At 34.4% G+C, this 72,089-nt stretch overlaps 9 protein-coding genes across 9 annotated transcripts in view; 3 read left to right on the top strand and 6 right to left on the bottom strand.

Moving 5' to 3' along the window:
- Positions 1-547, bottom strand: part of HELRODRAFT_173396 (hypothetical protein) — a gene marked incomplete at both ends in the record, with an annotated part of 2,691 nt that extends 2,144 nt beyond the window's left edge. The window contains one exon of the mRNA XM_009020006.1: positions 1-547. This exon is cut by the window's left edge and continues 2,144 nt beyond it. Within this exon, the coding sequence (XP_009018254.1) occupies positions 1-547 (547 nt within the window).
- A 21,401-nt stretch (positions 548-21,948) lies between these two features.
- Positions 21,949-22,470, bottom strand: HELRODRAFT_173395 (hypothetical protein; the record flags this gene model as incomplete). The annotated part of the gene is made up of 1 exon (XM_009020005.1): positions 21,949-22,470. One exon carries the CDS (start codon positions 22,468-22,470, stop codon positions 21,949-21,951), a length of 522 nt encoding a protein of 173 aa, XP_009018253.1.
- Positions 22,471-22,963: 493 nt separating this feature from the next.
- Positions 22,964-23,618, top strand: HELRODRAFT_173394 (hypothetical protein; the record flags this gene model as incomplete). The annotated part of the gene is made up of 3 exons (XM_009020004.1): positions 22,964-23,007; positions 23,147-23,297; positions 23,397-23,618. 3 exons carry the CDS (start codon positions 22,964-22,966, stop codon positions 23,616-23,618), a joined length of 417 nt encoding a protein of 138 aa, XP_009018252.1.
- A 128-nt stretch (positions 23,619-23,746) lies between these two features.
- On the bottom strand, positions 23,747-24,968 carry HELRODRAFT_79936 (hypothetical protein; the record flags this gene model as incomplete). The annotated part of the gene is made up of 6 exons (XM_009020003.1): positions 23,747-23,843; positions 23,976-24,067; positions 24,187-24,255; positions 24,382-24,470; positions 24,617-24,746; positions 24,840-24,968. Coding segments are annotated over 6 exons (606 nt in total), but the record flags the coding sequence as incomplete, so codon positions are not given.
- Positions 24,969-25,899: 931 nt separating this feature from the next.
- HELRODRAFT_173392 (hypothetical protein) lies at positions 25,900-48,319 on the bottom strand (the record flags this gene model as incomplete). Its single annotated transcript, XM_009020002.1, has 48 exons — positions 25,900-27,449; positions 27,564-27,755; positions 27,855-27,944; positions 28,080-28,181; positions 28,355-28,534; positions 28,648-28,908; positions 29,027-29,260; positions 29,343-29,537; positions 29,659-30,150; positions 30,243-30,446; positions 30,587-30,693; positions 30,839-31,013; positions 31,378-31,530; positions 31,893-32,075; positions 32,383-32,610; positions 32,819-32,992; positions 33,197-33,358; positions 33,555-33,719; positions 34,074-34,235; positions 34,492-34,653; positions 34,768-34,941; positions 35,283-35,444; positions 35,594-35,764; positions 35,873-36,034; positions 36,219-36,401; positions 36,725-36,886; positions 37,286-37,540; positions 37,602-37,811; positions 37,990-38,271; positions 38,373-38,534; positions 38,623-41,781; positions 41,945-42,115; positions 42,281-42,354; positions 42,457-42,580; positions 42,676-42,891; positions 43,024-43,218; positions 43,506-43,724; positions 43,819-43,902; positions 44,198-44,368; positions 44,576-44,788; positions 45,133-45,210; positions 45,345-45,530; positions 46,364-46,585; positions 46,695-46,943; positions 47,163-47,279; positions 47,402-47,605; positions 47,710-48,000; positions 48,115-48,319. The coding sequence occupies 48 exons, from the start codon at positions 48,317-48,319 to the stop codon at positions 25,900-25,902; spliced, it is 13,272 nt and encodes a 4,423-aa protein (XP_009018250.1).
- Positions 48,320-48,409: 90 nt separating this feature from the next.
- HELRODRAFT_173391 (hypothetical protein) lies at positions 48,410-49,258 on the bottom strand (the record flags this gene model as incomplete). Its single annotated transcript, XM_009020001.1, has 2 exons — positions 48,410-48,984; positions 49,207-49,258. The coding sequence occupies 2 exons, from the start codon at positions 49,256-49,258 to the stop codon at positions 48,410-48,412; spliced, it is 627 nt and encodes a 208-aa protein (XP_009018249.1).
- Positions 49,259-51,834: 2,576 nt separating this feature from the next.
- On the top strand, positions 51,835-55,351 carry HELRODRAFT_173390 (hypothetical protein; the record flags this gene model as incomplete). The annotated part of the gene is made up of 8 exons (XM_009020000.1): positions 51,835-51,949; positions 52,078-52,136; positions 52,452-52,550; positions 52,984-53,124; positions 53,281-53,340; positions 53,624-54,737; positions 54,878-55,022; positions 55,219-55,351. 8 exons carry the CDS (start codon positions 51,835-51,837, stop codon positions 55,349-55,351), a joined length of 1,866 nt encoding a protein of 621 aa, XP_009018248.1.
- A 4,820-nt stretch (positions 55,352-60,171) lies between these two features.
- HELRODRAFT_185626 (hypothetical protein) lies at positions 60,172-65,689 on the bottom strand. Its single transcript, XM_009019999.1, has 11 exons — positions 65,572-65,689; positions 65,307-65,371; positions 65,148-65,223; positions 64,904-65,029; positions 64,439-64,563; positions 64,023-64,239; positions 63,736-63,898; positions 63,374-63,478; positions 63,128-63,189; positions 62,867-62,907; positions 60,172-62,609 (listed from the first exon to the last, which is right to left on the bottom strand). The coding sequence occupies exons 1-11, from the start codon at positions 65,617-65,619 to the stop codon at positions 62,507-62,509; spliced, it is 1,131 nt and encodes a 376-aa protein (XP_009018247.1). The 5' UTR covers positions 65,620-65,689; the 3' UTR covers positions 60,172-62,506.
- Positions 65,690-68,968: 3,279 nt separating this feature from the next.
- HELRODRAFT_112090 (hypothetical protein) overlaps positions 68,969-72,089 on the top strand; it is a gene marked incomplete at its 5' end in the record, with an annotated part of 8,594 nt that continues 5,473 nt past the window's right edge. The window contains 4 exons of the mRNA XM_009019998.1: positions 68,969-69,084; positions 69,472-69,555; positions 71,622-71,732; positions 72,043-72,089. The exon at positions 72,043-72,089 is cut by the window's right edge and continues 9 nt beyond it. Of these exons, the coding sequence (XP_009018246.1) occupies positions 68,969-69,084; positions 69,472-69,555; positions 71,622-71,732; positions 72,043-72,089 (358 nt within the window). The remainder of the gene's footprint in view (positions 69,085-69,471; positions 69,556-71,621; positions 71,733-72,042) is intronic.

Genomic DNA, 72,089 nt, shown 5'->3' with positions numbered 1-72,089 from the left:
CTATTGAGGCCAGGACTCGTATGAAGAAGACAACGACCAGGAATAAAGTGTCGGCGATGGCCAGAGAGATGAGTAGGAACGGTGTGGCGGTTTTTGATCGGTCTCTCGATAGACAAGCGATACTGGCGCTGTTACCGAGAAAACCGAACAAACAGAGCATCCCCATTAGAACCGCCTCGATGAGGAAATCGTAAAATGTGCAAATGTATGGGTAGTCGGTCGCGGTCGTTGTTGTTAGGTTGGAGAGGTTGTTCAACTCATTTGAAAAATGATCTGCTGCTGTTGCTGTTGCTGCTGCTGCTGGCGGATTGTACGTAACGCCTAGCTGATCCATTGGGTTGTAAGCAGCTTGGAGTCGATCGATTGTGACGTAAGATGAGTGATTCACTGAGTTATAGTCTGTGAGGTTGTTTTGATGGTGAAGATGGCGATGATGGTGTTGTTGCTGTTGTTGGTGGTAGTGGTTGTTGTTGTGGTGAGATTGCTGGGGGTTTGGATTCTGCGGAAAGGTGCTAATGACGTCAGAGCTGATGACGTGGAAATTCATTTTGAAAGGTGTTGGATGAATTGAAGATTAATTTTATTTTCAACGACGCCGTTCGTCGCCGCTGCTACTACAGGTGTGGTCCTTGTTGTCGTTGTGGCGGCTTTCGTTTCTGATGAAGAAGATGATGATGATGATGATGTCGACGATGATGACGTCATTATTTTATTATTATTATTAAAATATCTGTGTAACGCTTTCAATTAACCAAGTCTTTCAAAAGTTGTTGTTTTGCTATTTATTGATGGTGGACTAGTGAGTTAATGCATCGTCATAAATGATAATGTTGTCAACAAATAATGTTCAACTTGCTGATGTTCTCAAGATGTGGTGATGACGACAAACGACTAAGATGACGACGACGACGATGAAGATGATGATGAAAAGAGAGAGAGAGAGAGAGAGAGAAAGAAAGAGAGAGAGAAAAAGAGAAAGACAGAGAGAGAGAACGATGATTAAAAAGAAGAAAATGATAATGAAGAGGAAGACGATGATAAAAAGAGAGTTAAAAAAAAGACATTGAAGTACAGAGCCCAATAATGCAGTTCGTGTTGGTAGTTGTTGTTGTTTACGGCAGGCAAGTTATGTTTCTCCACGTCAAACAAGCCTGTACGAATGCCAATAACGATTGGATAAATCTTCGAGACGTGGTGTGGTGGTTGTTCCTACTACTGCTGTTGATTTTGCAGCTGCTGTGGCTACTACTGTTGCTGCTGCTGCTGTTGTACTGATGTTGTTGTTTTTATTGATGTATGATTATTATTATTATTGTTATTATGGTCGTTGATGTTAATTTTTGTTCGTGTGGTTCGTTTTTTTTTCGTTATTTTGTATTTTTTCTCATGTAATTGTTGTTACGGATGTCTTATGAAAGTTAAAAAATAATTCAATCAGTAATTAAAATAATGTTAACGACAATGTATAATTTGTTGTTCTTAATGAATTATTATTAGTAATATAATTAATAATAATTAATAATAATAATAATAATTAATATTAATATTATGTTATTTATTATAAATAATTTCCCAGTGGAATATTAATAACAATATTAACGCTAACAGCCTGTTTGCGTGTTGAAGCATTGTAGAATATTTCAAATGCATGGTTGTGTACGTACGTGAATGAATGAATGAATGAATGAATGTATGAATGAATGAATGAATGAATAAGTGAATGAATGAGTGAGTGAATGAGTGAGTAAATGAGTGATTGAATAAATAAATGAACGGACGAACGAACGAACGGACGGACGGATAGACGAACGAACGAACGAATAAACGAATGAATGAACGAACGAATGAACGAACGAATGAATGAATAAATAAATAAATAAATGAATGAATGTGGTGGATACCATGATGGATGTGATTTTTGGGGCGCGCCACGTACTGCGGGTAGAACAACAATAAAATTAATTGCTACTACATTGAAAAATGAATGGATGGATGGATGGATGGATGGATGAACGAACAAAATATGAACGAACAAACGTATGAACGAACAAACGCATGAACAAATATATTAATAATAGACTGAATGATTAAAATGAATAATGAAAATGATTTACGACATGTTTAATAAAAAGTTACATATATTTATGCCTAAGCGAATAAAAAACTTGATGTAGACAGACAAACAGACAGACACAAACAGACAGACACAGACAGATAAAAAGACAGACAGACTTGAATATATAAATAGGTGAATAGATAGATGAATGGATATATATAGATGAATAGATAGATGAATGGATATATATAGATGAATAGATAGATGAATGGATATATATAGATGAATAGATAGATGAATGGATATATATAGATGAATAGATAGATGAATGGATGGAGAGATGAAAGAAAATTATGGAAACAGTATTGTTGATATCGTGAATATAAATGACAAAAAGCGAAGGTATATGAAAGTATAACGTACAATCAAGTAGGTAGGTGAATGAATGAACGAATGGACAGATAGATGGACAAAAAAATAAAGAAATAAATTGATAGACACGTGAAAATGAATGAACAAATGAATGAATGAATGAAAGAACAAACGAACGAACGAGTGAATTAATGTACATAGATACATAAATATACATAACGATGAAAAACAAATGTATGACGAGCAAATAATTAGATAGACAAACAAAGAAGTAGAGTGAATGAATGAAAAACGAATGAATGGAAAGATAAATGGATGAATGAAAAGACAGATGGATGGATCCTTGGGCGGAAAGTAAATGTTTTGTAGCGTCTTAATCTTTCTTTTTTTTGGGAGATAGTTTGAAACTTCAGGGTGAAATATTGTTTCAGGGACATTTTTTACAGGTTTTTAATGGGAGAAAAAAGTCTGTTTAGTAGAATTTATGAGGCTGCTGTAGTCGCTACGACAGCTGCTGCAGTTAACCGCGGTAATAAAAAAGGGGTGAGAATAATGGTAACCAATAAGAAGGGAGAGAATAATGGTGATGACGACGACGACGATGTTGATGATACTAATAATAGTAGCAATAATGATGTAGACGATGATGTTGATACTAAGATTGCTGCTGCTGCTGAGAATGATGATGATGACCATGACGTCACTGATGACGGTGATGATGACTATGACGTCACAGATGACGGTGATGATGACTATGACGTCACAGATGATGACGACGATGATGATGAGATTTTTCGGTTGGGTTAGCGGGCAAAGCTCATTTACTAAATCATAAATGTTCATTAGTGCTCTTGATGACGTGACTTTTACGTCATCCTCAACAATCTCTCTCTCTTTCTCTTTCTCTCTTTCTTTCTCTCTCCATGACCATCATTATCTCTATTATCCTTACCTTCATCTCCACTATCATCTTCGCCAACTTTATCACCATCACCATCGCCGTCAGGATGACGTCATAATCATAACTGCGATCGGTTATTATTTTTTTTTCTAACAAACTATTTTATTATTTTTATATGTTCATATTTTGCTTACCATTTCACTTCGAAGTACTAACATTTCAAAAGTCTACTTCCGCTTTCGTCCACAATTCTGACGGGAAACCGGAACCGGAAACAGGTCAAATTTCCGGAAACGGGTTAAGTTGGTTAGCCAGCTGACCAATAAAAAAAGAGCTTGCATTAGGAGCCTGTCAAACTTTTATGATGGAATATATCTCGCTGGTTCGCGTGTTTCGTTAGTCTCACTGGGACGAGTATGACTCTGCCTGTTCTGATAATGATGACGAGGACGATGATGACGTCATTCTTTAATGACGTCATTGTTGTTGTTGATGATGATGATGATGACATCACGGTGATGATGACCTCAACGAAGAAGACGAGGATAGTGTTATGATTATAAATCTAACTGAAGGAGTGTGTAGCTTGGAAGAGAGAGAGAGAGAGAGAGAGAGAAAAGAGAAATTATTATTATTGCTATTATTATTATTGTTATTATTATTATTATTATCATTATCATTATTACTTTCCCATCACGCCCATCAACGTCATAATTGCCATTTACACGGTGACGTCACAAAAAAAAAAATTTCTGTTAATTTTTGGCTCTGGGTGCCCGTCAATATTTTGGATTTTTTAAATTTGCCTCATTACCGCCATCAACTTCGTTATCATTATCAAGACCAGCATCGTCGTCGTCATCATCACACATACGCACACACACACACACACGCACACATACACGAACACACACACGAACACACGCACACAGGCTAACACACATACGTTTTCACAATAGTTTATAAAAATAAGAGTCCGACACATACTCTCATTATAGGGTGAGTATTATTTTTTGTGATAATATTTTTTATTTACCGTTGTAATCATTTGTTGTTATTCTTCTCGTTATTGTTGGTTGCACATGTTATTATTATTTTTGTTTTCATACCTTCCACAAGCCAACCAATCAAATAACCGATCAACCAATAAGAACTAGCCAACTAACTGACCAATCAACCAGCAAATCAATCAACCTAGCAACACGCGAATCGATCCAGAAAAAATCAACCAATCAACCAACTGGTCGTCAACCAATCAACCAACTAACCATCAACCAATCAACCAATCGGACGGAGAGTCGGCCAGCTGACCAGCCAGCCAACCAATCAGAACTCAGATTAAAGATCTGAACGAATATTTTTTTCTATTTCTGCCATTGTAAATTAGCAACTGCCGGTTGACGGTTGCTAAGCTTCATTCTTTTCTTCTCTACTTGACTTATGTGGAATAGAGAGAGAGAAAGAGAGAGAGAAAGAAAAAAAAGGGAAAGACTGAGAGAGAGAAAGTGAGAGAGAGAGAGAGAGAGAGGGAGAAACAATAGAAACGAAAATGAGACCGATAAGACGAGATATAAATCCAAACAAACCGAAAAATTCAAAGAAAAACAGACAACATCACTCCTTTAACTTCTTCATCGTCATTATTATTATTATTATTATTAATTTTCTAAATTTTATTATTATTATTTTGCGAAACTTTTTTATAATTCATATTATTATACTTGCCGTCATAATTAGCAATTCAGTCGCCTCGAGAGCGCCATGAGTTTTTACTGCGAGAAAATTATTCCTCTTAGATGAACAAAATTGTTTTTTAATTAAATAAAATAATAATAAATAATAGTTGTAAAAATATGAAAAAATAAAAATTTATCCAATTAAATCGTAAATATTAAAAAAAAAGATAATTTCCTTACTTTGTAAACCTTAAAACTAACAAAATAGATAAGATGAAAATGCGGCGGTATGATTAGTTTAAAAAAGTAGTAGTAGTAGTACTAGTAGTAGTAGTAGTAGTAGTAGTAGTAGTAGTAGTAGTAGTAGTAGTAGTAGTAGTAGTAGTAGTAGTAGTAGTAGTAGTAGTAGTAGTCGTAGTAGTAGTAGTAGTAGTAGTAGTAGTAGTAGTAGTAGTAGTAGTCGTAGTAGTAGTAGTACTAGTAGTAGTCGTAGTAGTAGTAGTATTAGTAGCAGTAGTAGTAGTAGTAGTAGTAGTAGTAGTAGTAGTAGTAGTAGTAGTAGTAGTCGTAGTAGTAGTAAAAGACGCTGCAGTAAACAGATGCAAACATTTGCAATGTGTTCGTAGCTTATTTCAAATTTCATTCCGCATAGTTTTATGTTATAATTCTTCTGACTATTTTTAAAGCAAACAAAACTCCATTTTTTGGTCACCGTATAGGCGAAGATTTCAATAGAATAAAACTAACAAAAAATTAAGGAATAATTTTTGGAGGTGTAACCACTGACCGCTAATCAAGGCGATCGTTTGAAGGGACCTGTAAAATAAATTGACCACCTTGCTTTTTGTTTGCTTCAACACATGATTTTTTTTTAAAGTTTTGGTATCAGTGATTTGCCCCATTTCATACCTACCAGTTGTAGAGTACAAATCTGACCTTGACCTCAAAAGGGCTTTCATTACAGGCCCTCGTTATGAATAAAAAAAATTTAAAAGAATGAAAGATAAAATAATTCTATGAATGAATGAATGAATGAATGAATGAATGAATGAATGAATGAATGAATGAATGAATGAATGAATGAATGCTGCAACAAAATTTGAATCGGAAAAAGATGTTTTTCGTGTTTTATATTTGTGCACCCATCTACGATGGCGTCATAATCATTCAGTTTCCTTGGTAATATTGAATTTACTGACAGAATTAATTGCCATTTAAAAAGTTTTTTAATAGATAAATAAATTATTTAACTAATTAAATATGCTAAAATGTGAAATGAAACGCTTTCAATAATGTTCACAAACTCACCCATGCAAAAAGAGCCAAACCAATTACAAGATAAAATGATTTTATATTGTTAAATTCATTTTTAAAATATTTATTCATTTATTTGTTCGTTTATCTATTTATTTATTATTTTCATTATTCTTTTTCTTTCGTAATGATTTTAAATGTTTGATCAACTGGAGCCTATAAACAAATAAAGTCAAGAAATTGACATCATTATCTAATTCAAACTCAATTTTTAGTCAAAAATATTTAATAAAAAACTTTTATATTAATTTTATTATTATATTCAGTTAAAAACGTCTAAAAAATTTTATTTTAAATTTTCAAACGGTGAAATTGCGAAAGAAATTGCCAGTAGTACAAGATTCCTGTGAGATTCAATATTACGAGATAGTCATTCATATCTAGCCATCGTCAGGGTCTTTTATTGAAAGCATTGTGTGTGAGTGTGTGTGTGTGTATATATATATATATATATATATATATATATATATATATATATATATATATGGTGTGTGTGTATACATATATGTGTGTGTGTCTGTGTGTGTATACATACATATGTATGTGCGCGTGTATTTGTGTAGAGTGTTAGCTAAAATGGTATGAAAGCAGGTTTAGTATTAAACTGCGTTTCGCGGTGACCTGGTTCGAATGCTGATTCTGCCTGTGTGTGAAACTGGTGTGTTTGGATGGGTTTCTAAGAATAATATGGATAGTTTTAGAATTTATTCATATGCATGTGTAGTTTCATTTTGATATATCATTACAACAAATTACTGTAAAAATTATCAGTAGATATAAACCACAAAACATATAAACATACAAATGATACAAACATACATTAATACATACATATACACGTACATACGTACATATGTATGTACATACATTCATACATACATACATACATACATACATACAAAGAAAACAAACAAGATCAACACACAAAACTCTTCACACGTCACACTTGTGCAAAACTTTCTGCCACAACTGTACTCAACCTGTCATTTCACGCCGGCCAGGTCAAACCGAATGCAGAATACAAAATAGATGCGTCGCTGACATACATTCCATCATTTTTATTGGCCGGTCGTAGGATGACGTCATTAAGAGCCCGGTCTGTGATTGGATGGCTGAGAGTATAAAAGGCACCGTGATTGTGATCTACCTGTATGGGCTGTTTTTGGATTTGAACTTTTAAAAATGGGTTGGATTTATGGGTATTTTTGTGTGTCTTTGTATGTATTTTTAGGTACGTTTTTAAACATGTCTCTGCGTGTTTATTTCTTAAGCATTACAAATGTTCATGAAATTGTTTTTTTCTCAAGGTCCTTATATGAAAATTGCTTTTCTTTTGTAGGCACGTATGTGCAGGCATGTACACTTGCATGAAATGTTTGTATTTTTCTATGAGATGTTTGTATATTTGTATGAAATGTTTGTATATTTTTATGAAGTGTTTGTATATTTGTATGAAATGTTTGTATTGTATGCTGGTATGAAATATTTGTTTAATGTGTATGAAATGTGTATATGTTTGTATGGAATATGTATATTGTTAGTATGAAAGGTGTATATGTTTGTATGAAATATGTAGATTGTTAGTATGAAAGGTGTATATCTTTGTATGAAATATGTAGATTGTTTGTATGAAATGTTTGTATGTTTGTATGAAATATGTATATTGTTAGTATGAAAGGTGTATATGTTTGTATGAAATATGTAGATTGTTAGTATGAAAGGTGTATATCTTTGTATGAAATATGTAGATTGTTTTTTATGAAATGTTTGTATGAAATGTATTCGTGAGATAAATTAAGGTTGATAAGCTTAAATTTTTTTATTTATAACTGTAAATACGTCTGTACAATTTTGTACATGTGTGTGTGTGTATTTATTTGTTATTACGATGTACTATTGTAAAATATTTTTTTGTATCATTGTGTATCTTTTGTTTTGTTTGTTTTTATCTTCCGTGCTCTGTTTTTTTTTGAGTTTTTCATCTGCAGTCAGTTCAGTGAGTTTTGCCATAAATTTTTAGCAGTCATATCTCGTTAGGATCAAGAAATCGTGTTTCGTACACACACGCGCGCACACGAACACACACACACTCACATACAGAGAAAGTGATAGAAAGAGACATACAGAAAAACAAATACACACATTCAGACGTACATACCCACATACACATCACACACACACACACACACACACATATATACATATATATATATATATATATGGATGAAATGCACTGATAACTCTTTATTTGTGTTGATTATGCCATGATATTTTTTTGATAGCGCTTTTGAGATCCTTTGAATTAGCGCTTTATTAAATTTTTCATTAATAATAATAATAATAATAATATATATATATATATATATATATATACATATATAATTTATATACCGCCATACTTTTTAAAGCTGATCTTGAAAATACCAACAGACAAACTTCGTAAAGAAAGTTCATTAAAACTGAAAACCACAGCAAAAAGAAAAGAAAAATCAAAAAAAAACTTTTTAAAAAAATGAAAAGTTTTGCTGCCCAGTCCATTCTTATGACGTTGGCTACAAAAACCAGTAAAAAAAAACTCAAACGAAAATGTAAAAATTGTCCGTTGAATCAAAAAATCAAAAAAGTACTACCGCAACTTCAACTTCTACTACTACTACTACTACTACTACTACTACTACTACTACTACTACTACTACTACTACTACTACTACTCTTTCTACTACTACTACTCTTTCTACTACTACTACTACTACTATTACTACCACTACTACTACTACCACTACTACCACTACCACTACTACTACTACTACTACTACTACAACTACATCTACTACTAGACAACAATGACAAAAACGTCTAATTTGGAAAACTCAGCACAACATCAAACAGAGGAAAATATTTACACACACACACACACACACACACACACACACAATGCACAATACAATCACGCAATACCGCTGACTACAAATTTTTTATTCAAACTTTTAATATAAACGAAAAACCATAATTATTATCTCTGTTACTAGTGCTACTACTACTACTACTGCTACTACTGCTGCTGCTGCTATTGCTTCTACTACTATTGCTATTGTTGTTGTTGCTGCTCTACGACTACTAATGAAGATACTGCCAACAACAAAACCACACAGCTTGAGTTAGAAGTATTAGAAGTAGCTGTAGTAGTAGTAGTAGTAGAAGTAGTAGTAGTAGTAGTATTAGTAGTAGTAGTAATAGTAATAGTTGATGTTGATCTCTTTGCTATTCCTAGTGAAATGATATAGTAACGACTATTTTTAATGAGGCTTTCGCTCTAGATCAGCCCTTAATGTTGTTTTGTTGATGTTTATTGATGCTGCTGCTGTTGTTGTTGATGTTATTATGATTTTGTTTATTAAACTGTTGTTGATTTTGGTAATGTTGCTTTGTCTTTTTTACTATTTTTTGCTGTTGTTTTGTGTCTATGTTGTTTATTCATTCGTTCATATCTGTATCCATTCATTTATTCATTCATTTAGTCATTTATTCATTCAGTCATTCATTCATTTTTTCAGTCATTCAGCCATCCATCAAGTTTTTAAACAAAATAGTGTCGATTAGAGAGATACTCGAATTTGCATGTACACATTTGAAAATTCCATCGATCAACTAACCGAGGACGACGCCGATGAAGTGACTGCAATTGCTGCTGCTGCTGACGACGACGACAATACTCCTGATAATGATTATGAGGATGATAATGAAAATATTAAAAAATTGCAATAACAATAAACCGGCCATTAAAGGGATTGTTAAATCTTTAATGTTGTTGACGTTCATGTTCATGAGGGGAGGGTGAGGATAAATGATGAAGAAGATGACGATGGTGGTGTGGAAGATAGTGATGATGATAATGATGGAGAAGAAGAAGAAGATGTTGATGATTATGATAATGATGATGATGATGATGATGATGATGATGATGATGATGAGGTTGATGATGAGGTTGATTATGATGATAATGGTGAAGAAAGATGAAGAAGATGACAAAGATGAGGCTGACGATGGTGTTGATGACGATGAAGATGAAGAAGAAGATGATAATGATTAGGACGATGATTTCACATGGCAGTTGACATAACTAATTTGCTTTATGCCAAGACACTCAGCTTTGGACACAAAACAGAAGGATGCTACACAAATATATGCATGAAAGAATGAATGAATGAATGCATGAATGAATGAATGAACATATTAACGAATTAACAAAAAAATAAATAAACGATTGAATGAATGTAAGGACAAACAGACGAACCGAGGAATAAACGAACAGATTAATGAATGAATAAATGAATTAATGAATGAATGAACAAATATACAAATAAATGAATAAACAAACATATAAAAAAACCTATTAACAAATGGATGAAAGACGAATAAAGTGAATGAATAAAATACAAATAGAAAAAACATCTAACCCTATTAGGTTCGGCGTAATACATTACCTTACACAGCTAATTAACTACTTTAAAAAAGACAAAAAATCAGACCAAGGTAATTAATTATTCTTTTTTTGTAAAGCTGCTAAGTTGCCACACACACACACATAAACACACACACACACAAAGACACACACAGAAAAACACACAGACACACACACACAAAGACACACAGACAGACACAAATGCATGTAAGTATCTTAGCGCCTCCATACATAAGTAATCCTATTAATTAATCATCTTTTTTTATTGGTTTTTAATGGCTTGAACCATCTGTTTGAATGCTGTGTGTATGTGTGTCTGTGTGTGTGTATGTGTGTGTGTTTGTGTGTGTATGTGTGTGTGTTTAAAAGTCAAAAAAGGATCGTTGGATGTTGTCGTCAGCCGCACTACCACAAAGCTAGGCCACTCTGTAAAAATTTTGCCCAAAGAAAATTTAAACATTTTCAAATTTTTTGCACCCTCCTCGTCAAAGTTGTCTAGATCTGCCACCGTGTGCGTGTGTGTGTGCGTGTGTGTGTGCGTGTGTGTGTGTGAGTGTGTAGAGTGTGTGCGTGCGTGTATGTGCGTGTGTTTTGTTGATTTCTCTGAATGTAATTGAATTGAATATTCCTACAAAAAAAAACTAGAAAAATCCTTCAGTACTTTTAAAATCTCTATCTAATTATAAAGGATCTCTAATGAAATAAATCAGAAAATACAAAATATTACCCTGAAGTACGTTGAAATACACAAAAAATACACTGAAATGCCCATTATGTAATGGAGTACAATCAAAGTGGAAAGTTTTTTTTTTCCAGTCCCAGAGGAATATTTGCCTGGAGTAATATTTCCTACTTGCCTTTATTTATGTGGCGAGAGCGGCACATTTTTAAATGGTTTGAAAAAAAATGTTTCCAAATTTAAATTTCTGAAAAGTTTTGGCTAATTGTGATTGATTTATAATGTTTCTCTCTTTTTCCCTCTCTCTCTCTCTCCCTTTCTCTCTTTCTCTCTCTATCTATCTTTCTTTTTCTCTCTATCTTTTTTTCTACTTTTCTCTCTTTTTAAATGAATTTACTAGTAACATATATGTGTGATATAAAAATGAGTAGTCCTAAAAATCTGTGTATGTTTGTGTGTTCGTGTATGAATGCTTGTTTGCGTCTGTATGTGCGTGTATGTGTGTTTTTTCATGTGTGTGTGTGTGTGCGTGTGTGTGCGTGTGTGTGTGTGACTGCAGCGTCTGTCCCAAGCTTCACTAAGCAATAAAATTATCCAGGACGGAGGGATTGAGGAGAGGAGAGTGGAGGGATAGTGATTACGTCATTGTAGTGATGACTAAAATGATGATGGGAACAAGATTCAAAATGTTGATGACGATGGTTACGACGACGACGATGATGAAATAGTTGCTAGTTATAAAGAAAGGAACATTCTTAGGTATAAAACAATGTTGTCCTTTATATAGAACGAATGAGTGAGTGAATGAAAGAATGAATGAACAAATGAATGAATGAACGCAAGTATGAACGAACAAACGTATGAATGAATGAACGAATGACTGATTGAAATATGGAAACGTGAGTATCTATAACCAGTGAATGCAGATAACATACGTAATCAAATTAATGGTCAGATATGAAAGAAAGATACATAGAAGATGAAAGTGATTGAAGAACAGAATTGAAAGAGTGACTGAAAAAACAAAAAAAGAAGCAAAAATAAAAATAAACGAATGAACGAACGAAAGAACGAACAAAGAGGTAGACGAATGAAGAAATATTCGTCTGTGGGACTATGATTGATCAAGGAAATTAATTAGAACAAAATGAATTAGACAAGTGTGTCTACTAAACCAACCACACACGAACGCACACACACGCACACACATACACACACACATATATATACACACAAACACACACACACACACAGACACACATAGTCAAACAACGATCAAACTGTCACTAGCCTTTTCTGCTCAGACAGATAACAAAAAAAAATTGTTTTATCAATTTTTGAGTGTAGGAAAAGTACTAGAAAAAAATATAACGCTAATAAAATTTAAAATATGAAATAAAATTGTAAACAAACAAAATGGCGGGAATACAATTTGAAAAAAATATGAAAAATTTCAGCATCACGCTTGACAGATGACGCATGAAAATGGACGAATGACAATACGGAATGATAGATAGATCGATAGAGGAATGAGTGAATGAATGAGTGAATGAATGAGTGAATGAATAAATGTGTCAATGAATGAGTAAATAAATGAATGAATAAATCAAAAATAAAATTTGATATGAGGAAAGAGACAAAAGATAAAATACGCCATCGAAGCAAGCAAACAACGAACGAATGAACGAACGAACGAACGAACGAAAGATTGAATGAATGAATGAACAACAACTTGAAAGGAGGAATAAGTAAGTGATGAAAGGATAGAAAGAACTAACAAATGAACAAATGAATGAATGAAGAAAGTATTGAGTGAAGGAATAAGCCAAAAAAATGTCCAAATACCAAGATGCACAATGATAAATTGCCAACACACTTGTCTAGTACTGAATAAAATCAAAGAGATGGAAGAAGATATATGTATGTATATATATATATATATATATATATATATATATATATATATATATATATACATACATATATGTGTGTGTTTGTGTATGTGAGTGTGTGTGTGTACGCATGTGTGTATGTGTGTACGTGAGTTATTCTAAAAATTTAACAAATTAAATTAACCGGAAAAACCCTTGTTTAAAAATTGTGCACTTTTAAGAAAGGTTTAGTGATAGATATACGTAAATGGATGATGATAGACAAATAATAATTTGAAATGATAAAAAGATTATTATTATTATAGTTATTATTATTATTGTTTATAATTATCATAATCATCATCACATCAATTTCTTCTGTGACGACTTGAGATTATTTTAACCTATAGAAGAAGAAGTGATTGTAACAAGTCAACGAAACTTAAGTGATCGCGATGACGATGACGTCACGATGATGATGATGATGATGATGATGATGATGATGATGATGATGATGATAGTCATGGTGATGTCAGGATGATTACGATGACGTGACGACGACGACGATAATGATGACGATGACAGTTTTCGAACATCGTGTTCAAGTTAAGTGTCGTTTCAGATTGTAGGTTACAAAAATTAAAAAAAAATATTGAAATAATCATCTTTTGCAACTTTGAAACCTTGAAAATCATCTGCTCCCACACCAAATTTTTGTCGTTATTAATTTTAAATTTACGACTTTTGAACCAATTACCACAATTACGACTACTACCACTACTGCTCCTACTACTACTACTACTACTACTCCTACTACTACTACTACCACTACTACTACTACCACTACTACTATTACTACTACTACTACTACTACTACGATTACTACTACTGTTGCTGCTGCTACTGCTACTGCTACTACTAGTGCTACTATTTCTAATTACTATCAATAACACAAAGCTGTTAAATTGGGAAAATTAAGCGAAATTTTTTATTTTTCTTGCAACAACATTTTTTCCGGATGTTTTTAGAGTTTTTGGATAATTCTTTTTTTTCTCGAGCGGACATGTTTGGACGAAATTCGAAAAATCAATTTTAATTTTCAATTTGCATTCGCCGTTTTTTCGCACATTTCCCCCCCCTTCCCTCTCTCTCTCTTCTCTCTTACTTAATTTCTCATTTTATCTACCTTCCCATCCCCATCCTTGTTTCTTTCTTATCTTTCATTATGTGATAATTTTATTCTCATAATTTTATTCCTTCTCTCTTTGCCTCCATCTATCTTCCTCTCTCTTACTCTCTCTCTCTCTCCTCAATCTCTCTTTTTCTTTCTCTTTCTCACCCTTTTTCTTCTCCATCTTCCAATATTTTTTACGTCACGCGACAAAACTGTTTTTTAAATTGGGCTGTTTGTTCAGAACTGGCAGGCACAGACACAAACACGTACATACAACAAGACACACACGCACACACATGCACGTACATACACTCATGCAACCAAACATACACGTACACACAGGCACACTCATACAACAAAACACACAAGTACCCAGGCACACCCATACACTTCGCACGACGCACGTACAAACGCCACACAACGCTAAAGACGACACGACCGAAACGCACGGACTAAGCCAAAACATTATATTGGCATATTTTTAATATAGGTTGGCTAGCGTTTTCCTCTCAAGAAAAAAAAGAAATCAGAGAGAGAGAAATAGAGAGAGAGAGAAATAGAGAGAGAGGAAGAGAGAGAGAGAGAGAAAAAGAGAGATATAAAATAATTATCATGACCATCATTTGGAAGATGACGTAAACACCATGCTATGGCGAACGAGTCGTGCAATCCATCCTAAGCATGCCAACCGAGCTTATGCGTGTGTGCGGAAAGAAATCATCATTTTAATGTAAACATTAATAAAACCATCATCGGCACAAATAATAAAAATAATAATAATAATAATAATAATAATGATAATAATAATAATAATAGAATAATAAAAGAATAATAATAGTAAATATAGGCGTGTATGTGTTGGTTGTAAAGCAAAAGGTAGAAAAATATTGCTTGGCATGTTCTGCTCGCTTAAAAAATGCCTTTTATTATAACTTTGAAATGTTTTCTTTTTCGTTTCTTGGTTATTATTGTTATTATTATTGTCAGTTTTGTTGTTGTGCTAATTTGTATGAGAATGTAGGTATGTGTGTGTGTGCATGTATGTGTGTGTATATATATGTATGTGGGTGTATATATGTGTGTGTGTGTGTGTGTGTATGTAAGGGTTTGTATGTATGAGCGTGTATGTATGTGTGTATACTGTATATATGTACGTGTGTACGTGTAAGCATGCGTAGGCAGGCATGTGGATGTGCATCTTAGAGTATATTGCATTACTTTCACTGTTTGTTTTTCGTCCAAACTTTGTAGCGCCGTTGTTTTTATCTTCTTTTGTTTTTGGCTTCTATGTTTGTTTTTCTTTTGAGTTTTTTTTTTAGTTTTTCAGAAATTAAATTTTCTCCGTAACGGCCAACCTCTTGACCGTTATTACCATTGCCGTCATCACCATTATTTTCACATCACCATCATCTTATTCTTCTTCACTCACCTTCTTATTCATCATCGTCGTCGTCGTCTTCATCATTTCTTTCATCATCATCGTCCTCATCATCGTTCATATTTTTGCGTCATTATCACCTTTATCATCATTGTTATCATCGTCATTATCAGTTAACTAAGCAGATTAAAGAATTTGACTACTGCAAAGTAAATAGTCTTATGCTAACAGCTGACCAAACAGAAGAAGACGTGAAAAATAAAAGAAAAATATAAAAGAAAAGAAAAAATATAAAAGAAATAATACAAAAATAGACAAAAAAACTAAGCAAAACTAAAAAAAATTTAAAAAACCGAACGAAATAAGAATAATGAAAGTTGATAAATGCTGAAAGTTAGAAAGTTATTTGGGATGAAGTTATGCGGGAGTAAATTGATGTAGGAAAAAAGAAAAACGAATAGATAGAAGGAGAAAAGGAGAAAGAAAGAGAAAGAGAGAGAGAGAAAATAAAAAGAAAGAAAGAGAAAAGGTGTAAAATGGTAAGAGGAAAAATGAAAGAAAGAGGAAAAGTGAGAGAGTGAAAAAGAAAAAAATAAGCTGACCATCAATAAATGAATACAAATGAGAAAAAGAGAGAGAGAGAGAGAGGGTTAATTAAAAATTTAATTGCAAAATTTAAAAGGGCCAAAAACAAGAACAGAAAATAGAAGAACATTTCAAGTTGATATTTGAAAAAATAGTGGATCATCTATTTAATGGACGCTCGGTGTAGAGGAAAAAATTTGTCCTCTCAGACTAGATTGATATTGACAATTTACTAAAAACCTTACCTGCACTAAATCTCTAATACGAAAGTAGATCAATGTTAATGCCTACCTTGGAACCCTTAAAGCAGTGCGATGCCAATTCGAGATTAGATGGATGTTGCTCTTATCTTACGCTCGCGTTTGCCTAATAAATCATACGCACTCTATACGCTCTATATAAGAAGCATTAAATATATAAAATATTTTATTCAATTAATATTTAAAATTTTCATAAAATTTCAAAATTAAAAATTGTATACTCTGCGTATGTTTGCCGATGGCATACATTTATTTTTCAAAAATATAACACCTTGCAGATGAGATTAGATAGATGTCCTATCTTGCTGGGACCATAAGGTACTTTTCACTCGTTATAGGTGCCTAAATTGCCAATAAAGGTTCTTTATTGTACCAGTGGATTTTCGTCATTATGTGTATGTGCGTGTGTGCGTGAGTGTGTGTGTGTTATAAGAAATTTTCTTTAAAAATATTTAATACGAGAAGACGATGAGGATAATGATGATGAAGATGAAGAAGAAGAAGATAATGATGATGGTGATGGTGGTGATGATGATAAAGAGGATGAAGAGGATAATGGTGATGATGATGTTTTGCTGTTTCTACTTTTTTATTGTTATTATTTTTTTGTTTTTTCTTTGTTTTTTTGGCTTTCATTTTCTGAAGTTAAAATCGTTCATAAAATTTGTAAACAGCAGGCATTCATTCCTTTGTCTGCCTGTCTGTCTGTCTACCTGTCTGTCTGTTTGACTGTCTGTGTTTGTTTGTCTGTATGTATGCACCATGTATATGTGTGTGTGTGTGTGTGCGTGCGTGTGGGTGAGTGTTGTGTATGTATGTTTCGTGCATATAAAAAATGAAAAGTTAATCTTAACACCATAATTTTAAATTGTTAGACCAAATCATGAATAAAAAATTATTAAATGTTGTTTAAAATATTATAATTGTTATTATTATTATTTATAAAATATAAATAATGCGTTATATTACAATTTCCTTGAAAAGCTGACCCACGCTGGCTGGCAGGCTGCGGTAGTGATGGGTGAAAAAACATTTTTTTTTTTAGTGAGAAATTCTTCTTAGGAAACAAATAAGAAAATAAATTTGATGAAAAAATTAATTTATTGGAAAATTTATGGAATTGAATTTTTTCGATGGAGAAAAGGAATGAATGAGCGAGTGAGTGAGTGAGCGAGTGAGTGAGTGAGTAAGTGAGTGAGTGAGTGAGTAAGTGAGTGAGCGAGTTGAAAAATGAATGAATCAATAGATGAATAGATGATGTATCGTGATAGATAGAAGGATATATAATTGAAAAATGGTTGGAAAAAAAAAGGGTGAATTGATGAAATGAATGAATGACAAGTGAATGAATGAAGCATTAAAATTAATTTTACGTAAAGGCGAATGAATTGAAGGAAGAAAATAAGAACGAATGAGTAAAACAATGATAGAAGGAAGGATAAAAGCTGGAAAAAACTTGAACAGAAGAAATTATTGACATGAATACAATGACTACAAGTTGAAGACAAGCAGAATCAAAGATAGGCGAAGGAATGTTTTCAAGGGAGTGTATTGACTGTGAAAAGAATCATAAAATGAAACCAACATATGAAAAAATATTAAGAAAAAACAGTTTTTAGAGAAAAAACAACAACAATAGACCAAAAAAACAATGAATTATCACAAAAAATTCTCTTTACAAAAACAGACTTTGTTTTTTTTCAAACATTATTCGTGTGAAAATTATTAAATCTTGAAAAAATTAGATTTCGTCGTAAGAAAAATGTAATTGTTATCTGAAATGGTGTGAGTGTGTGTGTGTGTGTGTGTGTGTGTGTGCGTGCGTGCGTGTGATGTGTACGATGCTACTCTGCGTTTCAATTTTAAACGACAAAGATGAAAATTGAAAAATTGCTCTTTTTTTGCTGAGGAAAATAATACCGAAAGAAAGAGGGAATGTAGAAAAGAAAATGAAGAAAGTTAGAGTTTGGGAAGGAAAGAGATTGAGAAAAAATGAAAGAGATTGAGAGAAAGAGAAGAACGAAAAGTATCAGAGAGGTATTGAAAAAGATATTGAGAGAGAGAGAGAGAGAGAGAGAGAGAAAATAGAAAGAAAGAGAGAGAATGTATTATTTAGACGGCTAGATAGAAGAAGAAAGCAGATAAAACTAGAAAGATTTTGAGAAATAGAGAGAGAGAGAGAGATAAAGAGAGAAAAGCTCTCCAATAAATAAATAAATAAATGTTGTAAAACTTCATGTCAATGTTAATCAAATGTATCGCGGACAAGGGTGAAATAAAAAGAAATTTTGCTAAACACAATATGAAAAAACTGCCCAGCGATCTAATTCAGCATTAATAAAATCAAAAAATAACTAAAAATAATCAAAAATAACACAAAATAACACAAAAATAACACTGAACAACGAGAAACGTGCTCAAAACTTCAAAATTAAAAAAAAAGACCAACATCTTCAATTTTTATGACACGAACCTCAAAATTTTTATAAATTAAATATTTTTTTATCTGGAAGCAAGAATTATCTAGGATTTTTTTTGTATTTCCAAGTTACCAGCAACAGCAGCAGCAATAACAACAACAACCTCATTATCATCTTCTTCATTTCTCCAATCTTCATCATCATCTCTACAATCATCAACATCTCTACAATCATCAACATCTCTACAATCATCCTCATCTCTACAACCATCATCATCTCTACAATCCTCATCATCTTTTCAATCATCATCATCTCTACAATCATCATCATCACTCCAATCACCATCAAGAATGCCAAAATCACCACCGTCGTAGGTTAATAATAACGTTGATTATTCTCAGTGCAAAAGACTCCATCTTATGTTGCAACATCAAGCCTCCGACGCTTAAATTCAATTCACTCCACTTCTACTTCACTTCAATTTTTTCTTTTTTCACTCTTTTTCTTTCATTCTTACTCTCTCATGCCATATTTTTCTCTTTTTTCTTCTCTCTCTCTCTCTCTCTCTCTCTCTCTCTCTCCCTTTTCCACCTATAAAAAAAGACCTTTTACTTTTCGTGTGCTTATTTTAAGTAATAAGTTTGTATGGAAAGAATTTAATTTAGGACAATGATTATCATCATCGTCGTCATCGTCAACATCGTCGTCATCATAATCTTCTTCATCATCATCGACTACATCATCGTCATCATAATCTTCTTCATCATCATCGACTAGACATCATCGTCATCATCATTCGCTATCAAAAGATTAATAATAGCATTCTATACGTCTCGAGCAGAGAGAAATAAGTCTCGAAGTTTCAAATCCCCAATGGGCAAGTGCGATACGTTAATTGAATTTAAATCAAAAGATTTTTTAATCTAAAAAAAATTTCAAATTAGACAAATATTCATCAATCAATTAATAAATGAATTAATCAACCAGTCAATCCATCGTTAATTCAACCAACCAAGCAAGAAAGCAATCGATCAACCAATCAATCAATGAATCAATCCTGCCTTACTCAACCAACCAATCATATCTGAATGATTAAATGCATGCCTTTTGATGGCAATTATCAACTCGAAAACATCTCTTGCATGTACATGTACTATAAATTGAAAGAGAGAAAGAGAGAGAGAGAGAGGGAGGGAGGGAGGGAGAAACTTAAAAAAAAAGAGAAAAGTGAATTATAAAGAGAGAATGAGAAAAATTAAAGTGGAGAAATATAAGTATATGTCGTTATTTCATTCAACCAGGCGTTTTAAAGGAAAAAAAATGTGGCACTTCCAGTAAGATAATGGCCACTTTTGTTCATAGCTTTTTCAGCTTTCGCTTGAAGAAAGACTATTTTTGGTTTTGAATTATTTAATTAAGAGCGAGATACGAATATAGCTGTATAATAATAAATATATTTTGTTTTTATTCATATTTTTTATTTTGGAAACTTTTTTGGCAAAAAAATATAACCGAAAAATGATGATAGAGAAATCAATGAAGATGAGTAGTGATTCCTATTCCGCAGTTTAAAGTCCAATCCAAATAGGAACGAAGATATATGAGAGTTGACAGAAACAACAAGTTGAAAAGAGAAAGAAAGAGAGAGAGAGAGAGAGAGAAAGCGAGAGAAAAAGAAAAAAAGAGCAGAAGAAAAAACGAAAGAGAAAGACAGAGACATCGAAGACAGAGAGCCAGACGGATAGAAAAAAAATTTTATAAATACAAATGAATGAGAGACACAGAAAAGATAGAAAGGAAATAGAGAAGGGAGAAGGGGGAGAGAGAAAGAGAAAAAGAGATAACAAGAAAGATAAAGAGAGAATAATAGACGAACGGAAAAACGCATAATTAAACAACACAAGATGTACAGATAGATAGAAAGGTTAATAACCAAGCAAAAAATTCGAAAAAAGAGCTAGAAAAAAAAAACATGAGATGAGAGAAAAATCGAGAGAAAAAGGAGTGAGAGAGAGAGAGAGGGAGAGAGAAAGAAGATAGAGGCAGAGTCATAAATCTAAATCAGTCCTTTGAATTTTAAACGTTTGTTTCACCTTTGTTGGGGGGAATTAAGTTTCCTGTCAGCCGGACAAAATGCCTCATGATACTTCCTGTTTTGCTTTTCTACATTTGAAAAACTTCTACACTCGCTCCCTTCTCTCCCAGTGACATTTTTAATTCAATTTGTATTTTATTTTCGTTCTTTAATTAAATTTTTGTAAGAAAAACAAAAAAATGAGTTGACGTTGATTTATTTGTTGGACGTGAATGCATGAGTAGCAACAGGACCGTTAACGACGAAAAAATTATATGATAAATTATGAATGATTCACGACAATTAGAACAAGATAATGTCTACTTTGAGTTAGAAAGAAAAAAATATGAGAGAGAGAGACAAAGAGAGAAAGAGTCAGACAGACGGATATAAATTACCAAATGTAGTGAGCAGTTATTCCAGCTAATTCAACACATTAAAAAAAACTTTTCATTCATTCAATTGTTTCCTTCTATCCATCATTCAATTATCTATTTGATTTAAATTTAAACGATCTTAATGCAAACGTTCAGGCGTATGTTTTATTACAATGTGGTTATAAACATTTAAGTTAATATAAATATATATATATATTCAAGAGCTAGAAATTTAGCTATATATATATTTTGATATATATTTATATATCAAACAGTATATATCAGTGCCAGAATAAATTATATATATATAACAAAGTGGGACGAACACCACACACACAAACAATGAAGATCAAGAGTTTTTTGTAAAAACAGAAGTGTCATTTTTGTCATCATCCATGGCCTTTAACTTTTTCTCGATCTCTCTAATCATAGCTCGTCGTTTGGCTTCGGACATTTGACTAGTGTCGATGGAGTTGCTGCTAGATGAAGCAGACTGTGAGTAGCCGGCCAGTGCGTACGTCCCTTTCCTTTGAAACTTTTTCTTTGATTGAGATTTTCTTAGGGCTGCAGCATCAGCATCTGCAGGCTTGATGACCAAATTTTGTTGAAAAAGACGTTTACCATCGAGATGTTTTATTAATTTGTCAGCATCTGAAATGCTGGGTACTGTAAGGAAACAGAAACCCATCGACTTTCCTTTTAGTGGTCCTGACCGATGGTACACAAAATCGAGTTTTTTTAAATTAATTTGATGGCTTTGTAGAAGTTTAAGGAACGTGTATTCAGTTATCTGCGGGTGTAGGTTGCCTATCCACATGCGGTAGCCAGTTTGAGGTTGCTCGTTGCCTTCAGTTACTGGCTGTTCAGCCATTGTTGTGATGGACACACACAATCAAGGTACACAGATCGAATTGGCCTATTGTATCGAAACACTAACAGCTAACACTAACTTAACTAACTGACCTACTAATTACTAGCAATACGACGTCACAAACACAAACAAAATCGAATTTGGAAATACGAAATAATACGTTAAGTAACTTGATTTACTTGATGATAAATAAAATCGAAAAATGTTCTAGAATTTAATATTTCACCGTTCTAGTTAGTTCAATTGATATTTTTCAAAAATTACTCAAAAATACAATTAATGTAAATTTTTTTTTCTTATTATAGTTTAAATTTCTACACAACCAAACGACGAAATTACTTAGTAAATGCTGTAGAATTGAAAATTTTACGAATTTAATACCTAGTTTACTTTTATTCAAAACAAGGCCCTCCATAGAAAGTATATTATTATCAATAAAAACAAAGAATCTCGCGTGAGCGATAAAATCCATTAATAAACAAGTAAAAAAACGATGTTCCTGCAAAATGTTTCAACGCTAACGTGCCGATATTTCAGGTAATTAGGAAGTAAATATCCATTAAAATTTGAAATCCGTTACAAATCACAGCTTAAATTTAGAATTTTTAAATTTTTTTGTATTTTCGGTGACAATGTTAGTCGGCAAAATTAGTCATTGAAAATTTGACATTGACAGCACGACAGCAGTGAGGCATGAAGTGCAGAAGTTGACGAGACTGAGGGTGGTTGACAACAGCCTGATAGGCAGAGCAGCTGAACTTGCGGGAAAACCAGGCAGAATCATACATGTCTACAACAAAACTGGAATAGGCAAGTTAGGAGACAAGGTAAAAAAAAGAGTAGATCTCTGATCTCTGCTATCACATCATAATGGTGGTATCACTAGTATTCTCTCTAGTCTAAGTAATCTTTTTATTTTGTTGCAGGTACTGTTAGCCATACAAGGCCAAAAGAAAAGAGGATATTTAGTGGGACTAAAACAGAATCAGGATAGAATGGTCCCAAAATATGATTCCAATAATGTTGTGCTCGTCGAAGACAATGGCAATCCCACAGGGACAAGGATAAGGGTGCCCATTCCATCTTGTCTTAGGGGTAAAAAGGGTGACATTTCAAAAATATTGGCCTGCGCTACTAAATTTATTTGATAATTACCCAAACGTTTTTTAATTTTTTTCTATTACAAGTCGTTGTTTTGTCACTGTTTCAGATTAATAAACAATAAATACAATTGTTGCAAAATAATTTATATAAAATTGAGATAAAAAAATAAAGTTCATTTCTTTTTGTAACTTTTATCAACAAATTTGAAGGTATCTTTAGCAAATATGTAACCAATACCAGATGTAATTGTGGTGAATGCTGTTAAGTACCTTTAGAAATAAAATAATAATTTTATTATTAAAATTGATTAAATGCCTTTAAATATTAGTCTTACTATTAAATAAACATTTAATAATTTTCTAAATATAAAGAAAAGTTAGACAAGGTACTCTAAAACTAACCACAAGTAGTGCATATAGGGATGATCTGTAAAGTTAAAAACAGGTGAGGCTAGTGTTGCAGCTACCAAAGTCAACTGAACAGCTGTGTTGAACTGCACATTTTCAAGATGTATGTGATAGTCATTTTAGGTGAAAGCTTCATCAAATAAGATAAATTTTGTGTGCGTGCGTGTGTGTGTGTTTATGAGTGTAAGTGTGATTGCATACGTACCTTGCTAAGAGTTGTTGGTTGCAATTTCACTGATCTATTTGTAGGATCAAAATATTCTTTCAGTGTTCTCTATGTTAAAAAAATTGAATAAACATACCAGTAAAATCACAATTTTTTTTACATTTTAAACAAATTATAACAAATTTCTAAGTTGAAAGAAAAAATTTAGAAGGAATAATTAATCATTTGGCTAACTGGTTTTGGATTGAGTGTTATGTATCTGATGTATACACCTGATGCAGTCAGTAATGTGTCTCTTGTGATGACCAAGAGAGCTAAATAAGCTGTTGCAAAATTTTTTAATAAATTTTTAAGATAAAAATAAATAACTGTATAGTTAGACAAAAAGGTAACTAATAGCATTGATAGATCTTATGTAAATTATTTTTAATGATGTTCTCAGTGTTAATTTTGACATGTACAATCTCACCTGGGATTAGATCTACATAGGATAGCGACAGAAATAGCGTGCTCACTAATAACTTGTCTGCTAGTGGGTCGAGAAAACTGCCTAAATCTGAAGTTTGGCTCTGAAATGACCTAGCTATCAATCCATCCAACTGAAAATTAAAATGGTTTTTCTTTTAATTGCATGTTTTAGACTGGGAGAAGTTAAAAATTATTAACTAAAAATAATTAAATTGGCTAACTACCAGGTCTGTGAACCCAGCAAATATAAAAATGGACAGTGCAGCGTTATATGAACCCTGCAAGACTAAATAACAGAGGAATGGGGTTAGTATAATTCGTACACTCGTTAGGATGTTAGGCACTGTCAGGACTCGGTACTGTACCTGTTTTGTAAAGTTTAATTTTAGTTGGGGAGGACTAGGAAGTAGGATAAAGTGAAATTCAACAAATTATTTAAAAATTAAAAAAACATACTAGCTTCTGGAATAAGTTATTTTTTCCGACCGTTTCATTACTTTGACCTTTAATTTTCTCTGATTCAGCCTCTTTGTTGGGGGCTACACTGCATTTCTTCTTGGGCTTCAGTGATTCGTTGGACAGGTATCGCACATGTGATCGATGTGAAGTAACTAAACAGCTGAGAAAACAATTCTTAGACAAAATGTTACTCCTAGCTTTCTTAACAGCAAATGTTGTTAGCTTTCTCAGGTTTAAATTAGAAACTGTTGACGGAACGGAAACACACACGCAGGGATTGACTTTCAGATGGTTTGCATGTTGAAAATTAGAACAAGAAGAGCATACTTTAGTCTCGTGAAAAATGTTTAAGGACAGTTTGACAACATTTAATTTTTTAAATAAATTATTATTTAAGCTAAAATATTTATTCATCATTGCCTAAAAAATCAGCATATTTACGCTCGAATTTGCTGATTGTGATTGCAAAATCTTGTATTAAAATTTAAAAGTAGACTTAAATGTTATATTTTTAAAAGTGATCTATATAGCTGGCTCACATAAGAACTATTTGCACAATACAATTTATGGCCCTTTGTACGATTAAGTCCATATAAATTCAGTTACCATTGAGCCTTGAAAATAGAATGCATCTACATATCGTATTTGTAAAAATGTTAACGATCGTTTATGCAGCTAAACACATATTTTTATTAATTACAATGCAAAGTCCTCGAGAAATAGATTCATTAACAATCCAAATGTTATTAATAATCAAATGTTTTATTTCTATTTGAAATTAAATGTTTAAATAAAATGTATGCAGATATATTATTCAAGTAGTTTTTATACTAAATCCAACTCGCAAAGAGCACACATGTTGATTCCACAAATTGGATCATAAAATGGTTTGGGAGCCTGTTTTTTCGCACCACCTTTCTTGCTATCAACGCTGGAAGCAGACCTCTTACTTCTTCCTCTTTTGTTGGCCTTATCATCTTGAGCAGGTCGGCCTTTATCATTTTTGCCGTTATCCTTCTTATCATCATTTTTACCGCTATCTTTTTTATCATTGTTTTGTCCTTTCGTATCAAACATTTGTACGCTGTGACCCATGTCTTGAATCTGTGTCCTTTGACCAGCTTCTTGAATGTTGAGGCTCTTTTGTTGATTTTTGTCATTTCTGCCATTATCTCTGTCGTCGTTGTTTTGTCCAATCTGGGCATTTCCAACTTGTTTTTTAATATTTTTGTCTTGATCATTTTTTTGAACAATCTGTTCCATTTGTTTCGACATCATATTTATCCCATCTTCAATATGACCTTTCTTATCTTTACTCTGACTACTTTTACCAAATGCATATACCATTCCACTCTGGTCTTGACTCCCACTCTTTCCACCATGAACATTTTTGTCTTTGTTCTGACCGTTTCTACCAATCTCCATTCCCATACCGAATCCTACTTTATCATGACTTCCGCCATGAACATTCTTGTCTCCGCTACCGCTACTTTTACCAACTCTCACTTCCATTCCCATACCGAATCCAAATTTATCATGACTTCCGCCATGAACTTTCTTGTCTCCGCTACCGCTACTTTTACCAACTCCTGCTCCCATTCCCATACCGAATCCTACTTTATCATGACTTCCGCCATGAACATTCTTGTCTCCGCTACTGCTACTTTTACCAACTTTCACTTCCATTCCCATACCGAATCCAAATTTATCATGACTTCCGCCATGAACTTTCTTGTCTCCGCTACCGCTACTTTTACCAACTCCTGCTCCCATTCCCATACCGAATCCTACTTTATCATGACTTCCGCCATGAACATTCTTGTCTCCGCTACGGCTATTTTTACCAACTATCGCTCCCATTCCCATACCGAAACCAACTTTATCATGACTTCCGCCATGAACTTTCTTGTCTCCGTTACGACTACTCTCATCACTCTTAACGTGTATATTAACATCGCCGCTAAGCTCCTTCCTGACAAATCCAGTACCGTCAAATACGAAACTTTCTTTATCATCAGATGCGACGCTGTATTTGTTATAACCTCCACCAATCAGCATATCAAGATCGTGTTTTTCAAAATTTTCCTCTCCTCTTGTACTTACAGTTTTAAACTTGTTCCAGCTTTTCCTCCTGGTCTTACGTTTTGAAGTAATTTTTTCGTCGTGTTCCTGCGATTTTGTAACTTTACTGGATTGATCTTCCCTTGCGCCTGTTGAAACAGAGAAGGTACGATTTCTTCTTCTCTGCAGTGCCGCACCTTTACAGTTGGCAACTTTACATTCTCGTGTTCTAAGCCAGCAGTTATCAGTTTCCTGTAGAGTCCATTCAGTCCATGTTTTCCAATCGTTAGCTGATTCATCCGCCGACCAGGAACCTTATTCAAATTTATAATATATACTTAGTTCTATTTTCATGAATTTGGTAAATATGTTTCTTAAATCTGTTTATTGTTTATAATCGATTTAAAATTGTCATATCGTTAACTGACCTTTTGTAATGTCAATGGACCAAGAGCCTACAGTTTTCCAGACTCTTAACCGTCTCTTCTGAATCGATTGTCCTCTGCATTTTCCGTTGTTAACTTTATTTCTGCAGAATCTCTTTCTACTCCACCAGATATCGTCAGTTTTTGTCCATTCACCCCAGAGTTCCCAATCTTCAAGTTTTTCTGATTTATCGTCTGTAACAAATTTAATTTCATGTTTGTAAATTTTTTTGATCCAGTTTTTTGTTTGTAAAATTGCTGTTTATAATGGTACAGATCTAAAATATTTAATACCACTCTCGTCCAGTGACCAATCTCCTGTTAACTTCCAGTTCATATCCTTAATTAATTTTCTTTTTTGTTTTCTAGCTCCTCGGCATTTACCTAAATTTTTATTTTAAAAATATTTTTAAATTAATAGCAGTTTATATCTAATGTCACTGGAAAATTTTTATTTTATTTTACTTCATTGAAAAAACCACAAATTAGGTTTGATGAAATAAAATAAAACACGCTAACCGCTTGACTCGGCGTTTTTGCAATTCCTGGTTCTCACATCAAAACCTCTCTTATCAAATTTCCATTCAGACCACGTCTCCCAATCTTTCGAAACTTCCTCCCCTTCAAAATTAAACAAATTATTACTTTTAATGATAATAAAATAACAATAAAATAAAATAGTTTGTTTCGACGGAACTAAAAGAGTTTAAAAAACACATTAATTCAACATTTAATCAAATAAACCTTTGATAAAATGTGAATAATTTTTTGTGAATAAAATGGATTAAAAAAACCTTCTTGTGTTTCATAAATGTTCCACATGCCTTGAATCCTCTTTGTTTTTTTACATTTTCGTTGTTTGTTCTTCCCTCTGCATTGGGTATTCTTACAACTCCTGGTTCGTAGGACGCACCCATTTTGATCTGAAGACCACGTCACCCACTGTTCCCAGTCATCTGGAACTTCTAATGCACCTGCAACTAATTTCCAAAACGATAAAATATTTTAAATTTGGTAACTTGGCTTGATAATTGTAATTAATTACAAATTTTAATTAAAAATGTTGACATAAATATAAATTGCTAACTGTCATCTGTACTATCAAGAGACCAGGAAATGTCCTGTGACTTTTCAACGTTAAAATCGGAATCAAGATCGGATGATATTTCTATGTCGTATTTGGTAACTTTTCTAATTCTCCTCTGCTTCTTTTGACCTCTGCATTTGGCATCTGGACCAATATTCTTACATGTTCTTACTCTTGTGAAAGAATTTTCGTCGTCTTGTGTCCATTCACCCCATAAATTCCAATCCTCTGGAAACTCTTCTCGGCCGTTTTGGAAAATATCTGAGAAAGTTAACAATAAATATCAAATGTACGATTCATAAATGATTGTGTAAAGAAACAACATTTTAACTTATCATAGTATTATAAAATTAGTATTTACAAAACTAAAATAACTAACTATTTTCCTTATCAAGAGACCAATCGCTATTTTGGATGGTTTTTTGCCAAGTCTTCTTTCTGAAAACTCTTGTCTTTTTCCAACCTCTGACTCTCTTTGTTTGTTTACTGCTTCCTCTACACTTTGAATTGGCTGCTTTGTTTTTGCACTTCCTCGTTCTACGCCACCACCCTTCCGAACCCTTCACCCACTCCGTCCACGTTTCCCATTCTTCGGCCACTTCGAGGTTTGAGTCTTTTGGGAAAATAATGCAAATTTGTTGATTGAAGAGAATTGAAAAAAATGAAACGAAACACCGATGAAAGGAAAAACAGACCGCCAGATTCGTCGATCGACCATGATCCAATAATTTTCCACATTCTTTTTCTTCTCTTCTGAATTAGACGACCTTTACAATTTTTGTCCTTCCTTTTGCAGGTTCTTTTTCTGCACCATGTTCCGTCCATCTCCAGTGCCCACTCTGCCCACTGTTCAACATCTTCAGGAGCGTCTTCCAGATTGTCAGGAATCTCTAATATTTTGTAACAATTTCATTTTTATTTTTCATTGGAGAGCTATAGTTTTTTCAACTTATTTTTGTTGTTTTTAGTTTTCATTATTTCTATGAAATTTGCAAAATTGAAACTGCTCACCGCTTCCGTCAACAGACCAATCTTCTTTATCGGTACTCTCGTCAATGTGAGTTGTTTCGTGATCCTCATGCTCCTGGCTGTGGCTACCACTGGAGTGGCTCTTGTCGTGACTGCCATGACTTTTGCTTTCGTCGCTTTTGCTGTGTTCTTTGCTATGTTCGCCGTGTTCTTTGCTATGTTCGCCGTGTTCTTTGCTGTGTTCCTTGCTATGTTCACCGTGTTCTTCACTGTGGCTATTATCACTCTTGCTGCCGTGGCTGCGATGCTGGCTGTCTAATGACTCAGAACCCGATTCATCGGTGTGCGTTTTTGTAACAGTCCACTTTCTGATCGTCCTGGTTCTTCTGACTTTCCGCTTCTTCTGCATACTACGACCTCTACAATTTTTATTTACGTCCTTACACTTCCTCGTTCTAATCCAGACTTTCAGATTTCCATCTTTCGTCCATTCCGACCACTGCTCCCAGTCATCTGCGACTTCTGGTCCTGCGTCTGAAATGTTTTTAAATTACATTGCAAATATTTATTCACTGTTTCAAAGTTAGAAATATCTCGTAAAAGTGGAATTCAAATAGCTTATAAACCTCTGGAGCCATCGTTAGATATTTCCCAAGAGCCATCAACTCTCCACGTCTTTCTTCTCTTCTTCTGTTCACTTTTTCCAGAACACTTGCCCCCCTTCGCCTCTTTCTTACAAGTCCTCTTCCTCTTCATGCAGCCATCTCCCTGCTGCGCCCATTCACTCCAGGCCTCCCAATCCTCTGTTGCCTCTACTTCCGTGGTTATATCTAGTTTTTAAAATAGTTTTTTAAATTTTAACATTAAACTTTAATTTTTTGGTATTTTAAATTTGATAATTAAATAAAAATAAATTATTTTTTACCGCAAATTTGTTATAAACAAATTTTTCATGGTCCAAAAAATTTACCGTGGCTATCGTACGACCACGAAGTTGACTGAGATTTCTCATCATGGCTAGCTTTCCCGCCAAAGATGATATTTTTTCTCCATTTTTTTGTCTTATGCTTATGCTTCCTAGTACAAATACAAAATTTTTTTCATATTTTAATAATTAAAAACTCATTTGTTGCTAAAATGTTGGGGATAAAAGATAACCTAACGTAAAAATTTGACAGCAAAATTAAATTTATATTTCTAAGAATATAACAATGGCACCGACTTTTTACCATCTGGACCTATTTCCTCTTCTTCTTCATCTTCGTCTTCACTACTATCCAGACTTGCATCTTTTTCTTCAGGTTTCTGGCATCCGCACGGGCCTTCTATCCATTTAAAATCAGGTAGTTTGAAGAAGGTGCATTGCTCTACGCCGGCCTTTTCCTCAGGGTATGAAACTTTTATAATGAAATAAAAACAAAATTATAATAATAATTATTATAAAAATATTATTAATTATAAGAATAATATTAATTATTAAAATGTTATTAGTTATTAAAATAATAAGTTTATTTTAAATTTATCAAGAAGACCAATTAATATTGGGTTGGGAGGTTTTAAAAAGTTTTAGTAAAATGCATGATAACAGCGGTGAAAGTTAACTGTCAGAAAGTATTTTAAAGCTTAATGAATAGCTCCTTAGTAATGTAGTTTTTCAATGAAATAACTAAAAACAATTGTAATTTGAACCGTTTGTAATGAAATTATTTAGTAAAAAACTTGGAAAAAATCGGAAAAATTTGTAGAAATTGTAGTCTATACCTTCCCAGTTGGAGTATCTCATTTCTCTTGGTTCCCTGTCGTTATCAGGTAGCCAGAGAAATTTGTTGTTGGCTTGGTTGATTAATCTTTTGCCAGCAGTCCAGACGTTCAACGTCGTACCAGATGGATCGGAGCATTTCTCGCGTAGTGTACCTTTGTTTCAAGATGATTCAACATACTTTAATACTTATGAAATAAATAAAATAATCAACTGGGCATCTTCGATACGTGCAAAACTGTTTACATATCATTCTATAATTATTTTAAACATTCGGCGGGTCACAAAGACTGTACCTAATACTCACACCACAAATTTTATATGCACTTGCAGGCACCGTATCTTAAATCTTTGCATATGATAGTCTTTGAGTTTCGTATAGGCAGTATTCAAACCAGGTCATCTCGCAATAGCATTGCAAGATATGGCACTTCTACCGACTGAGCTAACATGGCGACTGTTTTTCAGAAATAATATGATATAGACTATAAAAAAAACTAAACTGTCTAAAATTTACCGTTGTCAGAATTGAAGAATTTAGCAATGGCGTTCTGCGAAGTTTGGTCATCAATTATGACCAAATGTGCGTCTGGGTTGATCCGTTTGCAAGCACTTCTCGCCCCTTCCCAGCTCAACCTCTTCTTAATTAGTTTGTAACATTTCTTTGACTCAGGATTGTACGTGTAGTCGGGCGGACAGACTATGTGAGGAATTTTTGTTCAAGAAAGTTCTAGTTTGAAGTAAGTTTAATACAACTTAGTAAAAATATTTGGGTAGTGGGAAAGACATTTTCAAACATGTCCACTGATATTATTTTGATTTCAGCCATCATTTTTTACATAACAAGCACTTTGAAAAAATAATTTTTAAAATCTCTCTTAAAAAAATTGATTTCTACCAAATGTGAACGACCAGAACATAATGGCAGCTGAAGCAACTGCAGTAGCTACAAACATCCGCTATAACAGTAATATAAACGACGTCGAAAAGACAATAATTTTATTAACTTTTAATCTTTTTCTCCTGGCTATTCGGTCCCTCGCAATTTTTTCCTCCATATACAGGAATGGGATTAGTGCATGTTCTCGTTCTAATTTGATGGGATAAGTCTTCGTCTTCCCAATCCGACCAATCCGACCAACCTCCGTCAATGGCTACATTGTTATTCAGAACATAATTTCTCCGATTTGAGTTTGAAAATGTAAAGTCACGAAAAAACGATCTATGCATTTGTTCTGTATAATTCATTTTATTATTCCGTCATTCATTCATTCATTCATTCATTCTTTTTTCCATTAATTCATTTATTTTTTATTCCATCTAACGGTTTTTTATTCTAAAGTTAAACTTTTCAATTATTCATTCACCTCCACACATATACCTCATTCGAAACTTTATCGACAAAACATTTACAGTTCTAGCCAAAAAAATTCTGCAACTAACGCAACGGCTTATCAGGGGTGAACTCCCTATAGTCAGTAGGAGGGCCCTCGCAATCTTTACCCTCATTATTCGGTACCGGGTTTGTACATGTCCTTGTCCTGGTGATTGTCTGCGGTACCGAAGTATCCGTCGGTACTGACCAGTCGGTCCATTCGGTCCAACCACCATCGATGGCTAGGTGTAATTTTATTTTAATGAATATATCATCGTGATGTTCATTTAGGATTTGTGCTTCTACTACTACTTCTACTGCTGTGGCTACTACTATTGCTACTCGTACTACTACCGCTACTACTACTCTTACTATTACTACTGTAAAAAATTTTAAGAGAGATAAAGAGTAGTAATGATTTTTACGACTGTAACGATCCCACTAACGCAAATCAATTGTAACAGTTATAATAGGTTCGCCTTCGCATTCTTTTCCGCCAAACAATGGCGTGGGATTATTGCAGCTTCTCTCCTTCTTAAATGTTTCAGTTTTGTCGGTTTTTTCGATGCTAGTCCATTCAGACCAACTGGTCCAATCACCGTCTATCGCTGTATTTTTTTTTAAAAAAGAATGGTTAGATGATGAAGATGGTTAAATGATATATGGAAGGGATGATGATGACGATGATGAAAAAATTAGAAGATAACGTAAACAGATAGTGATGTTGGCTGTATATATTTTACGAGTATTTATTGAAATTTAATTATATCTACTTATTTGAAAATAATTTTCAGTTTGACTTACGCTGCGGTAACTCTTCCATGTTTCCTATAATTTCTACAGGCTCTCCAATGCAGTCTTGCCCGTCAAAAGCTGGGAACGGGTTGCTGCATGTTCTCGTTCTTTTTTGAACTCCTAATTCTACGTCATTCGTTACATCTGACCACTCTGACCAACCACCGTCAACGGCTGTGGCGATGTGTAGCGATGGTAGGCGAGTGTGGTCGTGGCGATGTTGATGTGTGGCGGTTTTGATATTTATTAGGCAGTAGGAGATGACGCTGATTAGGTAAAATTTGAAAGGAAGCGTAGAAAATTTAAAAATTTTGAAGAGTTTGGGATGACAAAATGAGGATGGTAATTACGTTAGACGAATGAAAAGAGTAATATGTTAAGAATTTGCCAGAAAAATTAGAAATTTTTTAAGAAATTAATAATTTATATTTTCATTTTGATAACTCGCTGAATAAACAAAATTATAAAAAGACGAATAACGCAAAATATAAAAAAGTGAGTTCATTTATTCCATTCCATCATACTTACGGGAAGTTGTTTCTTTAGTCTCAGTATCATTCCCGTAACAATCCCAGCCACCATTCATTTGGGCTGGCGAATCACAGAGCCGGGTTCGTTTAATAATTTCAGGGTTGACCAATTTAGTCGGGGTTGACCATTCACCCCACTCGCCCCAATTACCATTTATAGCTAAAATTTAAATTTCGTTTTTTTACTTATTAAACAGTTACTTAGGCCTAAATATTGAAAATATCAATTAATATATGTAGATGGCTGGATCTAATTTCTACTGCATTCTTTAGTCATTTTGTCTGATAGAGTGAGATTAGCTCAATGAAAAAAATGACGAAAATAAATGATTTTTTGAGTAAGAAATTTGAAATCAGCAACTCAAACAAAAATATTTTTCGCTAAAAATCTTTGTTATTATAAATATGGAACGAACGGTTTTTAATATCCTTGAAGTCGATGCCTGAACCATAGCAGGGATTTCCACCATTGGCGGGTGTTGGGTTGTCACAAATTCGCGCCCTTGTGAGTGTCTCAGACGGAGTCACCCCGATAGGGACCGACCACTCGCCCCACAAACTCCAGCCTCCGTCAACGGCTAAAATTTTTTTAATGAATTAAAGTGATTTTAACAATCAAATTGTAAATCAGAATAAACCAAAAAATAGTAGCAAATTAAATGTATAATTAAAGCAAATTTAAATCTGCCAACGTAAGTGGAACTCTGGGACAACTGGAGCCGATTCCTCTTTATCTCCCATGCAATCCTTTCCTTCGTATTGAGGAGCCGGATTTGTGCAAGTTCTCGTACGTTTCACGTATTCAGGAGTGGCCTCACCGGTTGGTTTTGACCAATCTGACCATTCAGTCCAACCGCCATCGACGGCTGTCGTTTTGATCGGAGGCGTGCGAACATATAAAAAAAACTCTTCATCGATTATTCACTCTTAGTGAAAAGATTGATTTCATCACATAGCTTTTGCGTGGTTGGTGCAAACGAAGAATGAGAAATGTATGGTAATAATGATGGATCAAAAATATTGCAGATGTTTGGAAAAATAAAGAAGACAGAGGTGGAAAAAATTTCTGTTTTAAATAAACTATAGTTAACAAATGACAAAACAACAGATGACTTTGTAAAACTTTTTTCCATTATGAAAAGAAGAACACAAATAAAATTGCCAAACCAACCAGCCAACCAGTTACCAGACAAAACAATACACCAACGTTTATAATGAGGTTGAGTTTCGGAACTAGGACCCTCGCAAATGACACCTCCGAACGATGGAGCCGGATTATCGCAGGCCCTGTAGCGCGTTTTGCTGGTCGGATTATCCGGACTTGGTTCGATTATCCAGTCCATCCATTCACCCCACAATCCATCAACAGCTAGTTTTAAGTTTATATTATATATATATATATATATATATATATAATATTACGTAATTTTAGTGAGATTTAAAACATTTTCAAACGATCAATACAATTTCTAGTGTAGCATTTCTAATGCCCGATCATTAGTTGAGAACAGCACTAACGTTTTGGCTTATCGTCTTCGAGCTGGTTGACCTCCACGGAACTGCCCACACAATCGTCGCCACCGTAGGCGGGGGCAGGACTGTCGCAAGCCCTCGTTCTCATTATTTCATTGTGCCCATCGGCATTTTGTTTGGCCCAACCTGACCAGTCACCCCATCTGCCATGAACGGCTTTTGATTGAAAAAAATTATTAAAAATATTTTTATCCCACTTACGAAAAGTTATTTAAAATACTCTTGTTCTTCGTGTTTGTATTGATGCGATGAAAATAAACTAACCATTATATATTAGTTTAGACTGTTGGTTATCACCCTCGCACATTTTCCCGCCAAAGGCCGGCGATGGATTTGTACACGTTCTCACACTTGTTATGGTTTCAGGGTTTTCGAGTCCAGTTGGTTTTGACCACTCCGACCAATCTGACCATACTCCGTCAATGGCTATCAATTTAAAAAAACAATATATGATGTTCTCCTAGATATATGATGTTCATTATGATATTAAGAATTATGTTGTAATACTGATTGACGTGTTTGTAAGATTTATTATTAATATTTATTATTATTATTATTATTATTATTAATCATTAATAATAATTATTATTATACAAAAATCTATTCTCACGTTTGGGACTATTTTTAACTTTGACATCTTCTTCGAAATCTTTACCCTCGCATTCTTTACCGCCAAATTCTGGCGTTGGACTGTTGCATGACCTCGTTCTCCTAGATATTTTGCGGTCTGCTTGCCCAGGTACTGGGATATATGCATCCCATTCACTCCATTCCCCCCAATGTCCGTCGATGGCTATATCGGGTTGAGGGTTTTTGAAAAGAGTTAGAAAAATTAGTTAAAGGGAGAAGGTTTTTTAATCTCTGTATTTTTTGGCTGTAATTATAACAATGGATAGCAATGAGGAATGTTAAAATGAATCGGAATGTGATAGTAGCCATGAAAAATAATGTCATATATTTTTGGCGCCCTATGGTATAATCTCAAAGAAAGTGCAGAACGCTACAAAGAAAGTTATAAAATATTTCTAATGAAAAAACTATTTCAAAAATAATTTTTTGGTTTTATTAACTAGAAAACTTTTAAATTCGTGAACGTTCAATTAAATGAAAACGAACGGTTTGTGATGTTTAGCAATTCCCTTTTATCTCCATCGCAATCTCTCCCATCAAACGCACTCCTAGGGCTGTCACATTCTCTTGTCCGGAATATTGTTTCTATTGGTGTCTGTCTGGAAGGAGTTGACCACTGACTCCAACTGCTCCAGCCACCATCAATAGCTAGATTTTGAAAAAAAACCATGTGGTTGTTCCGATCCAAACATAACGAGTTGGTTTGTAAATTAGTCATTTTATTTTATTTTGATGGTCATTTTTTTAAAATGTGGTTTGTTTCGTTTGAAGATATATTTATTGCTCGTAAAAGGCGGGGATCTCTACGCATTCGAATCCAGTTACTACAACAGCAGGGCCAGCGACTTTACCGTAATACCATGGCGCCACTTAATAATAATTAGTATGTTTAAAAATCTTTGTCATCGTTTTTAAAACATCACACTTTTTTGGACCACATTGTTTTAAATTGTAGTAATGTAAGACACAAGAGTCAAAAGCAGGATGAACACTAGCTATGTATTTTCGATTACTTAGGAATAAGGAAAGAAAAAATAGTCCACTTACGTCTTGTAAGTTCTTGAGTGTCAACGGGCGAACCATCGCAGCCCAACCCTCCAAACTCAGGTGCAGGACTGGTACATGTACGCGTTCGTGTCAGGGTTTCAGGGTTGGTCATATGGGTCGGAGTTGACCATTCCGTCCAATCGGTCCATTCGCCGTTGATTGCTGTTTGAAAATGTTCTCGGTGATGTTTCTCAGTTGAAGCGATTGCAAATTTTTCATATTTAGTTAACAGGCCAACGTACATGCGAGACGAAACTTCAAATTTGTTTCATTCAAAAATTTATCATTAATTCATGGTGACAAAAAATTTTCTAACGTGTTGTATACGGTTTCGTGTCAGTATTCGGTCCGACACAATTTAAACCACCGTACAAGGGAGCCGGTGAGTTGCATTGTCTCGTTCTCGTCAAGTTTTCAGGGTTGGACAGTTTTGTGGGTTCACTCCAGGGACCCCACTCTCCCCACACTCCGTCTATCGGTCTCGTGATGTTCTCGTATTCGATATTCGGTCCGACACAATCTTTGCCTGAAGATTTTTAGCAAAATCGTTTCAAGTTACGCATCGTGTAAATATTACATAATTGAATTTATTTTTAAAAAATCCAAAATGTGACAAATATTTTTCAAACAGAAATAATTATATATTCATCAGCAACGCTGGTTAATCTTTTTTTATAAACTAAAATTATGAGTAGCCGACCGACCGTTGAACATAGGCTGTGGATTGTTGCAAGCACGTGTCCGGTTAATCGTTTCAGGATTCAAAAGTCCCGTGGGAGTAGACCACTGAGACCAGGCTGACCACCCGCCGTTGACTGGAGTCCTTTCAGTGATCACTTTCGTTTCTTGGTCAGGCCCTGTGCAGGGACGTCCATCGAAATCAGGCTTTGGTCTGGTGCATGTACGAGTTCTTTTCACGGTTTGAGGTAAGTTCCACTCGGATGGAATGTCCCACGGACCCCATAGCGCCCAACCGCCATTCACGGCTTTTTTTCAAATATTTTTTTATTATAAAATTAAAATCTAAAAACTGTACAATCAATCATTTAAAAGAATAAAACATGTAATTCTTCAGTTTGAAACTTACGTCTAGTGATTTTTTTCGTATCTTTGTTGGAACCTTTGCATCCCTTGCCGCCATAAAGTGGAACAGGATTATCGCACGTCCTCATTCTTGCTAGTGTTTCAGGATTTGTTCGATTTGTTGGGGTTGACCAGGCGCCCCACTCTCCCCAATTCCCATTTATTGCTGGTGAATAAATTACAAAATAATATATATCAAAAAATCACTTCAAACAGAAATTTCATTGATGAATTAAATTTTTGAAAGTACTAACGTTTGGGCACGCGCTTTGTTTCAGTATCGTTTCCAACGCATCTTAGACCACCGTACATGGGTGCAGGGTTGTTGCAACTTCTTACTCTTGCGTAAATTTCTGGAATTTTTGTTACCATCGGGCAAGACCAGTGACCCCATGGTCCCCAATTTCCGTGAATGGGTCTAGTTAATTCTTTTGTGTTTTCATCAGGTCCATCGCATAATTTTCCATTATACTCTGGTCTTGGATTAGTACAACTACGAGTTTTTGTCAGAATTTCTGGGTTAGTTAAACCTGTGGGAAGGGACCACTCCGACCATTCGGTCCAACCGCCATCAATTGGTCTTGCGTAGTTGATTGTATCGTCGTAAGGTCCCTCACAATTAGATCCGCCATTCGAGGGGGTTGGGTTGTTGCAGTATCTACGTCTTATTAAAATTTCAGGATTTGTTAATTCAGTGGGTTGTGACCATTCACTCCATTCACTCCAGCCACCATTTGTAAGTACTTTTACATTTTTGTGTTCTTCCTGCGGGCCCTCACAGTTTTTTCCTTCATACTGTGGAGACGGATTGTTGCAGAATCTCGTTCTAGTTACTTCAGTCGTTCCTTCAGTAGGTTCGGACCAAGAAGACCACGGTCCCCAGCAACCATCAATTGGATTATTTATCGTTCGTGTTTCTCTTTCTGGACCACTACAGGGTTCACCTCCATTTTCGGGAGTAGGGTTGGAACAGTATCGATATCTAGAAAGTTCTTCTGGATTTGACCGACGTGTTGGTTCAGACCAGTTGGTCCATTCCGTCCATCCACCATTGACCGGTTCAAGTGTTTTTCTTTCTTCATCTAATCCAGCGCAAATTTTACCGCCATATAATGGTAAAGGATTGTTACATGATCTTGTTCTTTTCCACTCTGTTAATTGTGAAATTTGAAGCCACTCACCCCAATCACTCCATGCTCCATCGATTGGCCTATTAATGTAAACAGTTTCCGTGTCATCTCCTTCGCACATCAAACCACCGTTTGCCGGACGTGGGCTGTCGCACTCTCGTTTTCGGGTTATGGGCTCTGGATTAAGTAATCCTGTCGGTTTATCATAAGGACCCCAAGAGCCCCAATGGCCATTGACCGGTAAATCAATAGGTTTAGAATCTATATTATTACCAAGACAATCGTCACCTCCATGCTGAGGTTCAGGATTAGAGCAATTTCGTGTTCGGTACACAGTGTCGACATTTGTTCGTTTTTCTGACCAATCTGACCAATCTCCCCAATTACCGTGAATTGGATGATAAATTAATTTGGAATCCGTATCATCACCTTCACATTTCAATCCTCCGTTTGAAGGCATGGGCTCATTGCAGTATCTTACTCTAGTAACTATTTCTGGGTTAGTTGCACGAGTTGGTTCGGACCAAGGTGTCCACAACCCCCATTTGCCATCAGTTGGATGTTCAACGTGTTTTGAATTACTATTGGGACCAGAACAATCTAAGCCCCCAAACAACGGAGCAGGGTTGTCACATTTTCTAAAACGAATCATTGAGGACTCGGATTCTGGGGTCCATTCAGACCAGTCACTCCAGCCGCCATCAACTGCTCTGTATATTGTTATTTCATCAATATCTAAACCAGAACACTCTTTACCGCCACCAAATGGTATAGGGTTATTGCAAACTCTTCTTCTTCTTATTGTCTCTGGATTAGTTGCATTAGTAAGAATAGACCACTCTCCCCAATCACTCCATCTTCCATCAATTGGTTTTTCAACTGCCTCGAATTCCACACCGACACAATTTTTACCGCCAAACAGGGGTGATGGATTTGTACACGTGCGATTATGTTCTTGATATTTTTTATCAGGTGTAAGTGTCCATTCCGTCCATTCTGACCATCCTCCATCAATGGGTTTTTCTATCGTGTATGTATCTTCTGGAAATCCTTCACAGTCTTTACCGCCGTTTACGGGACTTGGGTTGTCACAACTTCTAGTTCTTCTTATTGTTTCTGGATTAAATAAACCAGTAGGAGTTGACCAAACTGACCAGGGACTCCAGTTACCGTCTTTTGGTTCAATCAAATCTTCTAATTCTTCGGAAAAACCATTACAATTTGAGCCGCCATAAAGAGGAGCTGGATTCGAACATGTTCTGTAACGACTTTTTTTCCCTAGTTCATGTAAAAGTTTCCATTCTGACCATTCATTCCATCCTCCATTAACTGGAGTATAAACATCTGTTCTATCTGTACTTGGACCAATGCATTCTGATCCTCCGTTTGACGGAGAAGGACTATCGCAAAATCGTTTTCTATAGACTGTTTTGGGATTTAATTGATATGTTTGAATGAACAAATCAATCCATTCGCCCCAATCGCCCCAATTTCCATCAACAGGTCTAGTAATAGGCTTCGTTTCAATTTTTGGTCCTACGCAATCTTTGCCATTAAACATTGGAGGTTTACATTCTCGAACACGCTGAACTTCATCTGACTTACAATTAGCATCAGACCATTGTCCCCATTCTTTCCATGATCCATCAATTGGTGTGTATTTATCTTCTTTATCTTGATCATTACCTTCACAATATGCACCGCCGTTAGCTGGTGTTGGATGATCACACACTCGTTTTCGATAGATTGTTTCAGGATTAGTTAAATGAGTTAATTCAGACCAGGGACCCCAATTACTCCAGCCTCCGTTTGTAGGAAGAATAATGTGAACAATTTCAAAACTTGGTCCAGCACATAGCTTGCCAAAATACTCTGGCTTAGGATTAGTGCAAGTTCGATCTCGCCTCTTTTCTTCCGTTCCGTTGAATGCCCACGGTGTCCATTCGGACCAGCCACCATCAATTGGATGGTACTCTTGTTTAGTATCTTGATCCGGTCCAGAACAGTCTGCTCCTCCGTTTGAAGGAGCTGGATTAGTACAATGGCGAGTGCGTGTAAGTGTTTCTGGATTTGAATCAAAAGTTGGAGTGGACCAGGGGCTCCATTCTTCCCACTTGCCATCGGTTGGAAAGATTACATCTTTTTCATCTCGCTCGTTACCACTGCAATATTTTCCGTTATTACTTGGGGGTGGTTTGTTACACACTCTTGTCCTATAGATTTTCGTGCTGCTTGAAACAGGTCTGGACCATTCTGTCCAATCACTCCACTTCCCATCAATTGCTGAAATATAACGATTATTTGACATTGTCAAGTGAAATGATCGTAATTCATATTTAGAAAAAATTGATTTGTTTTACTTTTTACCACAGTTAATAAAATATATTCATTTATAATTAGTGTTTCAAATTTTTATTGCAAATTAATCGAAAAAGTTTTCACTTACGAGAATAGACTTGCTTCGAATCTGTATCGGAGCCATTGCATTTTTTTCCACCGTTGCCAGGCTCCGGGTTGTCACATTTTCTTTTCCGAGTTTGAGTTTCTGGATTTTTTGTTCCAGTAAGAGGAGACCAATCTTCCCAAGGGCTCCATCCTCCGTCTATCGGCTTAGGAACTAGTTGACAATAATTACAGAGAAATGAGACAGGTTTTACAGCTTTTTTATTTCTAATAATTAGGCGATAAATTAAGAAATTGTTAAAATTTAATAAACTGAAACATTGCTTTCGTTGAATGCGGAAAATTTATTGAATCAAAATAAAAAATAAAAAATCTGAACCTTCCTCAAGATTATCAAGTCCAAGATCGTTATTGTATTCATCATCGGTTGGCGTAACTTTCGGATCCGTTTTACTGATAAATTTATTAAACTTTTTAAATTTATTAAAATTTATTTAATTTTATATAATTAACTTATAATATTATTAATATGCATGCTAGAGAGATTGAACTAACGAAGTTTCAACTGATTTTCCTCTGCATATGCCTGTAATTCCGTCATTCTTACAAACTCTTGTTCGTGTCCAAATTGTGCCGACAAGTTTCCACTCTCCCCATAAAAACCAATCTTTAAGGACTTCTACCATTTCGTGAGTAATAAAATAGTGTTGTATTATCACATCTGATACATCTAATCTAATGCGACGTGAATATTTCAATGAATAGAAAAATTACCATCGTCGGCACACGAGTTCTTGCGTCTTTTTTTAGTTATTTTGATAGTTGTAGTTGTTGTTATTATTTCCTTCTTCTTTTGAATGCATGCTCCTCTGCATTTTCCTGAAGATAGCGCGTTTTTACAAACTCTTTTCCGAACCCAGAAATCATCCGCATCCTTTTCCCACTGGCTCCATTCGTTCCAATCTTCGAGATTCTCTGGAGACGTTGGTTCTGCCAATAAATAATTTATTTCTCTTATTAGTTACATGTTTTTAAAATGATAATATGTATTGAAAATTATTTAATTAATCATTTTAGTAAATAATATATCAATTAATATTTGCAGAACTATTTATCTCGAACCGTTTGTAATTTCTATAGAACCGCTAGAGTCAATTGATTCAGAACCATGTTTACGTTTCGAGAGTCTTGCCTGCGTAGCTTTTCCTCTGCATTTTGCATCTTTTCCAACATTTTTACACTTCCTGGTCCTAGTGCGAACTCCAAATGCATCCACCATCCATTCACCCCAACCGTACCAGTCTTCTTTAACTTCGTCTAGAAAATGTGGAAAGTTTTATTAAAAAAAAAAAAAAAAACAGATTCGTATAAAAAATAATGGTGATTTTAATATTTGTTATATTATTCAACAAATTAATTTTATGCCTTAATTGTAATTCATTATATTATTCAACAAATTAACTTTAGACCTGAACCGTAATTCAATTCAAGTAAAATGCCTTTTATTTCATCAACGGCTTAATTTATTAACTTGTTGAATAACTTATACTACATCAAACGCATGTGTCTAGCAAATTCTCAAACAATTTCATATGATGAAGAACCTTTATCGACGGTATAAGAGAAAGAATCGTCGTTGTCGCTACTGCCACTGCCACTGCCACTTCCCTTTACCTTCTTCTTCCTCTTTTGTGAAACTTTTCCTCTGCACGGTCCATTCTTTGACTGATTTTTACATTTTCTCGTTCTTTGCCACCATCCGTCTGCTCCCTGAACCCACTCACCCCAAACTTCCCAGTCTTCTGCTATTTCTGCGATCGTATCTAAATTAAAGAATTTTTATTGATTAAAAAACAATTTAAAATTAACTGTTAAACTGTTTTTTTAGGGAAAAAATCAAATTTTTCTCTATCTAACCTGTTTGAACTTCATAAGACCAACTTTCATCAACGCTACCACTACCGTGCCCATGTTTTCCTTTGTGTCTGCGGTGGCTCTTGCCTACAAAAATATTTAATTTTAAATTAACAAGCAAGTGTAAATTTTTGTTTGTTTTTCACACTTTAACTCTGACGTGCTAAGTGGAGCTTTCGTGTCGATCTATATTTATGGTTAACCTTCATGACAGAGAAGACTGTTTCACAACACCGCATGGTTCACGATAATCTTCCAGTTTAAAACATTCACTAGTTGAACCAAAATATTGTGCAATAACAATCCGAATTTCTATCGCCCGAGTTAACGTGCCAACCAAAATTAAATTTGAATTTATTCTAATCATTAATATTCAACTAACCGTCGCCGAATTTAGATCCGTGTCTGGTCTTCTTCTTGCGTCTGGTCTGCGTGGTTTTTCCTCTGCACTTCGCATCCTTTCCAACATTTTTGCACTTCCTCGTTCTCGTCCAAATCCCATTCACATCCAAGATCCACTCGCCCCATTCCAGCCAGTCTTCTTTCACTTCGTCTGAAAAAAAAAGTTTCAGAATTTTAAATTTTTTAAATGAAATTCCAAAAAAATTTGTAAAATGTTACACTAGATTGGTTAAAAAAGTAAGGAAAAAAATAAAAAATTGTTTGGTATCATGGTATCAAAATATATCTTTTAAATGAAATTGATATAAAATTCGAAAGCAAAATATTCTATTTGAATAATATTTCAAAAATTGAAAACCTTTATCAATAGAAATAGACCAAGAACCAGAGTCGTCGTCGTCACTGTTGCCACTTCCCTTCATCTTCTTCCTCCTCCTTTGTGAAACTTTTCCTCTGCACGGTCCATTCTTTGACTGATTTTTACACTTCCTCATTCTCTGCCACCAGCCGTCTGCTCCTTGAATCCACTCACCCCAAACTTCCCAATCTTCTAAAACTTCAGCCATAAAATCTGGATTGAAAATAATTTGGCATGATATAAAGGTCGTACTTTGGGATTCGACTGGGTTTAAGGATTGCACGAACTGATTTTTGAAAAAGATGAATGAATAAATAAGTAGCATTTGTGTTTTTTGTTTTTTATTGAAAAATTAACCATAATTGAAATTAGATTTATTGCGCAAATTATTATTAAATTGATGTCTTTATTGCCATTAAAGACTATGCTTACTTATTTGACCAATTTTTATGTCAGTTAAACCATGTAAGTTTTTTTTATATAAATTAGAAAACCTCAAACTCTACATACATTAAATGAGAAAATTAAAAATAAAATGAAAAATTATTTTCCTCTACCAGCTTGATTTTCGTATGACCACGAATCACTAAAGTCTCGACTGCCATGTCCGTGTTTTCCTTTGTCTCGGCGATGACCTGTTATTAGAAATAGATTCATACATATACATACGCATACATACATAGTTTTTGAGTTTTGGACAGGCAGTATTCGAACCAAGTCATCGCGCAATGACAACTGAAGACATCACACTTCTAGCGACTGAGCTAACTCGTCGACCGTTTAAATGGGTCATCTTTACCGTGTCTGGTCTTCTTCTTCTTGCGTCTGGTCTGCGTGGTTTTTCCTCTGCACTTCGCATCCTTTCCAACATTTTTGCACTTCCTCGTTCTCGTCCAAATCCCATTCACATCCAAGATCCACTCGCCCCATTCCAGCCAATCTTCTTTCACTTCGTCTGGAGGAAAAATATTTTCAAAATGTTTGAAAATTATGATTATGTTCATTTACTTTTATTCATTCATTCATTCTTTCATTTATTCGTTCGTTCAATTAATTAATCAATCAATCAATCAATTATTCATCCATTTCTTTAGTCAGTCATTCATTTCTCAATAATAAGAGTTACTAAGTAACATAACATACTGAACTTATATTAATTGCACAGGTTGGTTGGTGATTTGTCGGTAAGTTGATGAATGAGCAGATGTAATGATAATAAAAATGATAATAAAATAACAATAGCAACAATTATTAATATAATAATAATAATAATAATATTATTATTATTATTATTATTATTATTATTATTATCATCCTGTTACTTGTTATTGCACAAGATGGTAGAAGATGTTGCGATAACAAGATTTATCAAATAGTCGATCGCATTGCGTGTTTCGTGTATCAATATCACAGCGTTGCATTTAAAAAAATAATAATAACAAATAAATAAATAACAATAATCAATAATAATAATTATAAAACTGTAAAACTATGGAAATAAAAATGGTAACAGTGATTAAAACTTAAGCGATAGAACGGGCCAATGGTAATTTTTTCATTTAGATGAAGGCATGCGGTAGTGATGAAAACGTGATGGTTGAAGAAAATTATGACAAGATGGTTTAAAACTACGGTGCTTGACATTAATTACACTCAGTTCTTCAAGTTTTTTTTAATTTTGAAATTTCACAAATGGATTGGTTGTTGCTTAATTGTTGCTTATAATATAAAACACGTTTTGGTTATTTATTTCTGTTATTTAACGCAATTTTTTCATTTTTTTCAAACCTTTATCAATGGAAATAGACCAAGAACCAGAGTCGTCATCATCGCTACTGCTACTGCCGCCACTTCTCACCTTCTTCCTCCTCCTTTGTGAAACTTTTCCTCTGCACGGTCCATTCTTTGACTGATTTTTGCATTTTCTCGTTCTTTGCCACCAGCCGTCTGCTCCCTGAACCCACTCACTCCAAACTTCCCAGTCTTCTAAAACTTCCACAACTGAAATTGCTTTGTAAATTGTATAATAAAAAATTTGAAAAATTTAAAGAAAAGTAATTTTATTTCAATTTGGTTTTATAAAAGTATCATGCATGAACATGCAGTTGTAAAGAACAACCTTTGTCAGCTTCGTATGACCAGGAATGGCCACTGCTGTCGCCACCATCGTGACTGCCGTGGCGATGACCATGATGACGACCACGACCACCAATTTTCACCTTCTTCTTCCTTCTTTGTGAAACTTTTCCTCTGCACGGTCCATTCTTTGACTGATTTTTACATTTTCTCGTTCTTTGCCACCAGCCGTCTGCTCCTTGAACCCAATCACTCCAAACTTCCCAGTCTTCTAAAACTTCAGCCATGTTGCCTGATAAAAAGTTTTAATAAAAATTCTTTATAATTTTAATTTTTTAATAAAAATCTTTAGAAAGAGAAATTTTCAGTTTGGTTTTTATATATTTGCAACATATTAATTAATAGCGTAATAGCGTACGTTATGTAATTAATAGCGTACGTTATGTTTAACACGTTTGAAGTGAAATGTATTATAATTCAGTGGTTCTTGTGGAAAGAGTTATTTACTGACCAAAGTCAACTTCGTAGGACCAGGACTCGTCACTATCCTCACTATCTTGATCATGACCTTTTCCCCCTCGATGACCCTTCCTTCTTAATGCTTTGAAGGTCCGAACTTCCGTTTCATCTGATTTCAATATGGGCGTCAATTTCTTATCGAAAAAAAAACTTGAAAATGAGGAACAAAAACTTGAAAAGTTGAAGTAACAGAATGTTTCAAACGAATGCTTATAAAAAGCACACAGATACCGTAAGGTTGTTCACTGGATTCTTCCGACCATTCTTCAGATGATTCTACCCAAGTTTCTGTCCTCATCCTAGTTTGTTTGTTTGGACCCCTGCAGAGACCTTTCGGTGCGTTCTTGCAAGTTCTGGTGCGTACTGACGTTCCGTTCGCTTGTTGCGTCCATTCTGACCACTCGTTCCAATCGACCGGCACGTCGGCGATGCCACCTAGCACGGTTATTTGTAATAATTTCAACATCGCAAAATTTTAATTTGTTTGTTGCAAAGTTGATGAAAATTTAATAAAAAAAAATTGAATATTTATTTCCCACCTCTCGTCTTATTTTCCACAACAGTCCATGATTCCTCATCGAAGGATTTTTCACCTAGCAAAGAATCGAGATCAAGTTTCATGTTACCAACACCAGATCCACCTCTGCTACTCCACTTGTAGGAACCTGACGTGAACGATGAACTCCATCTTGCTTCCTTGTCGTGACTGCCTCCAATTTTCTGAAATCCTGTTCCATCCTTCGAACCGAATCCGTGTCCGGCGTTTTTTTTATTTGATGACGAGAAGGCTGACGAGAATGACGACTGCCAGCCGCCGTTTTGCGACGTTCCTGCGTTAAAAGGCAAAATAATTTCGAATTTCGAATTAATAAAGTATGAACATACAAAAATGTTGCATCGTAAAAGTTAAAATTTGATTTTGTAACATTACACTATTTATTTACCGGAAATGAAGGACGTTCCCTCAGTTGACCAATCCTCACTTCCATCTCTAAACATTCCTTTTCCTCCTCCTCCTCCTCCATGTTTACTCCCACCTCCTCTTCTTCCTCCCTTCCCCTGACTGCCCTTGTCTCCACTTTTACTTTTCTGGTTTTTGTCTCTGCTACCGTGAGAGCCAGGCTTGCCGACAACATTAGTTTGTTGCATTTGAACGGCACCTTAAATAATGAAAGATACGTTAACAAGCTGTTTTTATATTTTCATTTTTTGTTTTAAAATTTTGAAGAAATTAAATTTTTAAAGTTTTGTAAAAAAAATGAAATCATTGTTCAGACCTTGCTTGTTTTGGCTAAGTCCGAGTCCGCTTATTAGATTTATCAACGTTTTGCTATCTACCTTGTCACCTTGATTGCCAAGCAAATCTTTCATGTTTCCAAACTTCTCACTTCCTCCAAATTTACTATCAACCAGTTGGTAACTACTCATCTTCACACCACCTCCAAACTTTTCCCAGCTACCGTGGCTGTCGTCGTTGTCGTAAAATTTATTCTTTCCAGAAGTTTTGGCATCATGACCACCCTTGTTGCTTCCGCCCGATGACGAGAACACAACTGCACCACCAACAGATGGATTTCCTCCGAGACTGCTATAAGAGCCACCGACGTTACTGAAGCTACCACCAATCTGGTTTTTGTCCTTGTTTTTGTCGTTTTTAATGTTGATCAAACTGATAGCGGACTGTCCAGCGCTGGGAGGTCCACCGCTGGGAGGCCCATCGCCGGATTTCCCGCTGCCTGGGAGACCGCCACCGCCTCCACCGCCGCCACCACCACCACCACCACCACCATCTTTTCTTCCTTCAACTTTGAGTGCTTTTGTCAGAATGAGTTTGAAATTACAAAAGTTAATTCGCTATTTAACACTCATTTGTCATGATCGATTGTTCAATTTATCCGCTATCTCATCTCACTACAGTTACTTTTTACATTACTTCAGACAGTAATAAAATACTTAACGGCGTTGTTTGGCTCATTTAGTCTTAATAATTCTTTTGATTTTCAATTAAAAAACTTTTTTTTCACCATAAAACTCACCCAAAATGGCAAGAAGCAACCACGTCAGCAGATGGCGTTTGCGAGGGCGCATCTTGAAATGACGTAAGTAGAATGTGTCTCACTGCCCTTTAATTAGCATAAAGTATTCATATATGGATAATAATTAAATTAACTAATTAACATATTATATTCAAATAAGTAAGTTTTTGAAATTTATAAATGTTTTAAGACAAATTTTCCAGAAGAACCTTGATACAGAGGGCCAAGAAGAAATCTAATTTTCAATCTTATTTAGCTTTTCGAGCAAATATTACACTTCATATACTCCTAAGTAATTAGTACTGCAACTATTAGTGAAAGTAATTTTTACTACAACGAATTAAAGCTTCCTATCAAAACAGTTAATAATTTTTTTTTATCTCACTTCAGTTAGTTATAAAATGCTCAACTTAACAATTCAGCTGAAACCAACGGGCTGTTGCATTGACATTAAAGAAGATGAATCGAGCTGGTTTTATTACGACGATTACGTGACTCTGGTGATGATGATGACGACGACGATGGTAATGTTGTTGTTGTTGTTGTTGATTGCGAATGTAGCGGTAATAAAAAGATTGACCGCCGTATGGAAGAGAACAAAGATGAACGTGATATTTAAAAATCTAGTATAACATAACCATGTAGGTCAAAAAGTTTTAAAAATTCTTCCTCTAGGTACGATTATTATTATTAGAATGATGACGACGATGACGACGATGATGGTGATGATGATAGTAATGAAGATGATGACGACGACGATGATGATAGTAATGGGGTATGATGATGAGGAGGAGGAGGATGGGGATGTGATGATGGTGATGATGATAATGGTGGTGTGAAGATGACGACGATGATGGTGATATCAGGAAGACTAAGACGTTGGGGCCAAATGTTGCCAACCTACTTAGATGCCCGCTCGTGACGACGCATGAGATAACAACAACAACAGCGCCATCTTTATCAATAATCATAAGAATAATACTCAAATAATTACTACTACTACTACTAGTTGAACTTTTTAACATCTTGTTGCGACAATAACGAAAGTAATAAAATTGATGATAATAATGATGATACTACTATTACTATTACTGCTGCTGCTGCTTCTGCTGCTTCTACTGCTTCTGCTGCTGCTACTACAACTACTGCTTATAATAATAATATAAATAATATAATAATACTAATAATAATAATATTATGACATAAAAAATATTATTATCCACCTCAATCGTTAAGCTATCTTAATGTTATTGTCTTCGATGGGTTGATAATTGTATAAATAATAACAACAATAGTAATATTAATTTAAAATATAATAATGAATTATAGATATAATAATAATAATTATTATTATTATTCATATTATTATGATTCTTATTATATCGTGACATTGTAGCACGCGGAAGAATTAACTCCTTAACGTTAGAGTTCCAGCTGTTGTTGTTGTTGTTGTTATTGTCATTATTATTATTGTTGTTGATGTTGTTGTTGTTGTTATTGTTATTAGATTGCCATTTTATCAATTCTAACTTTATTTTATTTACTATTGAATAAAGAGCAGTGTTCGCATAGTTCGTAGTTGTTGTAGCTGATGTTGTTGTTGTTGTAGTTGATGTAGTTGTCGTTTTTGTCGTTGTCGATGTTGTTGTTGCTGTTTGTTTCAGAAATCACGATAACCTTTCATAAGGCGGATATGTGTTTCTGGATGAATTGATCGAGTGCCCACGTCATCATCATCATCATCGTCATCATCATCATAATCATCATCCTCGTCATTGATTGGTTGACTGAAAACAAACAAGATAAACATAAACCTATTGGTCAACATTTACCTTTACTAGGAAAATATCGATTTATCATCATCATAATCATTATTATTATTATTATCATTATTATTATTATTACAACTATTACTATAGCAGATTTTACGACGATGAAGACGACGACGACGATGATGATGTGGTAATGGTGTTGGAAGAAAATATTGACTAGCAGTTTATAAAAGTCTCTACCTACGTAACAAGCTAGCAACGTGTTACTCTTCTCAGAATGCATTCGAACACGGTTGGCTCGAGTTTTGGCTACTTTTACATTTTTTTTCTCTCTACTACTACATGACACCTTTACCGTCTGAGCTAATACGTCATCCTGTAAAAATGTCATACATTTGAGAGAAAAAATTATATATATATATATATAATATGAAAATTTTAAATATAACTATCTAAAAATAATGTTTACATTTTGCACAAACCAAAAAATCTGTATACTTTAGTGGCGTCATTTGTTTTTGAATCGTCAAAAAAAAACACCTCCAGACGTTTAAACTTTTAAAATTTTCGTTTATAGAAAGGGTTTTCCTATCGCGCGTAATTCATCTCAGTTAACATTAACATACATACCCACACAATTGCATTTACACACACTACGGACACAGACACACACATACACACACAAACACACACACACATATACACACACACACATATACACACACGCAAACACACATATACACATACACACACACAAACATATACACACATATACACAAACATATATACACATGCAAACACACACACACACATACACACACAGACAGATAGAAATACAGATAGAAATACAAAAAGAATGTCGTTCACTGTCCGCATGTCTCTGGCTCTGCCAACAGCCATCACCATTTTGGATGTGAAAATGCTTGGGTACGTTCTAAACACAGTTGATACTGTCATATTATCATATGATGGTTAGTCTCTGGTGACGATTATGATGATGGTGATGCTGACGATGATGATGAGGATGACGGTGGTGGTGGTGGTGATGACGACGACGATGATGTTGTAAAATAATTTTCATCAACTTTTTTCCCTCAAGCTTTTTTTGGGTCCTGTCAGGTTAAATTAGCAAGAGAGGTGATTGCGAAATTTTCTAAGGTAGGTAACTGTCACACTCTCACACACACGCACACACACACACACACACATACCCGCACACACACGCGCACACACACACACGCACACACACACATATATACATATGATATGGATACATACATGCACATACACACGTAAATTTAATCAAACTTTGTGTCATTGCCAGCGATTATTAAAATGATTTTCTAATGATTAGTTGATTAATTGTATGAACAAACAATATATCAATTATTATTTTAGTTAATAATCCATTTCAATTAATTTTTTATTTATTTATTTATTAACTAATTTGAGTTTTTGGTTTATCTGAAACAGAGTAAAAAAACCCTCTGGCTGCATTGTAATAACAGTTTGAATTCCACTAACTCGATCTACAGTTTTTTGAAAAAACATTCAATAACCGACATTTCAAAGGTTCGTCATCATCATCTTCATCGTCGTCATCACTATTCTTATCATCACCCCTGATATAGATACACATCTAATGATATACATAGATACACATCTAATGATATACATAGATACACTTCTAATGATTATACATAGCCACATCTAATGCTATACATAGTCACAACCACATCATCTTCATCGTCGTCATCACCATCGTTATTATCATTAGTGATATACAAACACTTGTGCTTAAAGCACAAACATCATCATCGTCATTACATCATTATCTATGCATACATCATCATCATAACTTCATCCTCATCATCATCACGTCATCATCACCATTACCATCATCATCATCACCATTACCATCATCACCACCATTACCATCATCATCACGTCATCGTCATCATCATCATCATTATTGCGTCATCATCATCGTCACCAACGTCAACAGGATCACATCTTATGTTCTAACTACGTAGCCAGCCAGTCTCTGAAGTACCTGATGAACTTTTATGGAAAGGTGCTGGTCGTAGGTTCCAACTGTCTGACCAGCGAACTCCAAGATGCCGGCATAGACTGCATCTCCTTGCCAGTAAATTTTTATCTTGTTGTGATTATTATTTGTATTTATTTATTTTGAATTAATTTTTTTTGATAACTTTTATTATCCAATTACATTCTATTATATTTTATTCGTAATTAAAATGAAATAATAAAAATGATTCATAATTTTTTTTTATTCCTCCAGGACTTCACAGAGGAAGATGAAACGTTCGATTCCCTGGTACATTACGAGGTTGATCCTCTGGTCTGTCGTTAATATTTAATTAATTAATTAATTGATTAATTATATTATTAATAATTTTTTATTATTCTTATCAATTACAATACGCTGTAATTTGACTCTGATAAGTTATGTATCATTTTAGAAAATTTGAAGCGTCGTTTTATAGACTCTGTCAAATGGTTTATTCAATTACTTACGACTTGAAACTAATTGAATAACTTAAACTAATTGAATAATTAGTTGAATAATTAGTTGATAAAAAGGTTCTACAAGTCAAAAAATCCAAAATAATAAACACTTCCAGGTGAATTGCGTTGTTATAGCAGCAGATGAAAATTTCGACTACGCCAAAGCAGCGAAAACAACAGCCTACCTCAGCAAGAAGAACATCAGCTACATTGTAGTCGACTACGTTCCTAAAAAAGATGAAGGTGAGCTGAGCTACGAGCTGAGCGACAGTTTAGTGACGTTGGATTGCGAAGAAGAAGCCAGCTTAGCCAAACGAAGCGAAGCCAGCGCCAATCTTTCTAGTGAGGATAGATATTTTCCAGACGATTTAAATGATGAAAATGATGAGTTTAATTCGATGGCCAAAGATGAAGAGAAGAAAGTTGGTGTTAATGAGTGTAAGGCATCAGAGTGCCGTCTAACTGAGGTGGCATTTGATGATAGGATCGCTGATCTAACTAACACCATCGGCTCTCAGCGCAGTAACTCTCAAAGAAATAAAATGATCAGCTTCCGAGCTGACGTATCAAGTCCTATCGACAAAAACATTGCTGGCGGGATGAGCGTCAACAGCTCAGCAATTCGGCGTGCTAGCGATGAAAACCGCATCAAAAGCATTTTCAGCCATAAAAGTGAGAAAGATAGGGCGAAAAGGCCGAGCGTTAATTCGAGTGAAACCGAAAATAAGAAACTCGAGTTTAAAGGTGATGATAAGAAGGTAGATGAACCCATTCAAAACGATCAACAACAGGTTTCTAAGACTGCAGAAAGCATTCCTGAAGGAAAATCGAGCAGGAATTTAAGCAAAGGAGAACCTGATGTTGCTGTTGTAATTGTTAAAATCGACAGCGCTGAATCGAAACACGGTGTCGAAAATGGTGCGAGTTCTGAAAAAATGCTGAACAATCACAATGAGCCACATTCAAAATTGGAAAATTTGAATTCAAATCATTCCCATTATAGGCCGTTGACTGGTTCAAATTCAGAAATAGAACTCAACCAGAGATATGAGTTGAGGAGCAACAATGATAGTCATGTCAAAATAGATGAGTCAGATGATGAAAATAGTCTTAAAGATGATGATAACAAAAATACTAACAAAAATAATGATGACAAAAACGAAGATGATAAGAAAAGTGCCCCACCAGCCATTGATTTAGTAGGCGCGAGAGATCCCTTCAACTACGGAGGTTAGAGATACAACGAAAAATAAGTAAATTAAAAAAAAATTGATTAATACAATACTAGACTTTGTTTTTTTTAATATATAATTTCTGAGAGTTATAAAAACATACAGACACACACACAAACACACACACGCACGCAACAGTTACGAGGTGCATCCTGAAGATGATATCGACCACGTGTGGTAGAGAGCCGGAATACCACATAGGGCTTCCAGAAGAGTTCACTTTGAAGGTTATGGCCATGAAGATGAAGGTCATTCCAGAAAAAATTCTCTTCATCACTGATAGGTAGGATGTAGTTAAGGTATCATTAACACGGGCACTGTGCATGCATGCAGACCCGTGCATGACACGACTCATGTGATTTGCGGGATTTATTTGCATTCGAACGCAGTTACTGCAACAGTACAAACAGGCGACTAAGCCATTACACCATTTCACTCTCTGTATTTTTTATAATAAGGATATGCTAACAAATTTACAGACTCCATCCAGATATCTTATTCGCTAACAGATGCAGCTTCCATTCTCTTCTGATAACAAACAAGCGAACGAAATTCGAAGAAGTAATTAAACTGGAAAGAAGTAGAAGAGAATTGGATAAGTGTGTTTTGTGATTAATTTTAATTAATTTTCAGTTGTTTTCTTCAGTGATCCTTTTCTTTCTGTAGATACCTTTGCCCGGAGTTCGTTTGCAAGTCATTAAAACATCTTAGCAAGATGGTCGGTGAAGTTTATTCATGGAAAAATTAGTAATATAACAGTAGTTTTTGTTTAATGATATAAATCATTTAGTCTTCTACAAATTAGTTTTTTAAATTTAGAGTTTTAACGTTCATATTACTTTTGTTGAATTTTTATAAAAAATCTAGCGTTTGTTTCGTGTTGAGTATGCGTTAAATGAATTATACAAAAACATATCACAAAATTAAAGAGATATTTAATGTATTAAATGAGCTTTACTGATTCAGGTGCAATATTGAGTCTAATTAGAATCTCGGTAGTATGAAGCCTATATGGCAATAATAATTACTGTTCTTTGCTAATTCAAATGGCAAAAGTAAACTTAGGTATGTTTACAAAAACTTGGTACGGCGACAAACGCTCATTTATTTTAAAATCGTTTACCCGAAAAATCCGGGAAAGTAAAGAAAATTTTTTTATTTAAAATTTCAAAATGGAGTTGATTTATTCAGTTTTCAACGATCCACCCAAAAAAGAAAGTCTCAACGGCGAGAAATTTGTTGTCAGCTTGTCACTGAAAAACATCCTGGCATTCTCATCCACCATTGACCTGGACTTACAGCAGAGCAGGTGGGTAAAGTCCGGTGTAATTATTTAATTAAATTGTTTTGCCATTATTTTCAATTTTTCATTCATCTTTAAATGGCAAATGATGATAATCGTTTGATCATCTTACCTATTTTATGAACCATCATCTAGGTTTTTGTCTATTTACTTCTGGCAGATTTCAGAGTTGAACTATGAGTATGACTGTGTGACATATAATGTCATACTCATTATGTAAAGTAAAAAATAGTAAAAAAATTATCATAAACAAATAATCTTTCTTTTAAAAATCAAATTTTTCATTGCAGAAAATCAAAAGCTTATGAAAATCAGCAGCAACAGCAGCAGAATGAAAAGCTACAACAGGTGGAAAGACCGGTGGCACAAACTACAACCAGTGCCACTAACTTAGAATCATGTTACTACGTTTATACCTGCGACATCGACAAGCCCTGGAAGGCCAACAAGGTTATGCAGAGTTATAACAGAATCGAAATTCTCGATTGGAGTCCCTGCAGTACATTCCTATTTGTGGCCACCTGCTCGACTGAGTGCTTTATTCTTCAGATGAAGGTTCGATTAGCGAACAGTGGAATGATTGAATGAATTGGATGTGTGATTTTTGATTTTCAAAATTAATTCTTTTTAACAATGTCTTATCCTCTAAAATTGTTTCGCAAACTTTATCTATCACTAACTCTTTCATTTGTACTATTAATTATTTTTATTATTAATTAATTATATTAATAATAATGATAATTATTGTATTTTTTGATTCAGGATTTTCTGATAAATGTATGGGACAAGAAAGTTTTCTATTACGATCTCCATGGGTTAAATGTTATTTCATCTAAATGGCTAAGTAATGGCTATAAGGTGAGAAATTCACTTTTAATCATTATTATTATTATTATTGTTACTGATTTTATTCATTTTCCTGTTTTTAATTATTTAAATTAATCCTCGTTACTGTGTTATATTATTTTTATTTGTAAATATTTTAAAATGAAATTCAGTAAAGAATGATTTTTGTTAAATTTTCTTCCCAGGTGAAATACTCAATAGAGAAGAATCAGGACACGTCAGCCTCACCGTCCTCATCTTCCAATAACAACAACAACAACAACATGAACCAGCAACTAGCTCAGAAGCATACGTATTCGTATGCTGAAAAGTTTCCAGCCATGTGTTCGAAGCCGGTCCTCAAGTCATTCGGCGGTTGTCTTTTGGATGGTATCTTGATCGTTGCTAACTGTGGAGTGGTCAGTTTTGTTGTGGATAGTGGTTGTGGTGTTGGTGTTAATGGGCATTTTATTTTTGCAGTGGTTTGCCTCTGTTGAGTATGTTCTTTTTAATGTAAAAATTTTTGCCCAACCAGATTTTATTGACAATTCCAAATGCTAATCAACTAAAACAAGAGCAGCATCAAGAGCAGCTACTACAACAACAGCAGAGTCAGCAGCAACAACAACAACAACAGCAGCAACAACAACAACAACAGCAGCAGCATCATAAACAACAACATCAAAACATTCCGGTTCATTTATCTACGTTATTACCAAACAAAACTGTCCACAAGTTGAATGTAACATATCACCCACTATCTCTTGGCAACTACTGCCTGGCATCTGCTGATATCTTTATTGCCAACAGTGTTGTTCATATTGTCTGTAGCAATGGTTAGTTGATGCTATTGATGCTTATGTATTTGGTGTTATAGTTGTTGTTGTTTTTTGTTGTGGTTGATGTTGCTGCCGATGGTGTTGTCATTCGTTTGAGCTCTAAATTTTATTCAACCATCATTTTATTAAAAATATTCCTCTCTTGATCCAATTATTTTTGTTGACCTATAATTCTTTTTCTTGTTTATTTCATATATTCATATAGATACTTTTGGTCCTTTTTCCTTCAGGACTGGCCTCTGGACTGATCCGCCTTTACAGCCTGACCCTGACGTCCGAAAACTACTTCCTCATCGGCAGCAACATCAGCAACATCAACACCAACATCTCCATCCAGTGTTTCTCTACTGCATCTTTCCATCTAGACTCTCCTAATTCTAATCAGGATTCTGGTTCAACTAATTTCCCGCAGCTAGGGGGGTCCACAAGTAGTGATGAGCGTTTAGATGAGAGTATCATTTGCACTAAGTACCTATCAGAGGATAGCCTGTTGCTGTGTTATAATAATGCCTCTTCTAAATATAGCAGACTTGAATTGTGGCAGTTAGTTGCACTCAACAGCAGTAACAACAACAACAATAATAATAATAATAGCAGCAGTAACAATCATCACAACAGTAATTACGTTAGTAATTTGACCTTTCAACTTTTTGAAAAGCTAAAGAGACCGAGCAGTGTCAACATGAGTAACGTTGTCAACATCAGCGTCGCAAAACGGTGGACGAAAATATCAACCCTGCAGCATGGCAGCTTAATTACTTCCGTTGCGACACCCAAGCTACCCGTTACGTCGTCGTCATCGTCATCGTCGTCGTCATCGTCGTCATCTTCTCAAAACTTTGGTTTCTATCCCCACGATGCCACATCCTTCTTCCAGTACATCTCCGTCTCTTATCTTGACGGCTCCACAAAACTTATCAACAGGCAATCATTTACACTCATGGCTACTACTCACTTAGATACAGGTTTCTGTCTTTTTCTTTTCGTTATTTGTCTTTCTCTCTCTCTCTCTCTCTCTCTCTCTCTCTCTCTCTCTCTCTCTCTCTCTCTCTCTCTCTCTCTCTCTCTCTCTCTCTTTCTCTCTCTGATGATAATGAATGTTTATTTGTTTATTTTTCCAGGCATAAATGATGACAAATGGACTAGTGACGGTAAGAAGATAGGCTCATCATCGTCGTCATCATCGATTCCATGCCTCATAAGCATGCAACAATCTTACACTGGTATGTACAGGGTTTGGGTAATTATAATTTTTAAATATAGTTCATTTTCTAACTTTTATCTCGTTTTGTTGTTATTATCACGTATCTTCTTTATCATATGAACCATTATTATTATATTTCATCATCATCTTCATTATCATCTTCTTCACACAGGCTGTGTTCTACTAGGCATAGATCAATTCAGCTGCATATACGTCATGAAGGTTATCAACACACGCGACCCCGTGACCCAGGTCACTCCAAACGTCATGACGTCACTGCTGGAGTGTTTAATCGTATCTGACGTTGATTGGTGGGATGTTTTGGCTGCTGTAAAGCCAAGTTGGTTTTCGCGCTTTTTGTCAATGTTTTCAACTATTTTCTTTTCATAACTTTTTTTTTATCATTTTTATAATTTTTTGGTTTTCTTCTTTTTTTCGCAGACACAGCGGAAGCGGTTTTGCAGTCAGTGAACCAGAACTACAGCAAGCAGTCCCACTACCTACAGGAGATGTACTGCACTAAGATAACGATGTTGAGGATACTGCTGTACAAACTGCAGTCTAGCTGCAATAGGGCAGGTGAAGATTATTGCAAGATGATGATGCTGTTGGTGGCTTCGCATTTGAAGGTGCTCCTCAAGAATAGGATGGTCAGTCCTAAGGAGATGGTTGGTTTTTAGTCGGTTTTGTTGCTGTTTTGTTGCTGGTAGCGCTGCAGTTGTTGATTTTGCAAGATTTGGTTCTTTCCATGTTGTCGTGTTATTTTTGTGGTCGTCATTTCTCAAGTTTCTATTATTACGTGAGATTTTTAATGAGTAGCTCAACTTTAATTTTCAAATGTCAGGATTGTTATTTTTAGTTGTTGCTATTCCTACCGCTCAAACCACCACTACAGTCAGTACAGGACAAGTTGTCGCACCTCTGCAAGACCAACGACGCGTTGGACGTCGAAGCCCTAGCCAACACGATAGCAGGAGGAGGGGATAAGAAATTTCACATAGCCCCGACAACCCTTAACTCCATGCAGTATCTAATTCAGTGGGTGATCGATCTCGTCATGTACCTCATTTGCAACCCTCTAGTCTTCCTCATCTACAATAAAATTCACCCCAAAAAAATGTCCCTGCAACAGCAGCAGCAACTTTTTTCAACTGTTAATGGGTTTAACTTGTTGAAAGATCCTCAACTACTCCTCTCCATCAAGGAAACTTTGCTTCTTGTAAAACTATGGAACCGCCTCCGTCCGAATAGTCTGCCTGAATACAATTTAGTCATCCCTAGCCATCCGAATAATACTGCCAACTCTTGGACTCCAACTAATTCGGAGAAATTCACCTACCTCTTCAAGATCATCTCCAAATTGTACGTGATTTCCAGGGATAAGAAGGATGTTGATGATCAGGTGGCCGATGAAGTTCTGCAGAGTTACGTTCTCAATGCCAACTACATGGTTCCACCGTTTGGAAAGTTCGATGTGGATATCCTTTTTGGTCCCTACTCAAACTCTCCGAATCAGGACTCCTATTATTCATCTCTCTTCTCTGACAACTTCCCACTGACGTTCAACTTCATGTACCCACAACCTAAAAATCGTCCAGAATCACTGGCTTTCAACAAACTCGATGGGAAAAACTCGAAACTAGAGAACCAAATCAAAATTCCAAAATTGACGTGGAAACGACCGAGAGACGGCCTCAGACACATGGTAATCGGTGACACAAGTGCCAAAAGAAGATGTACCAGATGCGATTGCCTCAACCTGGACTACAGTGCCTACCGCAAATTTAAAAACAAAACTAACAGCAACGTCAACAACAAGAGCAACACTAACAATACTAGCAACAACAATAACAACGTTATTACTAACTTGTCTGACGTAGAAGAAAGCATACCTAATGTTAATAATCAGTCGCCGGCCACTATCACCTGGGACTCTATGTTCATCTCCAAGTGCATCTGTGGTGGCATGTGGAGCCGCGACTAGCACGGAGTGGTCGAATTTCGTTCTGCCGCCGGAATTTTTTACAATAATTTTGTCGCGAGTAAACCTACTGTCGAAAATGTAACCATTTAACTTAAAATCCAACTCTCGGTATCACACATTGCGAAATTTTTCTCATTTCACCTCATTACCTTTCAACGTTTTAATTTCAAGTTTTCGATAATAATGAACATTTTCAAATAAATAAAATTTAAAAAGACAGATAGACATAGACAGACAGACAGACAAAACTTTTTTATTTGTTTAGTAAGTGAAATTTTTTGTACACTTTCATTTTTCTCGTTTAATTTTTTTTTTATTTAATATAAAACATACATGATTGTTTTAACCAAATTCATTTCTGCCAGTTAATAAGGATGAAGATTCTTTTAACTTTTTCATTCATTTATTTAATTAATATTAATTGATTTAATTAACTATTTAAATATATATGTATGCATGTATGTATGTATGTGTATATATAACGTTTTTGCGATATATCATCAAAGAAAGCAAACATGAAATGAACAAGACAAATAAGTAGTATCCACAACCAAAATCCATATTGAGAAAATGAAACATGATGAAAATAATAACAAATTATTATTATACAATTTATTATTTTATAATAATAAAATTAAATGAAAGTTATGATCGTTATCAGGAAAACTCTTGCCTGAAGTTAAATCAACGAAACAGAAGGGTACTATACTGAGCGTTGAGTGAATACATATCTATGTAGCTACATGTAATTACTAATCAGTAATTATTCCACAAATTATTGAATGATTAGTAATATTACTGATTATTAACAATTTATCAATAAAGTCTTGACTCCGTATTAAATGAAAAAGCATTTATCAATAAAATCTGGTTAATAATATAAAAAGTCAATGCTTATATCTTCAACAACTAGTGCATGCATGCATGTATTTCAAAGCATTATAATTTATAATTCACAATAAGTTATAATTTGGTTTATTACATTATTATTAATGTTATTATTATTATGATCCAATAAAATCCCATAACCAAGTTGAAATGAGTAATGAGATAAAATGAGGATAGATGAATGAATGAATGAATGAATGAGTGAATGAATGACGCATAGATTGAAAAATAAAGTGATAAACAAAACTAGAAATAAACAGAAAAATGAATAAACCGTGCATAGAATGCACACGGATGCATGAATGGATGGACATAATAATGAATTATGGATGAATGAATGAACGAACGAATGAAATTATTATCGTTAATAATAGCCATTATTCAGTTGTTAATAACCATATAAATGAATGGGAAATTTAACAAGTTAACACTCTGACGGCAACATCAAATGCTTCGACATTAACAATAATAATTAGTAATAATAATAAACAATAATAAGCTTGTAAGTGTGATGACATTGAGATGATGACTGACAATAACATTAATAACAACAAAAAAATTAATAATAACAATAAGAATAATAAAAACTTATAAACAATAATAATACGAATTTACATTGCTAGAAATACGAATTTGAAATGGCATTAAAAAAAGATTTTTAACGGCCAAATAATAATAATTATAATGATGAAAAAAACAATAAATAATAAAAATAATAATAAAATCAGAATGTCTTCCTGTGGATCACTTTGGCGCCATCATTTTCGTACTCTTTCTTCGAGACCCAGATCTTTTTGAAAGTGTCTAAAGAAGCTAAGATGGAACCTCTACACGTGTGTGTTTGTGTATGTGTGTGTGTTTGTATTTATGTGTGTGTGTGTGTGTAAGCGTACGTGTGTGTGTGTGAGTTACAACGTTGAATGATTGTTGCCTGAACGACGAGTGTCATAACAAAACAAAGCAAATGTATGATTAGTTAATTGTACAATTACGCGAACAGAAACACCGAATCAAAAATAAATTATAAATTTTTAGGGTAAAAGTGAATTTTAAATTATTTAAAAAAAAAAAATGAAAGACAAACCCAATCCAAGTTGAGAATAAACGCTCTTGCGGCGCTGAGATCTAGTGAGAGAAGGATGGTGAGAAAGGATTGCAGAAAGAGTAGTGATGAAAAAAAGCGAAAATATAACAACAACACATGTAACCATGAGACCGTGTGTAACTGCGTAACGACGTAGCTAACAAATTACAAATATAACAACATAGCCAGCAAAGATAACAAAAATGTAGCAAGGTACCGTGCATAACGAACTAGCTACGTGTATATGCAACACAAACTTACTCTAATTTTAGTACTCTTTGGAGCCAGTAACCTCATCTCATTGAGAAGTCTGTCGCCGAATCCTAATGAAGAAAAAGAAAAAAAGATTAAAATGAAATGTGACTTACATACTAAAATCATCCGTAACCATCATCAATAGCCAATAAAAACCGTAACCATCATCATCATTCAAACTATTAACCATCACCTTCATTATCATTTTTAATATAACTCTCATTAGCCCCATCATCATCTCCATTTAATAACCTTTGAAGAGGGTGGAGCCACCAGATAAGACTACATTGGAATAGAGCATCTTCCTAAGGTCAACATCTGACCTCTGTATCGCTGAGGTCAGTACCTCATGAATGCCTGTTGACATTATGAGTACATAAAAAGTGAACATTCAATTATGAATATTCATATGTGAATATCCAAATATGAATATTCAAATATGAATACTCAAACAGTTTTATACTGAATACCAAAACATGAATAAACATTTCTGCATTTCTGCTTGCATGATATGTAAAGACTCGCTTGCAATTGTCACACCAGCACAACTCAAGATTAGACACATAGCAGTATAAATAGATTGGATACGTACAAAAAGTGGTACATTGTAATACCTGGGTATTCCTCGCCCACTAGATCAGGACGGAAGAGTAGCTCGGGGGCGCGATATCTCGAAGAACCGACCTCTATGACTTGACCATCGGGCAGTTGGTACTGAACTTTTTCCGTATCGGCTGATTCCTCCTTCAAGGGACTTGTTGCCAGGTAACATATTCTCTGTTTTTTGTTGTGTGTGTTGCTGTGTATAAATCTTTTCTTAACGAATCTTAACTTCACTAAGCCACATATTTTTATAATCGTCGGATGATTTCAATTCACAAGACACCACAGCAAGACCAACCTCTTTCAATCCTTTCACAATTTCAAACTCGGCAGTAGTGTGAAAATCGAATCCTTCTTTCCTAAGTAGCAGCCTGAGGTACTTTGACACGTCCTTACCGGCAATATCTGACCTGAGAATGCTGTGTGGCAGGGCGTAACCCTCGTAGATCGGTACTGCGTGGGTCACGCCGTCCCCTGAATCGAGGACAACACCTGTAGTACGGCCTGTGGCATACCTGTGTGCAGATGTGTGCAAATTTGTGTGTTTGTGTGTCTGTGTGTGTGTGTGTGCAATATTATGCGTTATGAAAAAGTGAGTGATAGTAAATATATTCTGATATCTGACATGTTTCAATGGCAATTCTTGAAAACCAAACATGAACAAAGTAGGAAAATTGAAATGTAAAGATAGGAAAAAAATCTCTATCCACTGACAGACTGAGAACAGCTTGTAGAGATATATAGAGGGCCGGTGCATTGAATGTTTCAAAGAATATTTCAGCTGCCCTCTCTCGATTTCTTCTCGGATTCATTGGGGCTTCGGTCAATAGGACTGGATGCTGTAATTAGTATAAACATTATTACAACTATTTTTCCATCATTTTTTCAAATTTTCCATAAATTTTATTTATTGATGGGTTTTTCCACATTTCTGCAAATGATTATTACTGGCAAATCAAATTAAGGTAAAAAAAATGGTTTAGACTTCTACACTGAGTCAAGAGTTTTAATAAAAACAGATTTCTTACCACTCAACTCAAATAAAGTGTAATACAATACAAACTAGCAAGAAAGATAGTATGGAAAACCACTTTAACGCAAAAAATTCAAATGAAAAAAGATTTCCCACAACCTACTTAATGAGCTAGTGAAAAATTTTTATAAAGAAAGCACATATACCTCCTCAGAGAATGTGTACAGCTGTTCTTTGGAGTAGAGGTACTCCCAGATCTTTTCCATATCATTCCATTCTGTGATTATCCCATGTTCCATTGGGTATCTGATAGACAACAGGCCCCTATGCTCCTAAAGAAGTTGAAAAATTTGTAATTAAGACATCTTTTGTGTGTTCTTTTAAATATTTTTAGTCAAAATAAAGAGAAATTAATAGAAAAATATTGAACAAATACTGCAGGAAAGATACCTCAGCCTTGGGGCCTATGAACAGATCTCCTTCTAACGCCCCTGCCATTACACGAACGTGCTTTGGTCGGCCAACACTGAAATGTGTATGCACAAATATGAATATAATATAATGTTATTACAAACATCTTTTTTGCAAAAGAAAAAGAAAAACACTGACTAGTTAGGAAAATGACATTTTGGCATCTGATCACCAGCAAATCCAGCTTTGATAATGCCAGATCCCTGTCGTTACATTAGTTATTTAATTAAGTAATCAAACTTCCATAATTGAGCAGTGAAATTAATCAGATTTAATGATATAACTAATTAAAAAAATATAAAATAAATAATCAATTATTTTTGTGATGTGAGTCAATCTGATGACAATAAAAAATGTAACAAAACGTTAGAAAATGAATTTTAGCAAAATTTAAAAATCTAACATTATCTATGACTAAAGGTTGATTAGCTAAAACGCTGAAAGCATCCATTTCGCGGATCGCTAAATTAGGAATTTAGTAGAAATATGATGACAGAAAACGTCTAGCGAGAAGATACGTGTAATTAAATGGATGTTTTGTTGAAGGCAGGTTGTATTCTTAACTCACAATTGAAAGGTTCCTTGTGATCTTGTAAATCAAAACATCTGTTACGTCAATTTTATTCAAATCAAATACTCAAAATTGTTTAAAAATATAAACGTTATATAATAAGATTTTTTTGTAATTTTAAAAAATATTTCTCAATCTGTTATTTCCCACTATACTATAGTTATCAATTTATCATTCTCACCAACAAAATCTCAAAAACCATCACTAGTTTCATCATCAGCAACAACGATATTAGCATCATCAACACAAATATAATGTTTCCCAATCAATAAATATGCTTCTAAGCTTCTTAATACGATTCATTTTGGAAAAGTTTAATATCAATTGGTATATGAATTCATTTTCATTCACAACGGACAGTTGTTTGATGATGATAGTTCGATTTTTGTTAATTTAATTATGTCAAAAAAGTTTTAAAATGTAACGGTAGTTGTCGTTGTAGCATAATATTAAAACAAACACAGATGTTAAATGAAAAATGACGACAAAAAACAGCAGCAAATAAGCAAATGATGCTTTAGAGTTGATGTTAATCAATGTATTTCTCATTTTAGACACAGGTTTGAGTTCAGAAAGAATTTTGAATTATCTCGACTTTGTCAATAATTTTAAATCTCGAAACACTAATTATACCAGGTTCATCTTTGTCCTTAGAACATAAAAAAAACATCAAAATTCATCTTACTTCATGCGATGTCTACATATTTATCAATAAAATATTATGCTAGCGATATACATACACATATGCCTATGCATACTAAATTAAACATACAAACTACACGTTTAAAACACACATGCACACGTACATCAAAATGATGAAAAAATGAACTTAAAATTCAGCACATAAGGGCATAATAATTTCGTGAAAATATCGTTATATTAGCAATTTTTTAACTCGCTTTTCTTGCCATTGGACCACCCGTAAAATGAGTACACACCTAGAATATTTGAATTTGTGCGTTTGTGTGCGTGTGCGTGCATATGTGTGTGTGTGTGTAAATATACACACATATATATACCCATATAATATTATAAAGATCGTCATATCAACATGATTACAATAGCCAAGCCAAAGGTTTCATGGTTCTCGAACGTGTGCATGAGTTAAGTTCCTATATACAATTATCATGGTAATAAATGTATATATTTATATTTTTAATTATTACTAATATATATATATATATATATATATATATATATATATATATATATATATATATATACATGTGATATACATGTGTGTGAGTATAAGGCATTTATAAAGTAAATATAAGGCATATATATATATTTATAAAATATATATATATATATATATATATGAATATATATATATATATACGCTTTCAATTGATTAATATATAAGGTAGACTTTATTAGAGTATCGTCTATTTTTACCTGCCATTATCAAATTAAAAGTGAACTTTGCTTTGAGTGATCTTATTGATTTATTTTAAAATACCGGAATTGAATTCTTTTCAATTAAATTTTTAATAAATTTTTTTGAAGTTACCCGACTTTTAGCCGCCGGATTCGTTGTTTAGATCAGTTTAGCGATCTAACCTCTAGAAAAAATTTCTATTACTCTTTCTTTCACTTAAATTTTAATTTAAATTAAAATAACAATTTCGGCATTTTAGTTGATTTACAATTTTACATTTAAATTTGATTTAATAATTTATAATTAAAATTGGTTATAATTTTATTGCTCTACTAAATTACCGGACTATCAAAATGATTAGCAAATAGGTAATGCATAAATAAATCTTATATAAAATAGATAGAATATATATATGCTTTATAATTATATGGTATTAAAATTTAATAAATTATAAGAGGTCTTTGTAAACTGCACAAAATCTATGTAAAAATGATGAATTCAAAGCAATTGAGAACACTCTTCCTGAGATATTCCAACTGGTTATTGGTAACCTTCCTGATCACGTACATCTACTTGGTGGCCCTCTACATCCTCTACTCCAATCACAGTCGGGTTGGCCGATTCAGTGATGCGCACTTTGAAGGTGATGGCCGACATCCTGTCCACGAGCATAGTGATGGTGGCCAGACAGGAAGTGTACTGGATTTTAGTGACCCCGCACAGGTGATGATAATGGTGGTGGTTATGATGATGGTGATGATGCTTATGATGGTGATGATGCTTATGATGATGGTGATGATGCTTATGATGATGGTGTTTATGATGACGGTGGTTATGATGAGGATGATAATGATAATTATCATGATACAAATACTGTTAACAGGTATGGTGATACCTCATTTTAAAGTTTTACATTGTGAATTTTTTTTAATTTTGACAATTGTTTTTTTCGTATAAGTACTGGAGTATTGACTTTTAATTCTCTCTCTCTCTCTCCCTTTCTTTCTTTCTCTCTTTTTCGCTCTTTCTCTCTCTCTCTCTCTCTCTCTCTCTCTCGCTATATATATATTTATACACTTATAGGCAGTCTATTGATTCTCACTTTATAAAGATTTCATTAAGTTTTCTTTACCATATTTTTTCATCGTAAAGAAAGCCATAATTGTAATAATAATAGTTGTTGTTATTTTTATTGTTAATATATATATATATATATATATACATATATATATATATATATATATATATATATATATAATCACACATATGTTTCTAATTAAACTCTATTATAGTAAAAATAAAATTACTTTGGTTAAGATTGTGATGGTTATTTTATAGAAACAATGTTCTCTATTCTCTTTTATGTTTTTTTTTTCATTCAATCCATCCATCTATCCATTAAGATCTTCATCATCGTCTTCGTCGACGTCGTCATCATCAGTATTGTCACCCTACACCACTTCAAAACTTTAATTTGCTTTCAAAAAACAAGGAAAAAAATATTTTCTTTAACAAGTATAAGTATCAAAGACAAAGACTGTGCACGTGTGGGTGTGTGTGTGTGTTTGTTTGTGCGTGTGTGTGTGTGTTTGCATGTTACTATTTGTATTAGTATATTAGTAAAATTAATTTTTGTCTGCCAACCATGCTTTATCGATCTGAAAAATTATTTCTGTAAACGGATTTCTGTTATTTGACTGTTCATTAACTCATTCATTCATTCATTCATTCACTCAACTATCTATCTGTCCATCTCTCTTTTTATTTATTCATTCAATCATTCATTTACTTATTCATTCCTCATTCACTCATTCATTCATACATTCACTTTCTCGCTCCTTCACTCAGGTAATGAGGTACAGAAGGGAGCGTTATTACAAGGCCCAGTTAAGGCAGCCCAATGGCAAACCGGGGGAACTCGGAGAGCCTGTCTACCTAAATGAAGAAGAACAAACGAAAGCTGATAGGTTAGTATTTTGCAGAATGATGGAATGAATGATTGAATGAATGAATGAATGAGTGAGTGAGTAGGTGAGCGAGCGAGCGAGCGAGTGAGTGAGTGAGTGAGTGAGTGAGTGAGTGAGTGAGTGAGTGAGTGAGTGAGTGAGTGAATGAGTTAGTGAATGGATGGATGGATAAATCAGTGAATGAGTTGCTGGATGAAATGTCTTGTATGAACAGAAACAGAACAAACTGATATATGAATTAATTTGTACACCAATGGATGAATGAACAAAGTGAACAGTCGCCAACAAACAAATTTCACAATAATATTATATATTCTCTTTCTCTCTATATATATCCCTCTCTCTTTATTTCTTTCTCTCTCTTTCTCTCTCTCTCTCCCTCTCCAGCCTCTTCAGTAAGGAGACATTCAATGTAATAGTTAGCAACAAGATTGCCATGGACCGGACTCTAAGAGACGCCAGGCCGAACGAGTTAGTTGTGATGATAGTTTCGTAACGATAATAACAATAATAATAATAATAATAATAATAATAATGGTAATAGTAAGTTATAATAATTGTTTTTATTGTTAATAATTTGTCGTCTTCTATATAGCGTTGCGTGGGAAGTTTTTGTTGATGTTTGTTTGTGTGTTTGTTTGCGTGCGTGTGTGCGTGTGTATATATGTGTGTGTATAATGATGATGATGATGACGACGATGATGATGATGATGACGACGATGATGATGATGATGACGACGACGATGATGATGATGACGTTAAATAAGTTAATTATTACGACGACAAAACTCTCAAAGGCTTATGAATAAAATTGGGTTAAAGGTTAGTTAAAATGGAAAATATTTTTTAGAGATAAGTGTTCCCTGCGTATTTATACATCATCATCATCATCATCATCATCATCATCATCATCATCATTATTATTATTATTATTATTATTATTATTATTATTGCCGTAGTATCATCGTCCACGTCAGCAAACTTTTTTATTGATACACATCTATATATCTATGATATCTATCACTACTGCCTCATCATCGTCATCCTCTTATTAGTGATATAGTAGGGATGATGATAGTAATAATAATGATGATATGATGATGATAATAATGATGACGATGTTGATGATGATGATGCGCCATATGTCCTGATTGATTGATTTTTATCTCAAAGAAGAAGAGGAGGATGTCGATAGATGGATGCATCACAACATTTTTTTTACCTCTATTTTTATTATTTCAATTAAATTTACTCGAGAGAGAGAGAGAGAGAGAGCAAAAGAGAAAGGGAGGTAGGAGGTATAAAGATGAATACGTAAGCAATCACCGATGAATATCAAGTGATCTTAAAAAACAAAGTAATGCAAATAAATAAATAAATGTAATAATTTTTGAAACATAATTGAGAGTGAAAGAAAGTGAAAGAGAGAGAGGGAGAGAGAGAGAGAGAATGAGATAGAAGATAGTTGGAAAATGTTGTATAAATAAATAGATTGAACGTGCTGTAAAGTTGTCTGCATGAGAATAGAGGAAAAGAAAGAGAGAGAGAGAGAGAAAAGAAGATGTGGATGAAAAGAAAGAGGCCATTATTACGACCCCAGACAAGCTTCAATGATATTTCGTTACTGAGTTGTTAATTTTTTTCCATTTAAAATCACGTTGTGCTGACTTGTAGATGAATTTTTATTGCGTTATGGATGGATGGATGGATGGATGGGTGGATGGGTGGATGGATTGATATGGATAGATGGATGGATGGGTGGATGGATGGATGAATGAATATTGTTTTTCTTAATACGCACCATTAGCTGTTGTTGCGTTATCGTTCGTTCCTTATCTTTTCAATCATTTGTTTATTCTTTAATCCACCTACATTCATTCATTCATTCATTCATTCATTCATTCATTCATTCATTCATTCATTCATTCATTCATTCATTCATCCATTCATTCATTCAGTCTGTCTTTTAATGTTAGTAATCTCTTGAAGTTGATACTTTTGGCGTTGAGTGATTTATCCGCGGTTCGTTTCTTCATTCCTTCATTCCTTCATTCATGTGATTCGTTCGTTCGTTCATTTTCTGAGTATTCCTTCCTCTCCACTTCTCTTTGTCATCTTATGTATTGACATGATGTTTTTGTTTAATCTCATTAACTCACGTACTCACGCACATGTTCGTAACAAAAAGAAGCAAGCTGGAAGGCACTTCATAACTCTCCTCCTTATTATATGGGTTACTCTTACTTGCGTGTAAGCCATCGTTCACTTCTTTCTGCCTCGTCGTCGTCGTCTTCATCGTCTGTCTTATCAGACGTCTTTGTGAATGAATGAATGGATGGATGGATGAATGAATGAATTAATGAATTAATTAATTAATGGGTAGATAAATTTAATGGATGGTCAGATGAATGGGTGGATGGATGAATGAAACTATCTGTCGATTAATGGATAATTAATTGTATGAATGAATGAATGGATGAATGAACGAATGAATGAATGAATGAACGAACGAAAGAATGAACAAACATTTTCAATAGGTGCAAATCCCAAACTTACCCGACAAAGCTCCCGAACGCGAGTGTCGTCATCGTCTTCTGTAACGAAGCACCCAGTGCTCTTCTAAGGACTGTTCATAGCGTTGTTAATAGGTTGGTTGGTTGGTTGGCTAGCTGGTTGGTTGGTTGGTTGGTTGATTTGTTGGTTGGTTGGTTGGTTAATTGGTTGGCTGGTTGGTTGCTTGGTTGGCTGGTTGGTTGGTGGGTGGGTTGGTTAGTTAGTTGGCTGGTTGGCAGTTAATTTTTTAGAGTACTTTTTTCTTACATTAGTCACCTAAAATTTTTAAAAGTAAACATCAGTTCAGACATTCATTCATTCATTCACCCATCCATTCACCTATCCATTCAATCATTCATTCATTCATTCATTCATTCATTCATTCATTCATTCATCCATCCAAAGGTCGCCTCCGAATTATCTTCACGAAGTTATCCTCGTTGATGACGCCA

The sequence above is a fragment of the Helobdella robusta genome, assembly GCF_000326865.2.
Source record: "Helobdella robusta unplaced genomic scaffold HELROscaffold_26, whole genome shotgun sequence".
Taxonomy (NCBI): domain Eukaryota; kingdom Metazoa; phylum Annelida; class Clitellata; order Rhynchobdellida; family Glossiphoniidae; genus Helobdella; species Helobdella robusta.
The sequence above is the reverse complement of the archived record's forward strand: the minus strand, read 5'-3'. Positions and strand labels throughout refer to the sequence as shown.

Excerpts from the sequence above, each read along its gene's own strand:
- HELRODRAFT_185626 (XM_009019999.1), bottom strand. The coding sequence starts at position 65,619 with ATGGATGCTTTCAGCGTTTTAGCTAATCAACCTTTAGTCATAGATAAT. Across the intron at positions 65,224-65,306 it reads AAATGTCATTTTCCTAACTA|TGTTGGCCGACCAAAGCACG; the intron begins GTCAGTGTTTTT and ends TACACATTTCAG. Across the intron at positions 62,610-62,866 it reads TTATTCTCAACTTGGATTGG|AGGTTCCATCTTAGCTTCTT; the intron begins GTTTGTCTTTCA and ends ACACACGTGTAG.